The 65,102-nt window shown below is 50.4% G+C and overlaps 1 protein-coding gene across 1 annotated transcript; it reads left to right on the top strand.

Annotated features, from left to right (window-relative positions):
* Positions 1-28,520: 28,520 nt before the first annotated feature.
* Positions 28,521-62,883, top strand: LOC140407065 (translocation protein SEC62-like; the record flags this gene model as incomplete). The annotated part of the gene is made up of 5 exons (XM_072494818.1): positions 28,521-28,632; positions 42,285-42,393; positions 48,722-48,827; positions 49,742-49,949; positions 62,788-62,883. Coding segments are annotated over exons 1-5 (543 nt in total), but the record flags the coding sequence as incomplete, so codon positions are not given.
* Positions 62,884-65,102: the final 2,219 nt, after the last annotated feature.

Here is a 65,102-nt window from a genome sequence, read left to right as displayed (position 1 = left end):
GGGGGAGGAGGGGGGGGATTGTGAGGGGGAGGGGGGGATTGTGAGGGGGGAGGGGGGGAGGAGGGGGGGGGATTGTGAGGGGGAGGGGGGGATTGTGAGGGGGAGGGGGGGAGGAGGGGGGGATTGTGAGGGGGAGGGGGGGGGAGGGGGATTGTGAGGGGGAGGGGGGAGGAGGGGGGAATTGTGAGGGGGGAGGGGGGAGGAGGGGGGAATTGTGAGGGGGAGAAGGGGGGGATTGTGAGGGGGAGGGGGGAGGAGGGGGGAATTGTGAGGGGGAGGAGGGGGGATTGTGAGGGGGAGGAGGGGGATTGTGAGGGGGAGGAGGGGGGATTGTGAGGAGGGGCAATGGTGAGGGGAGGAGGGGCGGATGGTGAGGGGAGGAAGGGGGGGATTTGTGAGGGGGAGGAGGGGGGGGGATTGTGAGGGGGAGGAGGGGGGGGATTGTGAGGGGGAGGAGGGGGGGATTGTGAGGGGAGGAGGGGGGGGGTTGTGAGGGGGAGGAGGGGGGGGATTGTGAGGGGGAGGGGGGGGGATTGTGAGGGGGAGGAGGGGGGGATTGTGAGGGGGAGGAGGGGGGATTGTGAGGGGGAGGAGGGGGATTGTGAGGGGGAGGAGGGGGGGATTGTGAGGGGATGGGGAGGAGGGAGGGGGAATGGTGAGGGGGAGGAGGGGGGGATGGTAAGGGGGAGGAGGGGGGGATGGTGAGGGGAGGAGGGGGATGGTGAGGGGCGGAGGAGGGGGGGAGGGGGAGGAGGGGGCGGGATGGTGAGGGGGAGGGGGGGGATGGTGAGGGGGAGGAGGGGGCGGGATGGTGAGGGGGAGGAGGGGGCGGGATGGTGAGGGGCGGGATGGTGAGGGGGAGGAGGGGGGGATTGTGAGGGGAGGAGGGGGGGGATTGAGAGGGGGAGGAAGGGGGGATTGTGAGGGGGAGGAAGGGGGGGGATTGTGAGGGGGAGGAGGGGGGGGATTGTGAGGGGGAGGAGGGGGGGGATTGTGAGGGGGAGGAGGGGGGGGGATTGTGAGGGGGAGGGGGGAGGAGGGGGGGATTGTGAGGGGAGGGGGGAGGAGGGGGGATTGTGAGGGGGAGGGGGGGATTGTGAGGGGGAGGGGGGGGGAGGGGGGGGAGGGGGAGGGGGGGATGGAGGGGGGGATTGTGAGGGGGAGGGGGGAGGAGGGGGGGATTGTGAGGGGGAGGAGGGGGGATTGTGAGGGGGAGGAGGGGGGGATTGTGAGGGGGAGGGGGGGAGGAGGGGGAATGTGAGGGGGAGGGGGGGATGTGAGGGGGAGGAGGGGGGATTGTGGGGAGGGGGGGAGGAGGGGGGGAATTGTGAGGGGGAGGGGGGGAGGAGGGGGGAATTGTGAGGGGGAGGGAGGAGGGGGGAATTGTGAGGGGGGAGAAGGGGGGGATTGTGAGGGGAGGGGAGGAGGGGGGATTGTGAGGGGGAGGAGGGGGGATTGTGAGGGGGAGGAGGGGGATGTGAGGGGGAGGAGGGGGGATTGTGAGGGGCAGGGGGGAGGAGGGGAGGATGGTGAGGGGAGGAAGGGGGGATTGTGAGGGGAGGAGGGGGGGGATTGTGAGGGGAGGAGGGGGGGATTGTGAGGGGGAGGAGGGGGGGGATTGTGCGGGGGAGGAGGGGGGGGATTGTGAGGGGGAGGAGGGGGGGATTGTGAGGGGAGGAGGGGGGGATTGTGAGGGGAGGAGGGGGATGTGAGGGGGAGGAGGGGGGATTGTGAGGGGGAGGGGAGGAGGGGGGGGGTGGTGAGGGGGAGGAGGGGGGGGATGGTGAGGGGGAGGAGGGGGGGATGGTGAGGGGGAGGAGGGGGGGGATGGTGAGGGGAGGAGGGGGGATGTGAGGGGGAGGAGGGGGGATGGTGAGGGGGAGGAGGGGGGGTGGTGAGGGGGAGGAGGGGGGGATGGTGAGGGGAGGAGGGGGGGATGGTGAGGGGAGGAGGGGGGGGATGGTGAGGGGGGGATGGTGAGGGGGAGGAGGGGGGGGATGGTGAGGGGGAGGAGGTGGGGATGGTGAGGGGGAGGAGGGGGGATGGTGAGGGGAGGAGGGGGGATGGTGAGGGGAGGAGGGGGGATGGTGAGGGGGAGGAGATTGTGAGGGGGATGGGAGGAGGGGGATGGGGAGTAGGAGGGGAGGGGATGGGAATGGGAGGAGGGGGGATGGTAAGGGGGAGGAAGAGGGGATGGTAAGGGGGAGGAGGGGGGATTGGTAAGGGGGAGGAAGAGGGGATGGTAAGGGGGAGGAGGGGGGATTGTGACGGGGGAGGAGGGGGGGATTGTGAAGGGGGAGGAGGGGGGGATGTGAGGGGGGGGGATTGTGAGGGGGAGGAGGGGGGGATTGTGAGGTTGGAGGAGGGTGGATTGTGATGGGGGGGATTGTGAGGGGGAGGAGGGGGGGATTGTGAGGGGAGGAGGGGGGGGATTGTGAGGAGGGGGGGGATTGTGAGGGGGAGGAGGGGGGGATTGTGAGGGGGAGGAGGGGGGGATTGTGAGGGGTGGATTGTGAGGGGGGATTGTGAGGGGAGGAGGGGGGGATTGTGAGGGGGAGGAGGGGGGATTAAGGGGGGGGATTGTGAGGGGAGGAGGGGGGATTGTGAGGGGGAGGAGGGGGGATGTGAGGGGGAGGAGGGGGGATTGTGAGGGGAGGAGGGGGTTGTGAGGGGATGGAGGGGGATTGTGAGGGGGAGGAGGGGGGATTGTGGGGGAGGAGGGGGGATTGTGAGGGGGAGGAGGGGGGGTGGGGATTGTGAGTGGGAGGTGGGGATTGTGAAGGGGAGGAGGGGGGTGGGGATTGTGAGGGGGAGGAGGAGGGGGTGGGGAATGTGAGGGGGAGGCGGAGGGGGTGGGGATTGTGAGGGGAGGAGGAGGGGGTGGGGATTGTGAGGGGAGGGGGTGGGGATTGTGAGGGGGAGGGGGGGATTGTGAGGGGGGAGGAGGGGGGGATTGTGAGTGGGAGGGAGGAGGGGATTGTGAGGGGGAGATGGGGGGGATTGTGTGGGGGTGGAGGGGGGGTTTGTGAGAGGGAGGAGGGGGGGATTGTGAGGGGGAGGAGGGGGGGATTGTGAGGGGGAGGAGGGGGGGATTGTGAGGGGGAGGAGGGGGGATTGTGAGGGGGAGGAGGGGGGATTGTGAGGGGAGGAGGGGGGGGATTGTGAGGGGGAGGAGGGGGGGATTGTGAGGGGGAGGAGGAGGGGGATTGTGAGGGGATGAGAGGGGGAATGTGAGGGGGAGGAGGGGGGATTGTGAGGGGGAGATGGGGGGGATTGTGAGGGGGAGGAGGGGGGATTGTGAGGGGGAGGAGGGGCGGGATTGTGAGGGGGAGGAGGGGGGGATTGTGAGGGGGAGGAGGGGGGGATTGTGAGGGGGAGGAGGGGGGGATTGTGAGGGGGAGGAGGGGGGGGATTGTGAGGGGGAGGAGGGGGGGATTGTGAGGGGGAGGAGGGGGGGATTGTGAGGGGGAGGAGGGGGGGATCGTGAGGGGGGGGAGGAGGGGGGGATTGTGAGGGGGAGGAGGGGGGGATGGTAAGGGGGAGGAGGGGGGGGATGGTAAGGGGGAGGAGGGGGGGATGGTGAGGGGGAGGAGGGGGGGATGGTGAAGGGGGAGGAGGGGGGGATGTGAGGTTGGAGGGGGGGCGGATTGTGAGGGGAGGAGGGGGGGATTGTGATGGGGGGGGATTGTGAGGGGGAGGAGGGGGATTGTGAGGGGGGGGAGGGGGGGATTGTGAGGGGGAGGAGGAGGGGGGGGATTGTGAGGGGGAGGAGGGGGGGATTGTGAGGGGGAGGAGGGGGGGATTGTGAGGGGGAGGAGGGGGGGATTGTGAGGGGGAGGAGGGGGGGATTGTGAGGGGGAGGAAGGGGGGGATTGTGAGGGGGAGGAGGGGGGATTGTGAGGGGGAGGAGGGGGGATTGTGAGGGGGAGGAGGGGGGGATGGTGAGGGGGAGGAGGGGGGATGGTAAGGGGGAGGAGGGGGGATGGTAAGGGGGAGGAGGGTTGGATGGTAAGGGGGAGGAGGGGGGGATGGTGAGGGGGAGGAGGGGGGGATGGTGAAGGGGGAGGAGGGGGGGATTGTGAGGGGGAGGAGGGGGGGATTGTGAGGGGGGAGGAGGGGGGGATTGTGAGGTTGGAGGGGGGGCGGATTGTGAGGGGAGGAGGGGGGGATTGTGATGGGGGGGATTCTGAGGGGGAGGAGGGGGGGATTGTGAGGGAGGAGGAGGGGGGGATTGTGAGGGGGAGGAGGTGGGGATTTGAGGGGGGGATTGTGAGGGGGAGGAGGGGGGGATTGTGAGGGGGAGGAGGGGGGATTGTGAGGGGGAGGAGGGGGGATGGAGGGGGGTTGTGAGGGGGGATGGGGGGGGATTGTGAGGGGGAGGAGGGGGATTGGGAGATGGGGGGGATTGTGGGGGGAGGAGGGGGGATTGTGAGGGGGAGGAGGGGGGGTGGGGATTGTGAGGGGGAGGTGGGGATTGTGAAGGGGAGGAGGGGGGGTGGGGATTGTGAGGGGGCGGAGGAGGGTGTGGGGATTGTGAGGGGGAGGAGGGAGGGGGTGGGGATTGTGAGGGCAGGGGGTGGGGATGTGAGGGGGAGGGGGGGATTGTGAGGGGGGAGGGAGGGGGGGATTGTGAGTGGGAGGAGGGGGATTGTGAGGGGGAGATGGGGGGGGTTGTGGGGGTGGAGGGGGGAGATTGTGTGGGGGTGGAGGGGGGATTGTGAGGGGGAGGAGGGGGGATTGTGAGGGGGAGGAGGGGGGGATTGTGAGGGGGAGGAGGGGGGGATTGTGAGGGGGAGGAGGGGGGGATTGTGAGGGGGAGGAGGGGGGGATTGTGAGGGGGAGGAGGGGGGGATTGTGAGGGGGAGGAGGGGGGGATTGTGAGGGGGAGGAGGGGGGATTGTGAGGGGGAGGAGGGGGGGATTGTGAGGGGGAGGAGGGGGGGATTGTGAGGGGGAGGAGGGGGGGATTGTGAGGGGGAGGAGGGGGGGGATGTGAGGGGGAGGAGGGGGGGATTGTGAGGGGGAGGAGGGGGGGATTGTGAGGGGGGAGGGGGGGGGGATTGTGAGGGGGGGAGGGGGGGATTGTGAGGGGGAGGAGGGGGGATTGTGAGGGGGAGGAGGGGGGGATTGTGAGGGGGAGGAGGGGGGGATGTGAGGGGGAGGGGAGGGGGGGTTGTGAGGGGGAGGAGGGGGGATTGTGAGGGGGAGGAGGGGGGGATTGTGAGGGGGAGTAGGGGGGATTGTGAGGGGGAGGAGGGGGGGATTGTGAGGGGGGGGGAGGAGGGGGGATTGTGAGGGGGAGGAGGGGGTGGGGATGTGAGGGGGAGGAGGGGGGATTGTGAGGGGGGGGTGGTAAGGGGGGAGGAGGGGGACGTTAAGGGGGAGGGAGGGGGGATGGTAAGGGGGAGGAGGGTGGGATGGTGAGGGGGAGGAGGGGGGGATGGTGTGGGGGAGGGAGGGGGGGATGGTGAGGGGGAGGAGGGGGGGATGGTGAGGGGGGAGGAGGGGGGGATTGTGAGGGGGGAGGAGGGGGGGATTGTGAGGTTGGAGGGGGGGCGGATTGTGAGGGGAGATGGGGGGGATTGTGATGGGGGGATTGTGAGGGGGAGGAGGGGGGTGATTGTGAGGGGGAGGAGGGGGGGGATTGTGAGGGGGAGGAGGGGGGGATTTGAGGGGGGGATTGTGAGGGGGAGGAGGGGGGATTGTGAGGGGGAGGAGAGGGGTTTGTGAGGGGGCAGGAGGGGGGATTGTGAGGGGGAGGAGGGGGGATTGTGAGGGGGATGGAGGTGGGTTGTGAGGGGATGGAGGGGGGATTGTGAGGGGCGATGGGGGGGATTGTGAGGGGGAGGAGGGGGGATTCGGAGATGGGGGGATTGTGGGGGAGGAGGGGGGGATGGTGAGGGGGAGGAGGGGGGGATTGTGAAGGGGGAGGAGGGGGGGATTGTGAGGGGGGAGGAGGGGGGGATTGTGAGGGGGGAGGAGGGGGGATTGTGAGGTTGGAGGGGGGGGCGGATTGTGAGGGGAGGAGGGGGGGATTGTGATGGGGGGGGATTCTGAGGGGGACGAGGGGGAATTGTGAGGGAGAGGAGGGGGGGATTGTGAGGGGGAGGAGGGGGGGATTTTGAGGGGGGGATTGTGAGGGGGAGGAGGGGGGGGATTGTGAGGGGGAGGAGGGGGGATTGTGAGGGGGAGGAGGGGGGATGGAGGGGGGTTGTGAGGGGATGGAGGGGGGATTGTGAGGGGAGATGGGGGGGATTGTGAGGGGGAGGAGGGGGGATTGGGAGATGGGGGGGATTGTGGGGGAGGAGGGGGGATTGTGAGGGGGAGGAGGGGGGGTGGGGATTGTGAGGGGGAGGTGGGGATGTGAAGGGGAGGAGGGGGGGGTGGGGATTGTGAGGGGGAGGAGGAGGGGGTGGGGATTGTGAGGGGAGGAGGAGGGGGTGGGGATTGTGAGGGGAGGGGGTGGGGATTGTGAGGGGGAGGGGGGATTGTGAGGGGGGAGGAGGGGGGGATTGTGAGTGGGAGGAGGAGGGGATTGTGAGGGGGAGATGGGGGGGGTTGTGGGGGTGGAGGGGGAGATTGTGTGGGGGTGGAGGGGGAGATTGTGTGGGGGTGGAGGGGGGGATTGTGAGGGGGAGGAGGGGGGGGATTGTGAGGGGGAGGAGGGGGGGATTGTGAGGGGGAGGAAGGGGGGATTGTGAGGGGGAGGAAGGGGGGATTGTGAGGGGGAGGAGGGGGATTGTGAGGGGGAGGAGGGGGGGATGGTGAGGGGGAGGAGGGGGGATGGTAGGGGGAGGGAGGGGGGATGGTAAGGGGGAGGAGGGTTGGATGGTAAGGGGGGAGGAGGGGGGGATGGTGAGGGGGAGGAGGGGGGGATGGTGAAGGGGGAGGAGGGGGGATTGTGAGGGGGAGGAGGGGGGGGATTGTGAGGGGGGAGGAGGGGGGGATTGTGAGGTTGGAGGGGGGGCGGATTGTGAGGGGAGGAGGGGGGGATTGTGATGGGGGGGGATTCTGAGGGGGAGGAGGGGGGGGATTGTGAGGGTGAGGGAGGGGGGGGATTGTGAGGGGGAGGAGGTGGGGATTTTGAGGGGGGATTGTGAGGGGGAGGAGGGGGGGGGATTGTGAGGGGGAGGAGGGGGGGATTGTGAGGGGGAGGAGGGGGGATGGAGGGGGGTTGTGAGGGGATGGAGGGGGGATTGTGGGGGATGGGGGGGATTGTGAGGGGGAGGAGGGGGGATTGGGAGATGGGGGGGATTGTGGGGGAGGAGGGGGGGATTGTGAGGGGGAGGAGGGGGGGTGGGGATTGTGAGGGGGAGGTGGGGATTGTGAAGGGGAGGAGGGGGGGTGGGATTGTGAGGGGGAGGAGGAGGGTGGGGGATTGTGAGGGAGGAGGAGGGGGTGGGGATTGTGAGGGCAGGGGGTGGGGATTGTGAGGGGGAGGGGGGATTGTGAGGGGGGAGGAGGGGGGGATTGTGAGTGGGAGGAGGAGGGGATTGTGAGGGGAGATGGGGGGGGTTGTGGGGGTGGAGGGGGGAGATTGTGTGGGGTGGAGGGGGGGATTGTGAGGGGAGGAGGGGGATTGTGAGGGGGAGGAGGGGGGGATTGTGAGGGGGAGGAGGGGGGGATTGTGAGGGGGAGGAGGGGGGGATTGTGAGGGGGAGGAGGGGGGATTGTGAGGGGAGGAGGGGGGATTGTGAGGGGGAGGAGGGGGGGATTGTGAGGGGGGAGGAGGGGGGGATTGTGAGGGGGAGGAGGGGGGGATTGTGAGGGGGAGGAGGGGGGGATTGTGAGGGGGAGGAGGGGGGGATTGTGAGGGGGAGGAGGGGGGATTGTGAGGGGGAGGAGGGGGGGATTGTGAGGGGGAGGAGGGGGGGATTGTGAGGGGAGGGGGGGGGGATTGTGAGGGGGAGGAGGGGGGATTGTGAGGGGGAGGAGGGGGGGATTGTGAGGGGGAGGAGGGGGGATTGTGAGGGGGAGGAGGGGGGGATTGTGAGGGGGAGGGAGGGGGGGGTTGTGAGGGGGAGGAGGGGGGATTGTGAGGGGGAGGAGGGGGGGGATTGTGAGGGGGAGTAGGGGGGAGTGTGAGGGGGAGGAGGGGGATTGTGAGGGGGGGAGGGAGGGGGGATTGTGAGGGGGAGGAGGGGGTGGGGATTGTGAGGGGGAGGAGGGGGGATTGTGAGGGGGGGATGGTAAGGGGAGGAGGGGGGACGGTAAGGGGGAGGAGGGGGGGATGGTAAGGGGGAGGAGGGTGGGATGGTGAGGGGGAGGAGGGGGGGGATGGTGAGGGGGAGGAGGGGGGGGATGGTGAGGGGGAGGAGGGGGGGATGGTGAGGGGGGAGGAGGGGGGGATTGTGAGGGGGGAGGAGGGGGGGATTGTGAGGTTGGAGGGGGGGCGGATTGTGAGGGGAGATGGGGGGGATTGTGATGGGGGGGATTGTGAGGGGGAGGAGGGGGTGATTGTGAGGGGGAGGAGGGGGGGCATGTGAGGGGGAGGAGGGGGGGATTTGAGGGGGGGATTGTGAGGGGGAGGAGGGGGGATTGTGAGGGGGAGGAGAGGGGTTTGTGAGGGGCAGGAGGGGGGATTGTGAGGGGGAGGGAGGGGGGATTGTGAGGGGGATGGAGGTGGGTGTGAGGGGATGGAGGGGGGATTGTGAGGGGAGATGGGGGGGATTGTGAGGGGGAGGAGGGGGGATTCGGAGATGGGGGGGATTGTGGGGGAGGAGGGGGGATGGTGAGGGGGGAGGAGGGGGGGATTGTGAAGGGGGAGGAGGGGGGGATTGTGAGGGGGAGGAGGGGGGGATTGTGAGGGGGGAGGAGGGGGGATTGTGAGGTTGGAGGGGGGCGGATTGTGAGGGGGAGGAGGGGGGGATTGTGATGGGGGGGATTCTGAGGGGGACGAGGGGGAATGTGAGGGAGAGGGAGGGGGGGATTGTGAGGGGGAGGAGGGGGGGATTTTGAGGGGGGATTGTGAGGGGGAGGAGGGGGGATTGTGAGGGGGAGGAGGGGGGATTGTGAGGGGGAGGAGGGGGGAGGAGGGGGTTGTGAGGGGATGGAGGGGGGATTGTGAGGGGAGATGGGGGGGATTGTGAGGGGGAGGAGGGGGGATTGGGAGATGGGGGGGATTGTGGGGGAGGAGGGGGGATTGTGAGGGGGAGGAGGGGGGGTGGGGATTGTGAGGGGAGGTGGGGATTGTGAAGGGGAGGAGGGGGGGTGGGGATTGTGAGGGGGAGGAGGAGGGGGTGGGGATTGTGAGGGGAGGAGGAGGGGGTGGGGATTGTGAGGGGAGGGGGTGGGGATGTGAGGGGGAGGGGGGATTGTGAGGGGGGAGGAGGGGGGGATTGTGAGTGGGAGGAGGAGGGGATTGTGAGGGGGAGATGGGGGGGGTTGTGGGGGTGGAGGGGGTGTGTGGGGGTGGAGGGGGAGATGTGTGGGGGTGGAGGGGGGGATTGTGAGGGGGAGGAGGGGGGATTGTGAGGGGGAGGAGGGGGGGATTGTGAGGGGGAGGAGGGGGGGGATTGTGAGGGGGAGGAGGGGGGGATTGTGAGGGGGAGGAGGGGGGGATTGTGAGGGGGAGGAGGGGGGATGTGAGGGGGAGGAGGGGGGGATTGTGAGGGGGAGGAGGGGGGATTGTGCGGGGGAGGAGGGGGGGGATTGTGAGGGGGGGAGGGGGGGATTGTGAGGGGGAGGAGTGGGGGATTGTGAGGGGGGAGGAGGGGGGGATTGTGCGGGGGGGATGTGAGGGGGAGGAGGGGGCGATTGTGAGGGGGAGGAGGGGGGGATTGTGAGGGGGAGGAGGGGGGATTGTGAGGGGGAGGAGGGGGGGGAATTGAGGGGAGTAGGGGGGATTGTGGGGGGGAGGAGGGGGGATTGTGGGGGGGAGGAGGGGGGATTGTGAGGGGGGGTGGGGTTGTGAGGGGGTGGGGATTGTGAGAGGGGGTGCGGATTGTGAGGGGGGGGGGATTGTGAGGGGGGGTGGGGTTTGTGTGGGGAGGTGGGGATTGTGAGGGGGGGGTGGGGATTGTGAGGGGGGGTGGGGATTGTGAGGGGGGATGGGGATTGTGAGGGATTGTGAGGCAGAGGGAGTGTGTGAAGGGGGTGGCAGAGGGAATGTGAGGCGGGGATGGCAGAGGGAGTGTGAGAGGGGGGTGGCAGTGGGAGTGTGTGAGGGGGGTGGCAGTGGGAGTGTGTGAGGGGGATGGCAGAGGGAGTGTGTGAGGGGGGATGGCAGAGGGAGTGTGAGTGGGGGGATGGCAGAGGGAGTCTGTGAGAGGGGGGGATGGCAGAGGGAGTCTGTGAGGGGGGGGATGGCAGAGGGAGTGTGAGGGGGGATTGGAGAGGGAGTGTGTAAGGGGCTGGTGGCAGTGGGAGTGTGTGAGGGGGATGGCCAGAGGGAGTGTTTGGACAGAGGGAGTGTGTGAGAGGAGGGATGGCAGAAGGAGGGACAACAAAGTTGGGGGCAGGGAGAAACGGGAGCTGGGGGGAATTGTGGAGCAAAGGAGAGGGAGGTGCGAAGAGGGCAGGGAGTCTGAGTGTGGTGTACACGGGAGAGGTAAATGGGCACTAAGAAAGAATACAGAGGGACCGGAAAATGGAGCAGGATGCCAAGGGGCTGAGTGACAATGAGTCGGGCTCGTGCACATTGAGACAGGGGAGGGAAAAGTAGGTTCTGGTGAAGGGGAGGTGAGTGTGGTGTAACTCCTGGTGGATCCGGAGCTGTGGGGTTCTTAACTCTGAGCTCCTGTTTTGTTGATTTAAATTGCATTTGTCTCTGTTGTATGAGCTGAATTTGGTACCAAGTCAGGTGGGATGATGTAATTGTGGACACAGGTGTTGCTCTCCTGGGACACTATCAGCAGTTGACTGCAGTCTGTGTTGAAGACTCCCTGCCTGAAGTGTTGAAGCATTGGCACATGATCAGATGGTGCATGATTCCCCCTCAAATCTATCTCTCTTATTTGCTGCAACCACTTCAGTGGTTAAAATGTTTCTCGCACTAACCACTCTGTGGGTAAAGATGTTTCTCCTTATTGGAGTTATTCGGGCAACTCTGTATTTATGGCCTCTAGTTGCACGCTCCTACAGCTCACACTACTCTGCAACTAAGTTTAATTTCAACTGCCATCTGTAAATCACTCAACTCATCTCAAATCTTTCCCTTACTGGTTTGACAGCCAACCATCGTTATGGCTGCTTAGGTAGCTCCATGGTATGTTCTTGACATTTAAGTTGCGGTGTGAATGTTGGATATTAACCAAGAGAATTATCATGCAATTTTATGGTGTCAACCAGTGTAGCCGGAATCGAAATGTAATTGGTTCTGCAGGCTGGTGGTGACTGTGCGGCACTGAGAGTGAGGTGCCATCTTTCAATCGAGACATTAAACTAAGGCCATACCTTCCCGGCTTAGGTGGATATAAAAGATTTCATGGTACCGTTTGAGAAAAGAGCAAGGAAGTTCCCCCTAAGTGTTCAACCGATATTCAACCTTCAAGCAACAGTTTCAATAAAGGATTTGCAGGTCATTGCTGTTCCTGGGGATTTACCATGCACAAATTAGCTGCCGTGTTCCCCACACGACAACAGTAACTACACTTCAAAGGTATTTCATTGGCTGTTTAAGGTATTTTGGGGTGTCCTGTGTTTGTGAAAAGATATGTTGGCCTTAAATTAATAATCTTTATTGTCACAAGTAGGCTTACATTAACACTACAATGAAGTTACTGTAAAAAGATGATGGCTGGAGTAACTTCAGTTGATGAATTGGGCATTTTCGCTCCCATTGTTTTTGATAGATGCATCAATTAATCTCTCACCCTACCACTCTTAATTGCACCAGTAATGGTGACAACCACCTTCCTGCCTGAACAGCATCACCTGTTGGTGTAGTAACATTGGCAGTTCCAGTAGATGAGGAAGGCGGGCTGGTCAGATAGGCCGAACAGTGGCGAATGGAATTTAACTCTTAAAAAGTGTGAGGTAATGCATAGTGGGATGACTAACAAGGTAAGAGAATATACAATGAACAGTGGGGCCCAGGATGTACAGAGGACCAGAGAGTCCTTGGGATACATGTTCAAATGTTCCTGAAGGTGGCAGCACAGGCGATAAGGTGGTTACGGCAACTTATGGAATACTTGCCTTTATTAGCCAAGGCACAGGATATAAGGGAGGTTAAGGTGGAGCTGTATAAAACGCTCATTAGGCCACAGCTCGAGGACTGTGTGCAGTTCTGGTCACCACACTGTAGGAAAGATGTGATTATAAAATGAAATGAAAATTGCTTATTGTCACAAGTAGGTTTCAAATGAAGTTACTGTGAAAAGCCCCTAGTCGTCACATTCCGGCACCTGTTCGGGGAGGCTGATGCGGGAATCGAACCGTGCTGCTGGCCTGCCTTGGTCTGCTTTCAAAGCCAGCGATTTAGCCCTGTGCGAAACAGCCACATTGTGATGTGAAGGACTAGCAAGGGTGCGGAGGAGATTCGCCACGATGTTGCAAGGGCTGGAGCGTTTCAGCTATGAAGAGAAGCTGGATAGGCTGCGGTTGTTTTCCTTGGAGCAGAGAAGAATGAGGGGGATCTGATTGAGTTGTACAAAGTTATGAGAGACATAGATAGGGTAGATAGGAGGAAACTTTTCCCCTGAGTAGAAGGGTCAATAACCGGGGGGATATATTTGAAGGTGATGGACCTAGAGATGAGAGAAAGCCTTTTCATCCAGAGGGTGGTGGTGGAACTCACTGCCTGAAAGGATGGTAGAGGTAGGAACCCTCACAACATTAAGAAGCATTTCAATGAGCACTTAAAATGCCATAGCAAACAAGGCTATGGACCAAGTGCTGATGAATGGGATTGGAATAGATAGGTGCTTGATTGTCGGTGCTGTACATTTCTGTCACTCTGACTCTTAAATGACAAACACACTTCAAATTAATTTTCAGCATTTTTCTGGATGGTGTAAACTACATGGGAGCTCTTTACGGATGTGCCCTTTAAGCATGTGTTGTATAATTGTTAATTGTATTCAGGGTAAGGGTGTTGAAATGACTTGCGTGCCTTTCCAAGTGAAAAGTAAGAGTCTGGAGCCAGTTCATGACTTCTCTTGGATATCAACACAATAGCAGCTATAACATCCATCAAATAGCACCACATTAGAAAGCACTTCACAGGAACATTATCAAACTGAATTTGACATTGTGCTACAGGACCGTATATTAGGATAGGTGGCCAGACGATTTGGTCGTTGTAGAGGAGTCAATTACTAGGGGGCATAGGTTTAAGGTGCGAGGGAAAGGTTTAGAGGAGATGTACGAGGTAAGTTTTTTTTACACAGAGGGTAGTGGGTGCCTGGAATATGCTGCCTGAGGAGGTGGTAGAAGCAGGGACGATAGTGACGTTTAAGGGGCATCTTGACAAATACATGAATAGGATGGGAATAGAGGGATACGGACCCCGGAAGTGTAGAAGATTTTAGTTTAGACGGGCAGCATGGCCAGCGCAGGCTTGGAAGGCCAAAGGGCCTGTTCCTATGCTGTACTTTTCTTTGTTCTTTATTGGAGCAGTTTTTAAAAGCGGAGAGTGAGACCGAGAGATCTAGGGGGAGAATTCCAGAGCTTAGCGCCTCGGTGCCAAGGCTGCCAATGTTGGAGTAATGGAAATCTGGGATAGGTCAGCAAGTGCAGGACTGCTTAAGGATAAGAAGGTTCTGCTTTGCACATCATCTTGCAAGTGGCTGATTGGTCTGTGTTGGAAATTTGGTCTCGCTCAGAACTGAAAACTGTAACAGCTGAGTGATTTGTAAAGGCCGCCAACACTCCCTGTTGCTTAAACTGTACACTTAATAATTTGCTGATGTGGATGTCTACAGTTTTGTGGCTTCTGAGAAAACTCTGCTGCCTGTTTCCTAATTCACAGCAAATTCTGTTCACCCTCACTCCTGTGCTCACGGACCCACACCCCCATCCTTTTTAAAGTTCTCATTTGTTTTTAAATTCCTCCATGGCTTCTCCCTTTCCTATCTCTTTAATCTCCTCCAGCCCTATGACCCTCCGAGATCACAATTCTTCCAGAATTCGGCCCATCCTGTCTGTACCAGCTCTCCAGATGAGCAGTTCCCGCCATTCTCCCTGGAACCATTCTGATGAATTGTTTCTACACCCTCTCTTAATGCCTTCATGTCCTCCTTGTACTTCAGCCTCCATGCATAAATCCCGTTTTTGGTCCCGAATTGCCCTCCTTTTACTATTTATATGCTTGCAGAAGACTTTTATGTTGGCTGCCAGTCTCTTTTCATACAAGCCAGCAGCACGAGTCGCCCATTCGGGCCCTGGCTCCATCATTTAATAAGATCATGGCTGATCTGACAGTGACCTGAGATCTGCATCCTGCCTCCCCCCAGTAAAATATCACCTCCTTGTTTATGAAGAATCTGTCCACATCCACCTCAAAAATATTTAAAGATATGCTGCATTTTGAGGAAGAGAGATAAAGTTTTGCCTCATCTTCGTCGTAAATGGGTGACCCCTTATTTTGTAAAACGTGACTCCTAGTTCTATATTCTCACAAGAGGAAACATCCACCCTGTATGTTTCAATCAAGTCGCATCTTACTCTTCTAAACTCCAGTGGGTAAAAGCCTATCCAATCTGCCCACCCCAGCCTAGTCTGGTAAACCTCTGAACTGCTTCCAACGCATTTGCATCCTTCCTTAAATAAGATGAACAATACTGTACACAATACTTCAGATGTGCTGCTCCCCGTGCCCTGTACAACTGAAGTGTAACCTCTCTATTTTTGCATTCAATTCTCCTTGCAATAAATTATAACATTCTATTAGTTTTTCTAATTACTTGCTGTACCTGCATACTAGCCTTTTGTGGTTCATGCACTAAGACTCCTAGATCCCTTTGAATCTTAGATCTCCACAATCTCTCGCCTTTTAGATTATATGCTTCTTCGATTCTTCCTGCCAAAATGGCCAACTTCACATTTTCCCACATTATACATTTGCCAGAACTTTGCCCACTCACTTAAGTTATCAATGTATTTTTGTAGCCTCTATGTCCTTTTCACAACTTACTTTCCTCCCTATCTTTGTGTCATCGGCAAATTTGGCAACCATCCCATCCTTCCCTTCACCCAAGTCATCTATATAAATTGTAACCGGTTAAGGTCCCAGCACTGATCCCTGTTAGCCAGCCAACGTTCTATCCATGCTAATATGTTACCCTCTATGCCATGAGCTTATATTTTCCACAATAACTTTTGATGTGGCACTTTACCAAATGCTTTTGGAAAACTTAAGTACACTACATCCACTGGTTCCCCTTTATCCACAGCACACATTACTTCCTCAAAGAACTCCAATAAGTTGGTGTTAAACATTATTTCCCTTTCACAAAACCATGTTGACTCTGCCTGATTATCTTGAACTTCTCCAAGTACCCTGCTATAGCTTCTTCAATAATAGCTTCTAACATTTTCCTTTTGACAGATATTAAGCTAACTGGCCTGTAGTTTCCAGATTTCTGTCTCCCTCCCTTTTGAATATTGCAGTTACTAGACCCGTATTCATTGATTACAGCTCTACATTTAACACCATAATCCCAGCCAAGTTGGTATCCAAACATCTAAACCGAGGACTTGGCTCCTCTCTCTACAACTGGATCCTCGACTTCCAGACCCATAGACCACAATCAGTAAGGAGAACGAACGACACCTCTTCCACAATAATCATCAATACCCGGGCCTTGCTTACTTTGCCCCCTACTATGCTCCTTATTTACACAACTGTGTGGCAAAATTCAACTCCATCTACAGATTTGCTGATGACATGACTGTAGTGGGTCAAATCTTAAACAATGATGAGTCAGGGTACAGGAGGGAGATAGAGAAGCTAGTGGCATGGTGCAACGACAATAATCTCTCCCTCAATGTCAGCAAAACGTAGGAGCTGGTCATCGCATTCAGGAATGTTGTACACACCCCTGCCTGCATCAATGGTGACGAGGTGGAGATGGTTGACAGCTTCGAATTCCTAGGTATACGCATCACCAATAACCTGTCCTGGTCCACCCACGTCGATGCTTTGACCAAGAAAAGCACAACAGCGCCTATACTTCCTCGGGAAACTAAGGAGATTCAGCATGTCCACATTGACTTTTACCAATTTTTACAGATGCATCATAGGTAGCATCCTATCTAGCTGCATCACAGCCTGGTATGGCAACTGCTCGGCCCAAGAAACTACAGAAAGTCGTGAACACAGCCCAGTCCATTACGCGAACCCGCCTCCCATCCATTGACTCTGCACCTCTTGCTGCCTTGGGAAAGCAGGTAGCATAATCAAAGACCCCTCCCCACCCGGGTTATTCTCTCTTCCAACCTCTTCCATCGGGAAGAAGATACAAGAGTCTTACATGCACTAACAGATTCAAAAACAGCTTCTTCACCACTGTTACTAGACTCCTGAAGACCCTCTTATGGACTGAACTGATCTCTCTATGCATCTTCTCTACTGTTGTAGCACTATGCTCTCTATGCTTCACTTGATGTCTGTGTATTTACATTTTTGGTATGTCCTATGTTTTTCTCATGCATGGAATGATCTGCCTGGACTGTACGCAGAAGAATACTTTTCACTGTACCTCGATACATGTGACTAATCTAAATCTAAAAATCTATCTCAATCTAATGGAACCTTTCCCGAATCTAGGGAGTTTTGAAAGTTAAAACCAAAGCATCAACTATTTCGCCACTTCTTTTAAGAGCCTAGGAGGAAATCCATCAGGACCCGTGCTCTTGTCAGTCCTGCAGCTCCAACAATTTAATCAGTACCACTTACTTCTCTGGTGGCTGCAATTTTCCTGAGTATCTCCCTCCCTTCCATTTCCTGCTTTATAGCTGCTTCTGGGATGTTACTTGCCTCCTTTATAGTGAAGACTGGTGCAAAATACCTGTTCAGTTCACCTGCCATTTCCTTGTTTTCCATTATCAATTCTCCCGCCTCACTTTCTATTGGACCAACGGTCACTTTGTTAACTTGTTTCTTTCCAAAATATTTACAGAAACACTTAGTATCTGTTTTTATATTTCAGGGCAGCTTTCTCTCATGCTCTAATTTTTCCCACCTTATTAGTCTTTTAGTCAATCGTATCTTCCCTTTGCTTTTCCACCTCCCCTCTGAACCTTCCATATTCAGCCTTGTTATGAGTTGGACTTTCCACCTGACGTCTGTCCTAGGCCATTTCAGTGGGCAGTCAGGCCCACTGCCAAGGATCTGGAGTCACGTGTAGGCCACACCGGTTTTTACATCAATTGAAGGCAGTTTTATGGTCACCATTATCGAGACCAGCTTTCAATTGCAGATTTCTTTTATTCATTGAATTTAAATTCTGTAAGCTGCTATGGTGGTTTTGAGACTCTGTCCCCAATGCATTAGCTTGGGCCTCTAGATTACTAGTCCAATGACATTACCATACAAGTTGGCACAGTGGTTAGCACTGCAGTCTCTCAGCGTCAGGGATCCGGGTTTGATTCCGACCTTGGGTGACTGTCTGTGTGGAGTTTGCACATTCCCCTGGTGCCTCTGGATGTTCCAGTTTCCTCCCACACTCCAGGGATGTGCAGGTTAGGTTACCAGGATGGGGTGGGGGAGTGGACCTGGGGAGTGCTCTTTCGGAGGATCGGTGCAGCCTCAATGGACCGAGTGGCGTGCTTCTGCACTGTAGGGATTCTCTGATTCTAACCCCTGTCTCCCCATAAGAGGCCAGAATTAGAGGAGCAAGGAAATCTGTGGGAATGGAGGACATTACAGAGATGAAGAGTGGTAAGGTCATTGAGGGATTGGGAAAACAAAGATGAGAATTTTAAAATTCAAGTTATTGTGCAGCACCAGGGGTCTAAAGGTGACTGCAATTTGAGGAACTGGAAGAGAATATCGGCTTTAAATCTTTAACAAAATAAAGACATGCCTTTACGAAGCATCTTTCATGACTTCAGAATGTCCCACGGTGCTTTCGTCAATGAAGTGCTATTAATATAGGAAAAATGGCAGGTAATTTATGCACGGCAAGCTCCCGTAAGTCAGAATGTGGTCATGACTAAATGGTCTGTTTCCTAGTGATGTAGGTTGAGGGGAAATTGGGCAGGACACTGGGGAGAAGTCCTTTGCTCTTCAGAAAAAGATCTGTTGCATCCACTTCAGCAAGCAGACAAGGCCCTGTTTTAATATCCCATTCCAAAAGTGGCATTTCCAAAACTCACTCAATATTCACATAAGTACAGCAGCTATTGTAGATGAGTGTCAATCCTAAACTTTACACAATATTTGGTTTACTTTCAGCTTTGATTGTAAACGTGAATGGTCTAATTTCAGAAATGTTCAATCTGTGCAGAATTGTCCTCTTGTCCAAATTCTTTTATAAGCACACTTTGTTAAAATTACTGGATGTTAATTCAGCTGATAAATCACCATGCATGGTATGCTGTAATGGGTGAATGGTGATTCACTCTCGCTGGAACAAGTTCAGGCTTTAGGAGATGGGACTGGCCACAAGCAGACAGTTGTTGTGGTCCATGTCGGTACCAACAACATAGGCAAGTCTAGGAAAGAGGACCTGTTTAGAGATTATAAAGAGCTAGGATTCAAATTAAAAAAACAGGTCCTCAAGGGTCATAATCTCCGGATTACTGCCCGAGCCACGTGCAAATTGGCATAGGGAGGCAAGAATAAGGGAAGTTAACACGTGGCTGAAAGCGTGGTGTGGGAAAGAGGGGTTCCTTTTCATGGGACACTGGCATCAGTTTTGGGACGGGGGGACCTATACCGTTGGGATGGTCTCCATCTGAACCGAGCTGGGACCAGTGTTCTGGCGAAAAGAGTAAATAGGGTGGTCAATAGGACTTTAAACTAGAGATTGGGGGGAAGGGAAAGTCAGGGAACCAAGAGGTGAAGTAATCAGTGGGAAGCGTAGCTGCTTAGGAATACAAAAACGCACGAAAAGACAGAACTCAGGAGAGGTTACGATAGTCCCCATCTCACAAAATATGACAGTTTATGGAAAGGCTCAGTAAACCAAGGTCCACCACACTAAGAAAACAAAAAGGGACGGTCAATAGAGAATTAAAGGTGCTATATTTAAATGCGCGCAGTGTACGGAACAAGGTAAATGAGCTTGTGGCCCAGATTGTGACTGGCAGGTATGATGTGGTAGGCATCACAGAGACGTGGTTGCAGGGGGTTCAGGACTGGCATTTAAACATCCAGGGATTCACAACCTATCGAAAAGACAGAGGTGGGCAGAGGGGGCGGGGTTGCCTTGTTAATTAGGAATGAAATTAAATCAATAGCACTAAACTACATAGGGTCAGATGATGTGGAGTCTGTGTGGGTAGAGTTGAGGAACCACAAAGGCAAAAAAACCATAATGGGAGTTATGTACAGGCCTCCTAACAGTGGTCAGGACCAGGGGCACAAAATGCACCACAAAATAGAAAATGCATGTCAGAAAGACAAGGTCACAATGATCATGGGGGACTTCAATATGCAGGTGGACTGGGTAAATAATGTTGCCAGTGGACCCAAAGAAATGGAATTTATTGAATGTTTACAGGAGGGCTTTTTGGAACACCTTGTGATGGAGCCCACGGGGGAACAGGCCATTCTGGACTTAGTGTTATGTAATGAGCCAGATTTGATTAAAGATCTTAAAGTAAGGGAACACTTAGGAGGCAGTGATCATAATATGGTAGAATTCAGTCTGCAATTTGAAAGAAAGAAGGTAGAATCAGATGTAAAGGTGTTACAGTTAAAGAAAGGTAACTACAGGGGCATGAGGGAGGAACTGATGAAAATCGACTGGGAGCAGAGCCGAATGGGAAAGACAGCAGAATAGCAATGGCAGGGGTTTCTGGGAGTAATTGAGGACACAGTACAGAGGTTCATCCCAAAGAAAAGAAAGGTTACCAGAGGGGGGATTAGGCAGCCATAGCTGACAAAGGAAGTTAGGGAATGCATCAAAGCAAAAGAGAAAGCCTATAATGTGGCAAAGAGTAGTGGGAAGTCAGAAGATTGGGAAGGCTACAAAAACAAACAGAGGATAACAAAGAGAGAAATAAGGAAAGAGAGGATCAATTATGAAGGTAGGCTAGCCAGTAACATTAGGAACGATAGTAAAAGTTTCTTTAAATACATTAAAAACAAACGGGAGGCAAAAGTTGACATTGGGCCGCTCCAAAATGACACTGGTAATCTAGTGATGGGAGACAAGGAAATAGCTGAGGAACTAAACAAGTACTTTGCGTCAGTCTTCACAGTAGAAGACATGAGTAATATCCCATCTAAATTCTTGGAAGTTCAGGGTTGGATTAGGACAAGTCAGCATGGATTTAGTAAGGGGAGGTCGTGCCTGACAAACCTGTTAGAGTTCTTTGAAGAGATAACAAATAGGTTAGACCAAAGAGAGCCAATGGATGTTATCTATCTTGACTTCCAAAAGGCCTTTTATAAGGTGCCTCACGGGAGACTGCTGAGTAAAATAAGGGCCCATGGTATTCGAGGCAAGGTACTAACATGGATTGACAATTGGCTGTCAGGCAGAAGGCAGAGAGTTGAGATAAAAGATTCTTTTTCGGAATGGCAACCGGTGACGAGTGGTGTCCCGCAGGGTTCAGTGTTGGGGCCACAGCTGTTCTCTTTATATATTAACGATCTAGATGACGGGACTGGGGGCGTTCTGGCTAAATTTGCCGATGATACAAAGATAGGTGGAACGGCAGGTAGTATGGAGGAGGTGGGGAGGCTGCAGAAAGATTTAGACAGTTTAAGAGAGTGGTCCAAGAAATGGCTGATGAAATTCAACGTGGGCAAGTGCGAGGTCTTGCACTTTGGAAAAAAGAATAGAGGCATGGACTATTTTCTAAACGGTGACAAAATTCATAATGCTGAAGTGCAAAGGACTTGGGAGTCCTAGTCCAGGATTCTCTAAAGGTAAACTTGCAGGTTGAGTCCGTAATTAAGAAAGCAAATGCAATGTTGTCATGCATCTCAAGAGGCTTGGAATATAAAAGCAGGAATGTACTTCTGAAGCTTTATAAAGCATTAGTTAGGCCCCCATTTAGAATACTGTGAGCAATTTTGGGCCCCACACCTCAGGAAGGACATACTGGCACTGGAGCGGGTCCAGCGGAGATTCACACGGATGATCCCAGGAATGGTAGGCCTAACATACGATGAACGTCTGAGGATCCTGGGATTATATTCATTGGAGTTCAGGAGGTTGAGGGGAGATCTAATAGAAACTTACAAGATAATGAATGGCTTAGATAGGGTGGACGTAGGGAAGTTTCCATTAGCAGGGGAGACTAGGACCCGGGGGCACAGCCTTAGAATAAAAGGCTGAAATTTCTTCAGCCAGAGAGTGGTGGGTCTGTGGAATTCATTGCCACAGAGGGCGGTGGAGGCCGAGACGTTGAGTGTCTATAAGACAGAAGTTGATAAATTCTTGATTTCTCGAGGAATTAAGGGCTATGGAGAGAGAGCGGGTAAATGGAGTTGAAATCAGCCATGATTGAATCCGCTCCTATGTCTTAAGGACAGATATGATTTCACTGCCAGGGTAGCTCCAAGCAGTACTATAGATCAGTGATTTTCAAACTTTTTGCCCGGGAACCAATTTTACCAACCGGCCGACCTTTGGGACCCCCGCCGGCCGACCTTTGGGACCCCCGCCGGCCGACCTTTGGGACCCACGGCGGCCGACCTTTGGGACCCCCGCCGGCCGACCTTTGGGACCCCCGCCGGCCGACCTTTGGGACCCCCGCCGGCCGACCTTTGGGACCCCCGCCGGCCGACCTTTGGGACCCCCGCCGGCCGACCTTTGGGACCCCCGCCGGCCGACCTTTGGGACCCCCGCCGGCCGACCTTTGGGACCCCCGCCGGCCGACCTTTGGGACCCCCGCCGGCCGACCTTTGGGACCCCCGCCGGCCGACCTTTGGGACCCCCGCCGGCCGACCTTTGGGACCCCCGCCGGCCGACCTTTGGGACCCCCGCCGGCCGACCTTTGGGACCCCCGCCGGCCGACCTTTGGGACCCCCGCCGGCCGACCTTTGGGACCCCCGCCGGCCGACCTTTGGGACCCCCGCCGGCCGACCTTTGGGACCCCCGCCGGCCGGCCTTTGGGACCCCCGGCAGCCGGCCTTTGGGACCCCCGGCGGCCGGCCTTTGGGACCCCCGGCGGCCGGCCTTTGGGACCCCCGGCGGCCGGCCTTTGGGACCCCCGGCGGCCGGCCTTTGGGACCCCCGGCGGCCGGCCTTTGGGACCCCCGCCGGCCGGCCTTTGGGACCCCCGCCGGCCGACCTTTGGGACCCCCGCCGGCCGACCTTTGGGACCCCCGCCGGCCGACCTTTGGGACCCCCGCCGGCCGACCTTTGGGACCCCCGCCGGCCAACCTTTGGGACCCAACATTTTCACTTCCCTGTAATTTGATAGGTGAGCCAGCTTGGTCCTTACGATCTCACTTACTTCGTTATTCAATCTTACATTTCTGAGAAGGACTTCAGCTGATGACTTAAGATCTCACAGCACGGTTGAAAAGAATCAAGAGGTTTGTCCTCTAACTCTCCATGTTTAGTCTTCAAATGCCTTATTAATAAGGCATAATTAATAAACCCATCACCCAAGTAATCATCTTTACGCTGCTTTGTTCCTTTTTCAACTTCTTAATGGGTTGTTCACCAGAGGCCCTTGAGCTCACACCAGCACTGCTGGCAGCTACAAAATGGAGGAATCTTCTCGTGCCCAGAGCATGACTGGTGTCAGTGTGCAGGGCGCATGGCTTGCTCTCTGCCGCCACTCCAAGCAGGAAGACGCCCAACGATTTTTAAAACAATCTGCTCCTGGGTCAGTGTGCGCTGACGTCAGGTGGAGGTGGTCTGTTCCGCTTGACACCGGGCCTGCGCACTGCTAAAGCGGCACGCATGCACGGAACGGCTGCCATTCTGAAAGCCGGTCATGCCGTTGGGCACTACGTTCCACGATCGGGAATGCTGCAACACATGGCCCCGCAACCCACCTGACACCCACCCGCGGGTCGCAACCCTAGGTGAAATGACTGCTATAGGTTTCTCCTTGTCATGTGTACAAGCGAAATCTCAGTGAGGAGGGTGATTATTTTTGATTCAACAACAGCTTCCCTTTTTTAGCACGTTTCAATGCCCCAAGGTTCTTTGCAAGGTAATTATTGGACAAAGACTTGACTCTGCGCCACATTGGGAAATAATGGGGTAGGTGATCAACAGGGTTCACTTAATATTTTAGAGGTCGTTGTGGGATATCCCCAGATCCCTTAGTCAACTGTGTGAGCAACACTAGGAGTGCTACTGGTGTACCTGTTGCTCCAGTAAAGGGAGAGGCGGACCAGTATATGAAAGCAGCTGTATTTGTGCATCATTTTATGACTGCTTATACATTTTTTTAAAAGTGACTGATCTTATTTGTTCTCAGTTGGTTAGTATACTTTTATAATCACAAGTAGGCTTACATAAACACTGCAATGAAGTTACTGTGAAAAGCCCCGAGTCGCCACATTCCGGCGCCTGTTCGGGTACACAGAGGGAGAATTCGGAATGTCCAAATTACCTAACAGCACGTCTTTCAGGACTTGTGGGAGGAAACTGGAGCACCCAGAGGAAACCCACGCAGACCTGGAGAACCTGCATACTACTCACACAGTGACCCAAGCTGGGAATCGACCCTGGGACCCTGGCACTGTGAAGTAACAGTGCCAACCACTGTGCTACCGTGCCGCCTATATTGTGGGACTTTTTTTCCATATAATTGTTTTTGAATAGTTATTTCCACGAATCGTTCTAAAATAGAGTTTGGGTAGAATCCCTACAGTGCAGAAGGAAGCCATTCGGCCCATCGAGTCTGCACTGGTCCTGCGAAAGAGCACCCTATCTACGTAACCTCACCTAACTTTGGGTTCTAAGGGGCAATTTAGCATGTCCAATCCACCTAACCTGCATCATCTTTGGACTGTGGGAGGAAACCGGAGCACCCGGAAAAAAACGACGCAGACACAGGTAGAATGCGCAAACTCCACACAGTCACTCAAGACCAGAATCGAACCCAAGGCTCTGGTGCTGTGAGACAGCAGTGCTAATCACTGCCATCGTAGGCTTTGGGGTTGATGGATTCTGACAATTGCAACCTGTGCCTCTGCTGTCTATTAAACATTGCAATGCTGCAGAAATTTTCTTGAGATAGGTTCCACCTGCTGTGACAAGACATTAATACATGAACCATAAGCTCCAACTTCTCTCCTATTCATACCCCTTGGATGAGTCATCAAAGTCCTTTCCACATCCACTATAGGATTTCCTTCAAGAAAATTCTGCGAAGACTGAAGCTGTCTTTGGTCCCTGCCACTAATTTGATTCCCTAGCCATCAACTCCATTGCTTTTGGGGCCACCCTCATCACCTGACCCAGATTGTTTACAACCTTACCGTTGGAGCTGAGCCTCCGACTCCCCACCAGTTTGACCATTCACGTCACACGTGTACCTTAAAGTGACCATTTCCTAACGGGTGAGAATCTAACCAGCTGCTCATGACGTTCAATGGTGTTATTGCTAGTCCTCGAGTATCAACATCCTTGGGGTCACCATTGAAACAGAAACTCAGCTCGGTCAACTATATGGATACTAGAACAGAATCAGAGGTTGAGAATTCTGCAGTAAGTAATTCACTTCCTGTCTCCTCAAAGTCTGTCTGCCATCTACATGGCACAAATCAAGTGTGACGGTGTACTTTCCACTTGCCTAGATTAGTGCACCTCCAACAACAGTCCTTGCCAATGCTTGTCAGGTATATTTGTGGCCCACAAGTTGCTGCTGATTTTGCCCAGCACCAACTGGATAACCTCGATGCCACCAATTCAGTGCTAGCTCGCTTCACACAGTCCATACAGTAAGCAGAGTAAAGAGAGTTCGGCCTCATTTGACGAGGTGCAACTCCAAACAGGGTGTGGATTTTCTTCCCGGTTTGGTAACACCTATAGTACTGTGGGCTAAATACAAGCATTATGCTGGTCCTGGGTCTAGGGGCCTGCTTTATTGCCTTTTGGTGCGTGAAACTTTTTTGACCAGAAAACCATGATCATTGTTAACAGAAGAACTACTGCAAAATCCTTTCCAGATGAAGTCAGACATAGTTGCACTGAGATTTGATGGGTCCTTGCCTGCCTGCTGCTGACAGTGCACTAAGAACCAATTTGCTTATGAACGACTGTGTACATCAAGATTTTGTTTATTAATATTGCACAATAAACTGACACAAGTTGCACGTAGTTGAATATTTCCCAATATCCTGCTGGATGAAGGAAATGCATATTTTCCAATATGTACACTGGCATCTCAAGTTTTGACTGCTGCTGGGTCACAGCATAACCAGTTTTGGTTGATTGCTCTTGTGAATAATTGACTGGCTTCCCAGTGATAACTAGAATTGGAGAGGTCTCGGGCTTTGCAAATGCACCCTTCAACTTGTGCATGCTGTAGTTCCTCATCACGCATAAAGGCATTTCCAGGAACTGCAAAGGAAACAAGTTTGCATGGCTTAATGCAGACACTGGATGCTGTAGAACCTGCCAAACCCAGATTAATATTGTCAGTGCTTCAGACACTTAGCACAGTTTTCAGAGCATAGCCTGGGCCCCGTTTCATGTGACTTAAGTGGCACTGCCCCACTTCTAACTTGGGAGAACCAATTTTGTGGGGCCTCTTTGACCTATTCCTCCCAGTGCAAGTACCTGCTGCCAGAAAACCCTGGTCCCTCTTTGTACTGTACTTGCTGCCAGGAGCCCCTTGGCCTATACCTCCCTCCTGAAATCAGTATTCAAAAGACAGCCTACAGCTCTTTTTGAACTTGACTACAGTATGTAATATTTCCAAACCATTTTTCCTAAACATTGGCATGTTATATTTGCCAGTTGATATCCCACCTTGTAATCTTTGTAAGTTTTGTCATCACCCAGTCATTTTTCATGAATCGTGTTTGTAATCTAATGAAATCCACACCATGCTATTTTCAAAGGAATAAAGCACCCTCAGTACTGCCTTGGGAGTGTCAGACTGGATTATGTGCTTGGGTCTCTGGAGTAGGAGTTGAATTCCTGATTTGGAGGTGGGTATGGTACCCATTGAGCCATAGATGATGATTGCTCATGTTTTTTAGCAGCTTGGGCAGTCAATGTGTGACTTGGGTCACAAAGTTTGAGGCTAATTGCCCAAGGATGGAGATTATTGCCATAGTTAAACATCCACATCTGCAAACTATTTTGAAAGGTATGTAAATAATGTTAAAAGAATTAACCAAGACTTGACGTGGGAGAGGAGGCAAGTCCTTTCTTGTTCCAAAATTAATTGCTTTTTAAAAATGTTAGGGATATAATTTTGTCACCAGAGACATAATTTACCTCCAAATGTTCAATAATCATAACCATTAGCAACATAATTGAAGTAAAGCAGAATAATCCAATTCATCACCGTTATTGTTATGAAGTAGCCTCGGGCTCTTTCATAGTTCACTTTCAGTCCACCGATTAAAACATTATGGAACTGAAATTTTCCAAGACTACAGAACCTATGTTAATCATTGCCCCATCTGATCTGTAATGGATAGAATGTAACCACACAAGAATTGCCATTTTGCGCCAATTTTTTTCAAAATGTCTTGATTTGTAAATAGCTATGTTGAACCACACATTCTTTAGCAGACTTCACCAAAATTAAGTCCAATTAAGTATTTTTGAAGTGTATCATGATTGTAATGCAATGTAGAAAACAGGGAAGCCAGTTTGAGCGCAGCAAGCCTCCTATGAGACAATGACCTTGTGATCGTGAAATTATTGGAAAGGAATTCTGAGGGACAGGATTAATCAACACTTGGAAAGGCAGGGATTGATCAGGGATAATCACTGACTTGTTGGTGGGAAATCCTATCTAACTAACTTAATTGAGTATTTTGAGAAGGTAAATATATTGATGAGGGTAGCACAGTTGCTGTGGTTTACATGGACTTCAATAACGCCTTTGACAAGGTCCCACATGGAAGGCTGGTCGAAAAGGTTAGAGCCCATGGGATCCAAGGCAAGTTGGCAAATTGGATGCAAAATCGGATTACTAATCGGAGATAAAGATGCAGGATTGCTTTAGTGATTGGGAGCCTCTGACCGGTGTGCCACGGATCGGTGCTGGGATCCTTGCTGTTTATTATATACATTAATGACTTGGATGTAGACAGTATAGTTAGTAAGTTTGCAGGTGACGTGAAAATTGATGGTAGTTGTTGGCAGTGATGATAGTCTTATGCTACAGACTGATATTGATCAGTTGGTAAATTGGGCAGAGCAATGACAGATGGAATTCAATCCTGATAAGTGTGAGATGCATTTTGGGAGGTCTAACAAGGGACGGATATACACAATGAACGGTATGTCCTTGAGTATTGAGGAGCAAAGGGACCTTGGTATACACATCCATGGACTCCTGAAGGTAGCAGCACAGTTGGATAGGGTGGTGAAGAAGGCATACAGAATGATTGCCTTCATTAGCCAGGGCATAGAATATAGGAGCAGGGAAGTCTTTGTACAACTTTATAAAACATCAGTATTGTGAGCAGTTCGGAAGAGCATGATTGCACTGGAGGGGGTGCAGAGGAGTTTCACCTGGATGTTGCCTGGGATGGAAAGTTTCAGCTATGAGGAGAGACTAGATAGGCTGGGTTTGTTTTCCCTGGAGCAAAGGAGGCTGAGGGGGGGGAATCTGATAGAGGTATACAAAATTATGAGAGGCATAAATAGGGTAGATCGTAAGAATCTTTTCCCCATGGCAGAGCTCTCTAAGACCAGAGGGCATAGGTTTAAGGTGGGGAGTAAGTGGTTTAGAGGGGACCTGAGGAAACATTTCTTCACCCAGAGGGTAGAGGGAATATGGAACACGCTGCCTGAGAGGCGGTGGAGGCAGGTACCCTCACAACATTTAAGAATGATGTGGAGATGCCGCCATTGGAGTGGAGTGAGCACAGTAAGAAGTCTTACAGCACCAGGTTAAAGTCCCAACAGTTTTGTATCACTAGTTTTCAGAGCACAGCTCCTTCCTCAGGTGAACATTTAAGAAGCATCTGGACAAGCTGGTAAATGGGATTAGTCTAGATTGGTATTTGCTGGTCAGCCTAAACATGGTGAGCCAAAGGGCTTGTTTCTGTGCTGTATGACTCTATGCCCGGATTTGCTGTTTTATTGGCTGAGGGATAAATATTGGCCAGGGCAAAGGGAAAAAGAACACCCCCGTTCTTTGTCAATGATCAGCCTGCTCCTCAGTCTTGCACTGGGAGTGTCAGCCTACATTCTATGCTCAAATCTCTAGAGGGGGTCTTAAACCCAGAACTTTCAGATTCCGATGTGAGAGTGCTACCCACTAAATCACAGCTCACAATAACTGCATGTCCCTACACAGGCCAGCTAAGAGGTTCCAGGCATTACTGCTGCAGAAGCTTCAGCTGATCCAAATTACACTTGTCCACGTATATACTTGTTTCAAGAGTGAAATGCAAAAGATTGCTGCGGACTGTGTGAGTGAATAGTTTTTTTTTTTTAATTTCATTTTTCATGTTTTTGCTTTCAGACAGAGCTGTTCATTTTTCCATCATTCAGAGATACAGTCTGTATTTCAGACTGGAGGGAAGTATGCAGTGATGACCTCGGGTAGCATAGTGAGTAGCACTGTTGCTTCACAGCTCCAGGATCCCAGGTTCGATTCCCGGCTTGGGTCACAGTCTGTGCGGAGTCTGCACGTTCTCCCCGTGTCTGCGTGGGTTTCTTCCGGGTGCTTTCGTTTCCTCCCACAAGTCCCGAAAGACGTGCTGTTAGGTGAATTGGACATTCTGAATTCTCCCTCCGTGTACCCGAACCGGCGCCAAAATGTGGCGACTAGGGGCTTTTCGCAGTAACTTCATTGAAGTAACTTCAATGTAAGCCTACTTGTGACTATAAAGATTATTTTTTAAAAATAATGAAGATCACTGCTGTTTTTCATGTATACTGATAACTGGGAGATAAGTGACATCATTTCAAAATTTACACGATTGGAAATTCAAAAATGTTGTCAGGAGTGAGGAGAATAATAAACTTCACGTGGGCATAGACAGACTACAGTAATGGGCAGACATATGGAGAATGAAATTTAATGCAAAGCAGTGTCAAGTAATTCATTTCTGTCAGAAGAATAAAGAGTTATGTTCCCTTAAAGCTGTTCATCACGTAGCAGTTTCTGTGCAGGCTACTCGTGCAACAGTCCATTTAAATTACCATGCATGTGCAGGCGGGTTAAAAACATATTCCAGGGGCATTGCATTTAAACAAATCGGCTCAAAAATAAGATTAGAGGGTATGTGGATGACAAACTAAATGGTACAATGTTAAGGTGGGGGGGTGTAGAAATAGAGAGACCCAGACTATATGTCTTTGATGGTCGACAGGGCAAGATGAAAAAGGCATGCCAGATCCTTGGATTTAGAAATAAAGGCACAGAGTGCAAAAGCAAGCTGGAACTTTATAATTCACTGCTTAGGTTTCAGTTGGAGTATTGTTGCCGATTCTGGTCATCACACTTTAGAGAGGATGTCAGGGGGAGTGAGATATGCTATACATAGAGAAAGAGGATGTATTAAACTGGATAAGTCACAAGGCTGGATGGAATGTACCCCAGGGTGTTAAAATAAGCCAGATAGGAAATATGCTCTGACCATCATCTACCAATCCTTACCAAATGCAGGTGTGGTGCCAGAGGATTGGAGGACTGTTAACGTTGTACCTTTTTTAAAAAATGAACTGCGGGATAGACCCAACTAATTACAGGCCAGTCAGTCTAACCTTGTTAATGAGTCATAGAGTTTTACAGCACTGAAAATTCTGAGAGACAGGACAGCCTGTCACTTTGAAAGGTACAGAGTAATCCAGGACATTCAGCATGGATTTGTTACGGAAAGATCGTATTAAATTAACTTGATTTAATTTTCCTTGAGGAGGTAACAAGGAGGAATGATGAGGGTAATGCAGTTGATGCGGTCTACATGAATTTCACCAAAACTTTTGACAAGGTTCCACATGGCAGACGGATTTAAAAAATAAACAAATGTGGGATCCAGATCCAGGTGAATGAGGCAAGCTGGATAGAAAATTGGCCCCCCCCACTAGGCTGATCACCTGGAATGTACGAGGGCTAAATGGGCCGGTCAAGAGGGCACGTGTGTTCACGCATTTGAGAGGACTGAAGGCGGACGTGGTAATGCTGCAGGAGTCGCACCTTAGAGTAGCTGATCAGATTAGATTAAGGAAAGGTTGGGTCGGACAGGTTTTTTACTCTGGACTGGACTCGAAGAGTAGAGGAGTCCCGATCCTGATTAATAAGTGAGTGGCGTTTGAGGAGGGAAGAATAGTTACGGATGTGGGGGACCGGTACATTATGGTCAGTGGGAAGCTGGAGGGCGTGCAGGTGGTACTAGTAAATGTGTATGCGCCAAATTGGGACGATGTGGAGTTTATAAAGAGGATGCTGGGGAAGATACCAGACCTGGATTCGCATAAATTGGTCATGGGATGGGACTTCAACACAGTTTTTGACCCTGGTTTAGACCGGTCAAGCTCAAAAACCGGCAGAGTGCCAGCAATGGCAAAGGAACTAAAAGGGTTCATGGAGCAGATCGGGGGGGGGGGGGTGAATCCATGGAGATTTGGGCAGCCGAGAGTGAAGGAGTTCTCCTTCTCCTCACGCGTGCATTAAGTGTACTCCCGGATTGATTTCTTTATTCTGAGCAAGACCTTACGGACGGGGGTGGTGGACATGGGGTTCTCAGCGATCACAATCTCAGACCATGCTCCGCACTGGGTTGATCTACAGGTTCGTAAAGACAGTAACCAGCGCCCGCAATGGAGGTTAGACGTGGGTCTTCTAGCTGACAAAGAGGTGTGCGAGCGGCTGAGGAAATTTATTCAGAGCTACCTGGAAGTCACCGACACGGGGGAAATTTCAGCAGCGGTGGTGTGGGAAGCATTGAAGGCGGTGGTTAGAGGGGAGATTATCTCAATACGGGCCCACAGGGAGAAGGTAGACAGGGCAGAGACGGACCGACTGGTAAAGGAGATACTGGAGGTATGCGGAGACCCCAGAGGCAGGACGATTAAGGAAACGCCAGAGGCTACATGCGGAGTTCAGCTTGTTAACCACAGGGAGGGCGGTGGAGCAGCTGAGAAAGGCAAGGTGGGCGATTTATGAGCATGGAGAGAAGGCCAGTAGAATGCTTGCACAGCAGCTTAGAAAGAGGGAGGCAGCCAGGGAGCTAGGGAAAGTAAAGAATGGGGATGGGAACCTGGTTGGAGACTCGGCAGGGGTGAATAAGGCTTTAAGGAGTTTTATAGGAGGCTGTATGGGTTGGAACCCCCAACAGGGCCGGAGGGGATGAGGCACTTCCCAGGGGGGCTGAATTTCCCAAAGGTGGATGGGGAGCTGGTAGAAGGGCTGGGGGCCCCGATCGGGTTGGAAGAGATAGCGGAGGGTTTGAAGGCCATGCAGTTGGATAAAGCCCCGGGGCCGGACGGGTACCCAGTGGAGTTCTATAAAAGGTTCTCTGGGGGACTTCCGGATGCGGCGATGACCAGCTGAGTCGCACGTTTCGGCAGCTCCCTGTGAAACGGACTTTTGGGCTCTTGATAGGAGCCCCAACGGCAATTTTGACGGCTGAAAACACTGTGCGGTAAACCAGAAGGGAATCCCCCCTGGATACGGATGCAAAAAGGAGGAGAGAGTGGCCAGATTGCAGTGGATCCTTTAGAACAGCGGCAAGGAAGGCAAGCAAAAACCAAGATGGCGTCGGAAGGTGGCAGTTTAACATGGGGCCCTGAACAACAAGAGTTCTTGAAATGCTGTGTGGAAGAGATCAAAAAGGAAATGAAGAAAGAGCTGTTGGCCCCGATACTACAGGCGATCGAAGGGCTAAAGGAGGAACAAAAGACCCAGGAGCGGGAGCTTCGGGTCGTGAAGGCAAAGGCAGCCGAGAATGAGGACGATATACAGGGCCTGGTGGTGAAGACGGAGACGCAGGAGGCACATCAGAAACGATGTGTGGAAAGGTTGGAGGCACTGGAAAACAACGCAAGGAGGAACAACCTGGGATTCTTGGTCTTCCTGAAGGTGTGGAGGGAGCGGACGTCGGGGCATATGTGAGCACGATGCTGCACTCGTTAATGGGAGCGGAGGCCCCGGCGGGTCCGTTGGAGATGGAGGGAGCATACCGAGTGATGGCGCGAGGACCGAGAGCAGGAGAAATTCCCAGAGCCATAGTGGTGAGATTCCTCCGTTTTAAGGATAGAGAAATGGTCCTTAGATGGGCGAAGAAAACTCGGAGCAGTAAATGGGAGAACGCGGTGATCCGCGTTTATCAAGACTGGAGTGCGGAGGTGGCGAGAAGGAGGGCGAGCTTTAATCGGGCCAAGGCGGTGCTTCATAAAAAGAAGAAAAAATTTGGAATGCTGCAACCGGCAAGACTGTGGGTCACATATCGAGGGAGGCACCACTACTTTGAGACGGCGGATGAAGCGTGGACTTTTATTGTGGAAGAAAAACTGGAATGAGCGGGTTATTAAAAAGAACGTTCGAACAAAGTGGTGGGGCGAATGTGGGGAGCAAAGAGGGGTTTTATGTACTAATCCTGCGATGTGGTAACTTTTCTCTCTCCCACAGGTGGTGATGGGTGGAGGTGGAGGAGATGGGGCGTTGGCCATTGGGGGCGGGGCCAAGGGACAAGCGCGGGCTTGGTTCCCGCGCTATGATAATCATGGCGGGAATAGAGAAGCAGGAAGGAGGGGGCGTTGCACGGTGCGAGCCGAGGTCACGGGGGGAAGCCGAGGTCAGCCAGAGTTTGCTGACTTCTGGGAGCAACATGGGGGGAGTAATTACGCTAGCGGGGGATCTAGCGGGGGGGGTGGGAGGGGGGAATTACTGGGTTGCTGCTGCTGGGGAGAGGGGGGAGCTGGTATGGGAGAGGATGGGCGGGGGGGCACCGCCTGGGGGAGATACAGCTGCGTGGGAACCGGGTGAGGAGCTGGAAAAAGGTGATGGCTAATCGACAAGGGGGAAGCCCCCCAACTCGGCTGATCACGTGGAACGTGAGAGGGCTGAACGGGCCGATAAAGAGGGCACGGGTACTCGCACACCTTAAGAAACTTAAGGCAGATGTGGTTATGTTACAGGAAACGCACCTGAAACTGATAGACCAGGTTAGGCTACGCAAAGGATGGGTGGGGCAGGTGTTCCATTCGGGGCTAGATGCGAAAAACAGGGGGGTGGCTATATTAGTGGGGAAGCGGGTAATGTTCGAGGCAAAGACTATAGTGGCGGATAACGGGGGCAGATACGTGATGGTGAGTGGCAAACTACAGGGGGAGACGGTGGTTTTGGTAAACGTATATGCCCCGAACTGGGATGATGCCAATTTTATGAGGCGGATGCTAGGACGCATTCCGGACCTAGAGATGGGAAAGCTGATAATGGGGGGAGATTTTAATACGGTGTTGGAACCAGGGCTGGATAGGTCGAAGTCCAGGACTGGAAGGAGGCCGGCAGCAGCCAAGGTACTTAAAGATTTTATGGAGCAGATGGGAGGTGTAGACCCGTGGCGATTTAGCAGACCTAGGAGTAAGGAGTTCTCGTTTTTCTCCTATGTCCATAAAGTCTACTCGCGAATCGACTTTTTTGTGCTGGGTAGGGCATTGATCCCGAAGGTGAGGGGAACGGAGTATACGGCTATAGCCATTTCGGATCACGCTCCACACTGGGTGGACTTGGAGATAGGGGAGGAAACAGGAGGGCGCCCACCCTGGAGAATGGACATGGGACTAATGGCAGATGAGGGGGTGTGTCTAAGGGTGAGGGGTGCATTGAAAAGTACTTGGAACTCAATGATAATGGGGAGGTCCAGGTGGGAGTGGTCTGGGAGGCGTTGAAGGCGGTGGTTAGAGGGGAGCTGATATCAATAAGGGCACATAAAGGGAAGCAGGAGAGTAAGGAACGGGAGCGGTTGCTGCAAGAACTTTTGAGGGTGGACAGACAATATGCGGAAGCACCGGAGGAGGGACTGTACAGGGAAAGGCAAAGGCTACATGTAGAATTTGACTTGCTGACTACAGGCACTGCAGAGGCACAATGGAGGAAGGCACAGGGTGTACAGTACGAATATGGGGAGAAGGCGAGCAGGTTGCTGGCACACCAATTGAGGAAAAGGGGAGCAGCGAGGGAAATAGGGGGAGTGAGGGATGAGGAAGGAGAGATGGAGCGGGGAGCGGAGAGAGTGAATGGAGTGTTCAAGACATTTTATAAAAAATTATATGAAGCTCAACCCCCGGATGGGAGGGAGAGAATGATGGGCTTCTTGGATCGGCTGGAATTTCCCAAGGTGGAAGAGCAGGAAAGGGTGGGAATGGGAGCACAGATCGATGTAGAAGAAGTGGTGAAAGGAATTAGGAGCATGCAGGCGGGAAAGGCCCCGGGACCGGATGGATTCCCAGTCGAATTCTATAGAAAATATGTGGACTTGCTCGCCCCGGTACTGACGAGGACCTTTAATGAGGCAAAGGAAAGGGGACAACTGCCCCCGACTATGTCTGAAGCAACGATATCGCTTCTCTTAAAGAAGGAAAAGGACCCGCTACAATGCGGGTCCTATAGACCTATTTCCCTCCTAAATGTAGATGCCAAGGTCCTGGCCAAGGTAATGGCAATGAGAATAGAGGAATGTGTCCCGGGGGTGGTCCACGAGGACCAAACTGGGTTTGTGAAGGGGAGACAGCTGAACACGAATATACGGAGGTTGTTAGGGGTAATGATGATGGCCCCACCAGAGGGAGAAACGGAGATAGTAGTGGCGACGGATGCCGAGAAAGCATTTGATAGAGTGGAGTGGGATTATTTGTGGGAGGTGTTGAGGAGATTTGGTTTTGGAGAGGGGTATGTTAGATGGGTGCAGCTGTTGTATAGGGCCCCAGTGGCGAGCGTGGTCACGAATGGACGGGGATCTGCATATTTTCGGCTCCATAGAGGGACAAGGCAGGGATGCCCTCTGTCCCCATTATCGTTTGCACTGGCGATTGAGCCCCTGGCGATAGCGTTGAGCGGTTCCAAGAAGTGGAGGGGAGTACTTAGGGGAGGAGAAGAGCACCGGGTATCTTTGTATGCGGACGATTTGCTACTATACGTGGCGGACCCGGCGGAGGGGATGCCAGAAATAATGCGGATACTTGGGGAGTTTGGGGATTTTTCAGGATATAAATTGAACATGGGGAAAAGTGAGTTGTTTGTGGTGCATCCAGGGGAGTAGAGTAGAGAAATAGAGGACCTACCGTTGAGGAAGGTAACAAGGGACTTTCGTTACCTGGGGATCCATATAGCTAAGAATTGGGGCACATTGCATAGGTTAAATTTAACGCGGTTGGTGGAACAGATGGAGGAGGATTTCAAGAGATGGGATATGGTATCCCTGTCAATGGCAGGGAGGGTGCAGGCGGTTAAGATGGTGGTCCTCCCGAGATTCCTCTTTGTGTTTCAGTGCCTCCCGGTGGTGATCACGAAGGCTTTTTTTAAAAGGATTGAAAAGAGCATCATGGGTTTTGTGTGGGCCGGGAAGACCCCGAGAGTGAGGAAGGGATTCTTACAGCGTAGCAGGGATAGGGGGGGCTGGCACTACCGAGCCTAAGTGAGTATTATTGGGCCGCTAATATTTCAATGGTGAGTAAGTGGATGGGAGAGGAGGAGGGAGCGGCGTGGAAGAGATTAGAGAGGGCGTCCTGTAGGGGGACTAGCCTACAGGCTATGGTGACAGCCCCATTGCCGTTCTCACCGAGGAACTACACCACAAGCCCGGTGGTGGTGGCTACACTGAAGATTTGGGGACAGTGGAGACGGCATTGGGGAAAGACTGGAGCCTTGGGGGGGTCCCCGATAAGAAACAACCATAGGTTTGCCCCGGGGGGAATGGATGGGGGATATGGAATGTGGCAAAGAGCAGGAATAACTCAACTGAAAGATCTGTTTGTGGATGGGAAGTTCGCGAGTCTGGGAGCGCTGACCGAGAAATATGGGTTGCCCCAAGGGAATGCATTCAGGTATATGCAACTGAGGGCTTTTGCGAGGCAACAGGTGAGGGAATTCCCGCAGCTCCCGACACAAGAGGTGCAGGACAGAGTGATCTCAAAGACATGGGTGGGGGATGGTAAGGTGTCAGATATATATAGGGAAATGAGGGACGAAGGGGAGACTATGGTAGATGAACTAAAAGGGAAATGGGAAGAAGAGCTGGGGGAGGAGATCGAGGAGGGGCTGTGGGCAGATGCCCTAAGCAGGGTAAACTCGTCGTCCTCGTGTGCCAGGCTAAGCCTGATTCAGTTTAAGGTATTACACAGGGCACATATGACTGGAGCACGGCTCAGTAAATTTTTTGGGGTGGAGGATAGGTGTGCGAGGTGCTCGAGAAGCCCAGCGAATCATACCCATATGTTTTGGTCATGCCCGGCACTACAGGGGTTTTGGATGGGGGTGACAAAGGTGCTTTCAAAAGTAGTAGGAGTCCGGGTCGAACCAAGCTGGGGGTTGGCTATATTTGGGGTTGCACAAGAGCCGGGAGTGCAGGAGGCGAGAGAGGCCGATGTTTTGGCCTTTGCGTCCCTAGTAGCCCGGCGCAGGATATTGCTAATGTGGAAAGAAGCCAAGCCCCCGGGGGTGGAGACCTGGATAAATGACATGGCAGGGTTTATAAAGCTAGAGCGGATTAAGTTCGTCCTAAGGGGGTCGGCTCAAGGGTTCACCAGGCGGTGGCAACCGTTCGTCGAATACCTCGCAGAAAGATAGACGGAATGGGAAAAAGAAGGCAGCAGCAGCAGCCCAGGATCGGGGGGGGGGGGGGGGGAGGAACCAGAAGGACTCTCAGGGTTGTTAATATATACTGTATAGTATGTATAGGTCGTTGCTACAGATAATTATATATTGGACTGTTAAATTATATTTTTGGAGAGTGTTACTTGTGACAAGGCAGTTGCCAATTAGGGCTAGTTTTCATTTTTGTTATTTATTATTTATTCATTTTTTGTTTATAAAATAGGTCATTTTTATTTGTGTTGTTATAATATTGTGTAAAGGATGCACAATGTACTGTGTTGGTTGACCAAAAATTTTCAATAAAATATTTAATAAAAAAAAAGGTTCTCTGGGATATTGGGGCCACTGTTGATGAGGACATTCAATGAGGCAAGGGAGAGAGGGGTGCTTCCCCTGACGATGTCACAGGCCACAATTTCGCTGCTCCTGAAGCGGGACAAGAACCCGGAGCTGTGTGGGTCCTACAGGCCGATATCCCTATTGAATATGGACGCCAAACTGCTGGCCAAAATTTTGTCCTCTAGGATTGAGGCTTGTGTTCCGGACGTTATTGGGGAGGACCAGAGAAGGGCCAGGGAAGGCAATTGGTAGCCAGTGTAAGAAAGCTATGAAACGTGATCATGATGCCCCCCGGAAGGTAGGGAGGTGGAGGTAATGGTCGCAATGGACGCAGAGAAGATGTCCAAATGAAGGACGATTTTCGGAGGTGGGATGCGCTCCCGCTGTCACTAGCCGGAGGGTGCAGACGGTGAAGATGACGGTCCTCCCGAGATTCCTGTTTGTGTTCCAGTGTCTCCCCATCTTTATTCCGCAGTCCTTTTTTAAATGGGTCAACAAAGTAATCACTGGCTTTGTATGGGCGGGCAAGACTTTGCGGGTAAAGAGGGGAATGCTTGAGCGGAGCCGGGGAGAGGGCGGGCTGGAGCTATCAAACTTCAGTAACTACTATTGGGTGGCGAATATAACCATGATCAGGAAGTGGGTGGTGGTGGGGGGGGGGGGGGGGGGGTGGATCGGCATGGGCGCATATGGAGGCGGCTTCATGTCAGGGCACCAGCTTGGGGGTGTTGATAGCGGCTCCTCTGCCATTCCCGCCGGCACGGTATTCCACCAGCCCCATGGTGGTGGTGGCCCTGAGAGTCTGGGGGCAAAGGAGGAGGCATGTGGGAGCAGAGGGAGCATCGGTTTGGTCTACAATTTGTAATAATCACCGGTTTGTCCCAGGAAGGATGGACGGGGGGGTTTGGAGAATACAGGGATTGAGAGGATGGGGGATATGTTTATAGAGGGGAGCATTCCTAGCCTGAGGGAGCTGGAGGAGAAATTTGGATTGGCGAGGGGAAACAAATTCGGGTACCTGCAGGTGCGGGACTTCCTACGCAGGCAGGTTTCCATCTTCCCACTCCTACCACCAAGGGGGATACAGCACAGGGTAGTTTCCAGAGGGTGGGTGGGAGAAGGGAGGGTCTCTGACATTTACAAGGAACTTATGGGGACAGAGGAGACGCAGACTGGGGAGCTGAAGCGCAAGTGGGAAGAGGAGTTGGGAGGAGAGATAGAGGATGGTCTATGGGCGGACGAGTTGAGTAGAGTCAACACGTCCACAACATGTGCCAGGCTCAGCCTGATACAATTCAAGGTCGTTCACCGGGCTCACATGACAGTGGCCCGGATGTGCAGGTTCTTTGGGGTAGAAGATGGGTGTGCAAAGAGCGCGGGAGGGCCAGCGAACCATGTCCACACGTTCTGGACATGCCCAAAGCTTAGGAGATTCTGGCAGGGGTTTGCAGATGTCATGTCCACGGTGTTAAAAACAAGGGTGGCACCGAGTCCAGAGGTGGCGATTTTCGGGGTTTCGGAAGATCCGGGAATCCAGGAGGAGAAAGAGGCAGATGTTCTGGCCTTTGCTTCCCTGGTAGCCCAGAGACGGATATTATTAGCTTGGACGGACTCAAAGCCCCCGAAGTCGGAGACCTGGCTATCGGACATGGCTAGCTTTCTCTGTTTGGAGAAAACCAAGTTCGCCTTGAGAGGGTCAATGTTGGAGTTCGCCCGGAGGTGGCAACCGTTCGTCGACTTCTTAGCGGAAAATTAATCATCAGCAGAGGGGGGGGGGGTTAGTTTAGCCTAGAGTAAGGGGTTAATAAAGGTGGGGCCTGTAAGGGAGGAAGACGGCTTTTGCACTATGTTTATAGATTCATGTATATTGTTTATTTTGTTGTCGCTGTAAAACCAAAATATACCTCAATAAAAAAAATAACAATGTTGACAGAAGTTGAGGTCCTGGCCTGTTCCTCAGGCTTGTGTTAAGCTTCACTGAAACACTGCGCCAGATCGAGGGCAGAAACATGAGCACGAGGACAAGATGGCGATCTAAAATACCAAGCAGCTGGAAGCTTAGGGTTATGCTTGCGAACCTAGCAGAGGTGTTCCACAAGGCAACCAACTAATATGCGTTTGGTCTCCCCAATGTAGAGGAGGCCGCACAAAGGACTCTGAATAGGAAAGGGACGTGAGGCGGATAGTTTTTAAGCACGATAGGGGTCGAGGGTTTTTTTTTTTGAGGCAGCGGGTGGTAACGGCAGATCTTGTTAATGCAAACTATTTGCAAATTGGATTTTACTTGCAAATGTTTTCTTGGTCCTTTCATATGCAGAGCCATTAAATAAAATTTAAATGGCAATTGCTCTTGCAAAGTTTACTGTTTTCGGTTCAATCAAGCTGCTGAATTTAATGACTGAAAGATATACAAAGTTAAACCACAAGCCAAACAAGGCATTTTATTCTCTTTAAATGAAAGATGTTGGATTTTGAAATGTGACTCATAACTGCCTGTAGTCAAGGGATATAGCTTCTCAAAATCCCATATGATTGCCTCAAATGCGGGGAAGCAGCTTTGAAGCTGTTTTTATGATTCGGGCATCGCCCTTTTGAGCTCACCAATGTCTGTTGGTACTATTGGGTGCTGGTAATGGAAAAAAGTCATCATTTCTTTTTGGAGCTCCATCAGCTGTCTCCTTGATGATAATGTGTGAAACATAAGCGGTCTCTCATTAAAGGAACAGTGGAGGCCAAAGCCTCAACTTTAACTGCACAGAGCTTGTCATTGGTGTTGGCATCTGCCACTTCCTCGGTAGATCTGCTTCATTTTCCCAGTGAAAGAAAATTGTTTTCAAAGTTTTTCTCAAGTGCGTCACAGCCTTAAAGTCCCTGCCTTGACGGAAAAGGGTAGAATGTATATTGTTCAATTAGAAAATATGATTCCGTTTTGTTCATGGGTCATTAATTGTGTGGAGAACAAAATGTTTTTGATTGAGACTCCCCGCCCACGTTTAGTTCACCTCTGTGCAGTCTGCTTCTGATCATTCAAAGTCATTTGTTCCATTTAGAAGAAAAAAAATTATCCAGGAATGTGAATTAATCTGGGGCTTTACAAATTCTTTGTGCATCTGCAAACTTCATTACTACGAACGTGCACATTATAGAAGCAAGCTGAATTGGGAACTAGAAACTAGGGATTTTAGTGCTTCAAAAGAATTGAATGGTCAGATAATTTGCATGAAACTACTAAGTGAAGTGCGATTAGATCTAACTACCAGTGTGTTGCACCTAATATCAGTTTTAGATATCTGGTGATGTGTCAGACACTTCCAGTGCCGCTAATCAGCAGTCATTCTGAGCAGGGTATTAATTATTATGGGGTTAGTAGAACTGGAGGTCAGTTTTTAACAACAGTTGGATAAGTAACCAGCAGGGATCTCATTAGACATGCCCGTCAGCCTTGCATATATATATTTTATACCCCTTCTGGGGTTATGGTTGCCAGCCAGATGCAGAATTCATGAGCTATCTCCTGGGGCTGGTTTAGCACACTGGGCTAAATCGCTGCCTTTTAAAACAGACCAAGGCAGGCCAGCAGCACGGTTCGATTCCCGTACCAGCCTCCCCGAACAGGCGGCGGAATGTGGCGACTAGGGGCTTTTCACAGTAACTTCATTGAAGCCTACTCGTGACAATAAGCGATTTTCATTTTCAAAACAAAAGCAGAGCAGAATAACTAGAAGAGTAATATGCTTCGGATACATTTTAGGTCTGAGAACGCGAACCAACAGATTCAAAAACGGCTTCTTCCCTGCTATTACCAGACTCCTGAATGGCCCTCTTATGGACTGAATTATCTCTCAACACCTCATCTCTACTGTTGGAGCACTACTCCGTATGCTTCCTTCGACGTCCATGTATTTACATTGTGTACTTATCTTATGTGGTATGTTTTTCATGTATGGAACGATCTACCTCGTCGTACGCAGCACAATACTTTTCACTGTACCTCTGTACGCGTGACAAATCTAAATCTAAATTTTTAAGTTACCTACAATCTAATATTTTGACCTTTACCTGAAAAGGTAGGCTTTTGGGCACTGTCCAGTTTAAAATATGTTAATTGAAAAGTAATTGTTTTCCAAAAAACTTTCTGAACGTTTAAAATTCCATTCCAGAGACTAAGTGAACCAGTATCCTTTGGAGATTTACGGTATCTAACCTGTTTCAAACTTAATTTGTCTTTAAAATTATGAAAAGTTTTGCTAGGGTAGACACAGGTGTTTCGACTTTTAGGGGTGTCCAAAGCTGAGAGCCATGAATATAAGATATACTAATAAATCTAATATGAAACTGTCACGTAGAATGGTTGAGGAAAATGGCATTGATGTCTGTTTGGACCAAGGCTACGATGAAGTCTGGAGCCAAGTCCTCCTGGCAGAGTATAAACTGAAGATCAGTGAGTTGGTTATTAGTAAGCGCTAAGTGTTTGTACTGTTGATGCCACCTTCCATCGCTTTGCTGAAAATTGGGAGTAGGCTCATGGGGTGCTAAGTGGTCCAATTTGATTTGTCCTTTTCTGTGGATGGAAAGTTAACCTGGACAATAATGCACCATAAAAAGAATTGGTCACTTTTATGATTACCACAATGTGAAAGTGTTAATTCTTGAAATACTGAGTAATTATTTAATCTGTGCCTATGACTTCAGTTAAATGACTTCTCTGAAGAGCTAAGCAGGGCTGCCTATATCAGCAAAAGGGCAGAATTTGTATACTATGCTGACCTTGTGCTGTTCAGATCCCCTATTGAGTTACAGGTTTTTAAGCAGTGTACTTGTTGGTTAAGGTCCATTTTCATTTTAACCTCGACTCTGGTAACGATCTAAGCTTAGAAGGGGCATCCCCAAGTCCAAGACATTATTGTGTCTAAATACAAAAGCTCCCAGTTGAATGTGCTCATCATGTCTTTTGTTTTTAAGGAGGTTGGAGAACCAACGAAAGAGGAGAAAGCGGTGGCCAAGTATTTACGTTTTAATTGCCCAACCAAGTCCACCTCCATGATGGGCCACCGAGTTGATTATTTCATTGGTAAGATCATATTGAAAAAATTAAAACAGTTTATGCAACTGCAAAATTTATTCGTATGGGTGTATATATGTGCTTGTGTTAGTAAGTGTATATACACATTTGAGTGTAGATATTGGTACATGCATGTATGTGTTGGTGCTTGTGTGTGCATCCAAAATCTCTGGACAAAGTTACTCAGTTGGTGTCCATTAAATGCAGGCTGTGACATTGAGGATAATTCCTGAAGTAATCATGGCAGTAGGAGTACATCACTAAGCCCCTCATGCCTGGTCCACCTTTTGAGTTAGATTTATACCAATCCATTTATTCACCTTGGCTCCTAATGCGCTTGCCCAACAAAAATCTATCCATCTCAATCTTGAAAGCCTCCGTTGTCTTTGGTAAATAATGAATATTCTGGAAAATGAATAAATGCTATACTCCAAAGTAAATGCTGTTCATTCGGACAAGTCCAAGCATTTTCATTAATGTCAACTTTGCCTTTTTTGCTTTTCCCCTGGTTCCCTCTCTGGAAACCTTTCCATTTTTCTCTTGAACCTATTCCTTCCTCCATTTATTCCACAAATTAATTACACTTTACATAATTTATTTGAAGAGCTATCTTCCTCCTAACTAGCTAATTTTTGATATGTTCTCCATGAAATTTGAACCACTTGCCAAGTTGAAAATTTGGCTGAAACCAACTTTTGTTAGGGTCCCTCATAAATGTATTTCAGTGTCCATAATCCACCTTCTCCACTTTGTAAGATAAAATGTAAGTAAAATATGCAACACCTCAACTCCATTTACTAGCCTTAGCTCCAAATCCCTACAGACCCTTACTTCCCTGTGTTGTAAACTGAGCATAAGATGTCACATTACCCAGGAAGAGCAGCCTGAAACAGAATTCCTACAGTGCAGAAGGAGGCCATTCGGCCCATCGAGTCTGCACCAACCCTCTGAAAGAGCACCTTACCCAGGCCCACTCCCCTATCCCCATAACCCCACCTAACCTTTGCACGCTAAGGGGCAATTTAACATTGCCAATCCACCTAACCTGCACATCTTCGGACTGTGGGAGGAAACCGGAGCACCCGGAGGAAACCCACACAGACACTGGGAGAAAGTGCAACTCCTCACAAACAGTCACCAAAGGTCAGAATCCAACACGGGTCCCTGGGGCTGTGAGGCAGCAGTGCTAACCACGGTGCCTCCGGGCCACCCAATAATTCATTCCAACTTCATTACATGTAACTGTATCCTGACTCCAATTGTTTCTAGCGTTCATCTTGAACGAGTGTGGTATGTATTTAGGAACTTACTGAGCACCCTTAAGTCCACCACAAACAAAGCACTGGGGTTAATTTCCAAAATGATTGGAAAGCAAAGAAGTTGTGTTAACCTTTGTTGTATCTGTCCAATTCAGACACTTCAACTTGGTCTTTAATTAAAGTTTACCCAGGTGTCTTTATTTATGAGTAGAACAAAGTAGGACACAGATATGATGCAACACACTTTATTAAATATAGTTAACACATAAATTACCCACAATACATACAAGAAACACCCAGGATTCGACTATACTAGCCGTAAAGGTGGCCTGGTAAACTGCAGATCCGATCCCTGAGTCCCTCTGGTTCCTCTTTGTAAAGGTGATTCTCGCTGGCTGTTGCTTGCTTGCTTCCTTCCTTCTGGTCTGGTCACGGTCACCTCACACCATGCTTCGAGTCTTTGCTTCGAGTCTTTGCTTCGAGTCTTTGCTTCGAGTCTTTGCTTCGAGTCTTTGCTTCGAGTCTTTGCTTCGAGTCTTTGCTTCGAGTCTTTGCTTCGAGTCTTTGCTTCGAGTCTTTGCTTCGAGTCTTTGCTTCGAGTCTTTGCTTCGAGTCTTTGCTTCGAGTCTTTGCTTCGAGTCTTTGCTTCGAGTCTTTGCTTCGAGTCTTTGCTTCGAGTCTTTGCTTCGAGTCTTTGCTTCGAGTCTTTGCTTCGAGTCTTTGCTTCGAGTCTTTTGCTTCGAGTCTTTTGCTTCGAGTCTTTTGCTTCGAGTCTTAGCTTACAGTCCTTTCTCTCCAGAAATCTGGAATGCCTATTTTTTTTTATTCCCCTGTCGCCACCCACCTCCTTTCTCCACCTGCCCTTGGCCTTTGGCCAATGGAGTCTCAGGAGGCAGGGTCTCAGTGCCCAATGGTCTGGTTGATGACCTGTTGACTGGGTACCTGAGCCCACCCTAGGAGGAGCGATTATTGCTTGATGGGTTATCAGGAACTGTGGACCAAAGGCCAATACATCTCAAATGGCAGCAATAATTAATTGATGGGTTATTCATGGGCTGCTTCAGACAGGTCCCGCAGCTTGTCTGAGTTCTGTATATTCGGATTCAGCAGACTGTGGTTTTTAAAGTGCCCAATTCTTTAATTTAAGATATCCAATTTAATCGGTCTTAAAACTAGGCCCTGATTATTACTACATCTTGTATGGGCTTTGTTTGGACTATGCTGTGAGTACTGAACTCCATATTTTAAAAAGAATAAATAGAACATGGGAGCGAGTGAAAAATGCATTTATTAAAATTACGCTTGAACTGAGAATTATCAGGAAAGATTTACTCTAGAAAAGAGAAGACCGAAGAGTGAGCTGATAGTTTTCTTTAAGGTTATGAAGGGTTTGACAGGTTAGATTTAGAGAAAATGCTTCTACTTACAAGTGAGACCAAAGGATCAAAAATATAGATATTACTGAATCCAATAAGGCATTTGAGCAAAACGTCTTTACCGAGAGGCAGGTTAGAACGGGAACTCTCTCACAAAGGGAGTAGTTGAGATGAATAACACATGCAATTAAGTGAAAGGTAGACAAATACATCAACAATTTCTTCAGCCAGAGGGTGGTGAATCTGTGGAACGCTTTGCCACAGAAGGCTGTGGCGGCCAAATCACTGAGTGTCTTTAAGACAGAGTTAGATAGATTTTTTTTTTAATACTTTATTGAAAATTTTTGGTCAACCATCACAGTACATTGTGTATCCTTCACACAATAATATAACAGTATAAATAACAATGACCTGTTTTATAAACAAAGAATAAATAATATATAACAAAAACGAAAACTAAAACTAAATGGCAACTGCCTTGTCTCAGATAAACACTCTCCAAAAATATGATTTAACAGTCCAATATACAATTATTTATAGCAACGACCTATACATATTATACATATATATTAATAACCCTGAGACTCCTTCTGGTCCCCCCCCCCCCCCCCCCCCCCCCCCCCCCCCCCCCCCGGCTGCTGCTGCTGCTGCCTTCTTTTCCATTCCCTCTATCTTTCTGTGAGGTATTCGACGAACGGTTGCCACTGCCTGGTGAACCCTTGAGCCGATCCCCTTAGGACGAACTTAATCCGTTCCAGCTTTATAAACCCTGCCATGTCATTTATCCAGGTCTCCACCCCCGGGGGCTTGGCTTCCTTCCACATCAACAGTATCCTGCGCCGGGCTACTAGGGACGCAAAGGCCAAAACATCGGCCTCTCTCGCCTCCTGCACTCCCGGCTCTTGTGCAACCCCAAATATAGCCAACCCCCAGCTTGGTTCGACCTGGACCCCCACTACTTTCGAAAGCACCTTTGTCACCCCCACCCAGAACCCCTGTAGTGCCGGACATGACCAGAACATGTGGGTGTGATTCGCTGGGCTTCTCGAGCATCTCTCACACCTATCCTCTACCCCAAAAAATTTACTGAGCCATGCTCCAGTCTTATGCGCCCTGTGTAAAACTTAAATTGAATCAGGCTTAGCCTGGCACACGAGGACGATGAGTTTACCCTACTTAGGGCATCCGCCCACAGCCCCTCCTCAATCTCCTCCCCCAGCTCTTCTTCCCATTTCCCTTTCAGCTCATCTACCATAATCTCCCCCTCGTCCCTCATTTCCCTATATATATCTGACACCTTACCGTCCCCCACCCATGTCTTTGAGATTACTCTGTCCTGCACCTCATGCGTCGGGAGCTGCGGGAATTCCCTCACCTGCTGCCTCGCAAAAGCCCTCAGTTGCATATATCGGAATGCATTCCCTTGGGGCAACCCATATTTCTCGGTCAGCGCTCCCAGACTTGCAAACTTCCCATCTTCAAACAGATCTTGCAGTTGCGTTACTCCTGCTCTTTGCCATATTCCAAATCCCCCATCCATTCTCCCCGGGGCAAACCTGTGGTTATTTCTTATCGGGGACCCCACCAAGGCTCCCGTCTTTCCCCTATGCCGTCTCCACTGTCCCCAAATTTTCAAAGTCGCCACCACCACCGGGCTTGTGGTGTATTTCTTCGGTGAGAACTGCAATGGGGCTGTCACCATAGCTTGTAGGCTAGTCCCCCTACAGGACGCCCTCTCCAATCTCTTCCACGCCGCTCCCTCCTCTTCTCCCATCCACTTACTCACCATTGAGATATTGGCGGCCCAGTAGTACTCACTTAGGCTCGGTAGTGCCAGCCCCCCCCCTATCCCTACTACGCTGTAAGAATCCCTTCCTCACTCTCGGGGTCTTCCCGGCCCACACAAAACTCATGATACTCTTTTCGATCCTTTTGAAAAAAGCCTTCGTGATCACCACCGGGAGGCACTGAAACACAAAGAGGAATCTCGGGAGGACTACCATTTTAACCGCCTGCACCCTCCCTGCCAGTGACAGGGGTACCATGTCCCATCTCTTGAAGTCCTCCTCCATTTGTTCCACCAATCGCGTTAAATTTAACCTATGCAATGTACCCCAATTCTTAGCTATCTGGATCCCCAAGTAACGAAAGTCCCTTGTTACCTTCCTCAGCGGAAAGTCCTCTATTTCTCTGCTCTGCTCCCCTGGATGCACCACAAACAACTCACTTTTCCCCATGTTCAGTTTATATCCTGAGAATTCTCCAAACTCCCGAAGTGTCCGCATTATCTCTGGCATCCCCTCCGCCGGGTCCGCTACATATAACAACAAATCATCCGCATACAGAGATACCCGGTGTTCTTCTCCTCCTCTAAGTATTCCCCTCCACTTCTTGGAACCCCTCAATGCTATTGCCAGGGGCTCAATCGCCAGTGCAAACAGTAATGGGGACAGAGGGCATCCCTGCCTTGTCCCTCTATGGAGCCGAAAGTATGCAGATCCCTGTCCATTCGTGACCACACTCGCCATACAACAGCTGCACCCATCCAACATACTCATCTCCAAAACCAAATCTCCTCAGCACCTCCCACAAATAATCCCACTCCACTCGATCAAATGCATTCTCGGCATCCATCGCCACCACTATCTCTGCTTCCCCCTCTGGTGGGGGCATCATCATTACCCCTAGCAGCCTCCGTATATTCGTATTCAGCTGTCTCCCCTTCACAAACCCGGTTTGGTCCTCATGGACCACCCTCGGGACACAATCCTCATTGCCATTACCTTGGCCAGAATCTTAGCGTCTACATTTAGGAGGGAAATAGGTCTATAGGACCTGCATTGCAGCGGGTCCTTTTCCTTCTTTAGGAGAAGCGATATCGTTGCCTCAGACATAGTCGGGGGCCGCTGTCCCCTTTCCTTTGCCTCATTAAAGGTCCTCATCAGTAGCGGGGCGAGCAAGTCCACATATTTCCTGTAAAATTCAACTGGGAATCCATCCGGTCCCGGAGCCTTCCCTGCCTGCATGCTCCTAATTCCTTTCACTACTTCCTCTATTTCAATCTGTGCTCCCAGTCCCAGCCTTTCCTGCTCTTCCACCTTGGGAAATTCCAGCCGGTCCAGAAAGCCCATCATTCTCTCCCTCCCATCCGGGGGTTGAGCTTCATATAATTTTTTATAAAATGTCTTGAACACTCCATTCACTCTCTCCGCTCCCCGCTCCATCTCTCCTTCCTCATCCCTCACTCCCCCTATTTCCCTCGCTGCTCCCCTCTTCCTCAATTGGTGGGCCAGCAACCTGCTCACCTTCTCCCCATATTCGTACTGTACACCCTATGCCTTCCTCCACTGTGCCTCTGCAGTACCCGTTGTCAGCAAGTCAAATTCTACGTGTAGCCTTTGCCTTTGTTAGATAGGTTCTTGATTAATAAGGGGGATCAGGGGTTATGGGGAGACGACAGGAGAATGGGGATGAGAAAAATATCAGCCATCATTGTGTGGCTGAGCAGACTCGATGGGCCGAGTGGCCTAATTCTGCTCCTATGTCTTATGGTCTTATAGAGCGCAAGGAATAGAAGGATATGTTGATGAGTTTAGATGAAACGGGGTGGGAGGAAACTCATAAACACTGGCATGAACCTGTCGGGCTGAATGGCCTGTTTCTTTGCTGTAAAGATTTTGTAATACTGTCATCACCTTTCAGCTTCCAAAGCAGTTGACTGTTTGCTGGATTCAAAATGGGCAAAATCAAAGAAAGGAGAGGAGGCTGTCTTTACAACTAGGGAATCAGTAGTCGAATACTGCAACAGGTGGGTGGAATCTTTTAATTGATAAATTTGCAAACTCTGTTTTCCTCCTGTTAATATCATCTGGCTTCCTTGAGTGGGTGGGATTCGGGATGGCATGTGGTTGGTAAGCAATAACACTTTGGGGAGTGGTGGCTCCATGGTTGCATGTTTAGTAGTTAACGGTTGGAACCAGTGGTAAGCTCGATAACCTGAACCAGGCTGGTTTACAGTATTTCGGCTTATTACTAGGATCTTAAGGGGTGAGAGTGGGAGGTTGATTCCTCCCCTACAGCTCCAGATAACTCCGCAAGCCGGTACCCTAATGGGGGAGAGAATCATGGCTAGACTGTATGGAGGTAAACTTTCCAGTCCCTTCCCATTTAAAAAAAAAAATTTAAAAAAAATATCCATTTGACATCTCATCCAAACATCCAAAAATATGGCTCATTATTCATGTACTTTGGATAAAGATAATATAATCCCATCTGTAACAGTGAGGGTAAAAACTTCAGCATTTCTCAATTCAATAAAAACGACCACAGAAGTAGTAATGGGATTCCAGGATTTCTCCCAAATGAATTTTCCAACGGAAGCTGATTAAAGCAAGGAAATTAATTTATATAACTTCTATCACAACCTCAGGATTTCCCAAAGCATTTAACAGCCAATGAAGTCGTTTTTGCAGTGTCGTGACTGTTGACATATACAAAACACAGCTGTCAATTTGCACACAGAAAGCTCCCACAAACAGCAATGAAGTAATGATCAGTATAAATTGTTTTCACATGTCTAGTTGAGGAATATATTTTGACCAGCAAATTTAGGTGCCAGAGAGCAGCAACTCTCCCTCTGCAAGAATAAGTTACAGCGGGGAAGGGGAAAAGATAATTTTACACTGAACAGAAATAAATCCTTTTCTCCTGTGATGCCGACAGGCTTCTTAAGAAGCAGTTCTTCCACCGTGCATTGAAAGTGATGAAAAAGAAGTCTGAGAAGGAAATCAAAAAGGAGAAAGAGAAAGTGAAAAATGACAGCAGCAAAGAAGAGGAAAAGAAGGGCAAGAAGGAAATCTCAAAGGATGAAAAGAGTAAGAAAGAGAAGAAAAAAGACAGCGAGAAAGAAGAAAGCAAGAAGGAGAAAAAGGTAAGAGACCGGATTCCCGAGTGAAGAATGCTCACGTGTTCTACAGTACTCCACAGGTGCCTTTATGTAACACTTTAAACATAGTAAAACACTCTGAGACACGGGATTATTTTCAAGCAAAAAATTGATACTGAGCCAAATAAGGAGATATTAGGACAGGTGACCAAAGGCTTGATCAGAGATTTTAGGAAGTGACTTAAAGGAGAAGAAAAGAGATCAAGTTTAGGGTGGAATTCCAAACCTTAAGGCCCAGGCCTGGAGGCACAGACACCAGTGGTGAAGTGAAGGAAATGGGGATGCAGAACAGGCATCTCCATTGTGATCGTCGATCTAGATTTGGATGACGTGTAGAGTTCATTTGGGTGGAGGTAAAAAAAACAGCAAGGAAAATAAGACATTGGTAGCAGCCACACTGTAGGAAAGTCAACAATTAATAGGAGCATGTAAAAAGACTAGAGCAATAATTATGGATGACTTTAATCTTCATGTTGATTGGGTTAATCAAGTTGGAACAGGTAGCTATGACAATAAACTCATAGAGTGCATTAGGAGTAGTTTCCAAGAGCAATGTGTCATGGTGCCAACCAAAGAACAGGCCATCTTGGATCTAGTCTTGGGTAAAGAGGCAGATTTAATAAATCAGCTTAGGATAAAAGATCTTCTCGGAAGTAGTGATATGATTTAATATTCAGTTTGAGAGTGAGAAACTTGGGTGGGAAACAACTGTGTAGGCAATTACAATGAAATGAGGACAGAGTTAGCTAAAGTGTGCTCGGCAGATAGATTAGCAGGAAAGACAGTAAAGAATCATTTGCAGACCTGTAAGGAGGAAAGATTCTAAGAGAGGGATAAACCAACCATGGCTAACCAAGGAAGTTAAGGAGAGTATTAAGTTGAAAGAAAGAGCATACAAGGAGGAAAAAACAGTAATTGCCCCAAAGACTGGATGAATTCATAATTCAGCAAAGGAGGACTAAAAAGAGAGAGAAAATAAACTATGAGGGCAAATTAGCGAAGTATATAAAAACACAATAAGAGCTTCTTTAAATATATAAAAAGGAAGAGAGAGGTCACGGTCGTGCCATCCTAAAAGAAGTAGCTACAGAGATAGTGAATGCATTGGTTGTAATTTTCTAAAATTCTTTGGATTCTGGAGAAGTACTGGAGGATTAGAAAACTGCCAAAGTGACACCTCTATTCAAAGAGGGAGGGAGGCAAAAAGTGGGTAACTATAGGCCGATTAACCTAACATCTACTGTTAAAATCAATTATTAAGAAAGTAATAGCAGCACATTTGGAAAATTATAATACCGTGCGGGTAGCACAGAGGTTACCACTGTTGTTTCACAGCGCCAGGGTCCCAGGTTCGAATTCCGGCTTGTGTCACTGTGCGGAGTTTGCACATTCTCCCTAAGCCTCCGGGTGCTCCGGTTTCCTCCCACAAATCCCGAAAGACATGCTGTTAGGTAATATGTACATTCTGAATTCTCCCTCTGTGTACCCGAACAGGCGCCGGAATGATGCAACTAGGGGCTTTTCACAGTAACTTCATTGCAATGTGAATGTAAGCCTACTTGTGACAATATAGATTACTATTATTATTAATCTAATCAAGCAGAGTCAGCATTGTTTCAGGAACGGGAAATTGACTATTAGTTTTTCGAGGAAGTATCCACTAGAGTGAATAGTGGGGAACCAGTAGATGTGTTGTATTTGGACTTCCAGAAGGCATTCAACAAGATACTTCACAAAAAGTTAAGTCACAAGATAAGAGTCCCTGGTGTTGGAGGTAGTATATTGGCATGGATAGAGAAATGGCCAATGGGCAGGAAACAGCAAGTGGAAATAGGGGCTTCTTCAGGTTGGCGACCTGTAACCAGTGAGTTCCACAGGATCAGTGCTGGGACCGCAACTGTTTACAATGTAAATTAATGCCTTGGAGAAGGGAAGTGAATGTACTGGAGCCAGATTTGCAGACAACACAAAATAGGTGGAAAAGCAAGTTGCGAGAGGGATACAGTTTGCAAAGAACTATTGATAGGTTACGTAAGTGGGCAAAAAGTTGTCAAATGGAGTATATTATGGGAAAATATGAAGTTGTTCATTTGGAAGGGAGAACAAAAGAACAATATTATTTAAATGTAGAAAAACTGCACAACTGCAACGCACAGGGATGTGGGGGGTGGGTGGGGTTCTTGTGCACGAAACACAGAAACCTGGCACACAGGTGGAGCAGGTAATCAGGAAGGCTATTGGGGGTTGGAGTGTAAGAATCGGAACATCTTGCTGCAACTGTACAACCACACCTGGAGTACTGTGAGCAGTTTTGGTCCCCTTATTTAAGGAAAGATATTATTTCATTGGAGGCCGTAAAGAGAAGATTCACTAGGATGATCCGGTATGGAAGGATTGTCTTATGAACAACGGTTAAACAGGTTGGGACTCTACTCATTGAAATTTAGAAGAATGAGAGGTAATCTCATTGAAACATACAGGATTCTTAAGGGGCTTGATAGGGTAAATGCTGAGAGGATGTTCCGCCTCACGTAAGCATCTAGGATCAGAGGGCATAGTCTCAGAATAAAGGGGTGACAATTTAAGACTGAGATGAGGAGGAATTTCTTTTGAGGGTTGAAAGTCTTTGGAACTCCTTGCCACAGAGAACCGTGGGGGCAGTGACCTTGTGTATAATTAAGGCTGAGATAGATTTTTGATCAGTAAGGGTTCTGGGGAAAGGGCAGGAAAGTGGATGAGGAATGTTAGATCAGCCATGATCCTACTCATTGGCGGAGTAGGCTCCTATTTCTAATGGTCTTATGGGCCAAAATTGGAAGAGGACTTCCGGTGGCAACATGTAGAAGAGCAGTCGCACACTAGGTGGCCCCACCAGAGAACTTTTATTTAAGCCCTTTTTGCCCAATTTGTGAAGGAGATTTGGGCTGGAGTTTGGTTCGATTGATGGGTTAAGATTCCCACATCAAAGGGATGTCCAATAAATACAAGACTAGGCAGTGTCAAAATAAGGAAATATTATCGAACTCTGAAGCCTCGGTGGCTCTGTCAGTGAGGAAATTGGCGGAGGATGCTGTGGCATCGGTGGCTACTCCACGAACAGCTGAGATGCTTACAGGCATCCTAGCAGTGGAACTTCAGAAACTATAACGGGGAGGTCTCTAAGGATCCTGAAATACTTATTGAGAAGGCAATGTCCTCTATTCAAGCGGCTTTGGCAAACGTAAATGAAGTGGTAAAGGTGCAGGGCGCGGAGCTAAAAGAGGTGGAGGTGACTCAGGGCAAAGAGATCCAGAACACCTTTCTGTAAGTGAAGATGACCTGGTTGGCCAACGACAACAAGGCACTGAAATCCAAGGTGGATGATTCGGGCGGTACGGTAGCACAGTGGAATAGACTTCAAGATAAAATAGTGAAGGCTAAAACCCTGAAATCATTTGAGAAACAGCTTCATGTCAGCAGTAGAAGGATGTAGCGGAGGGGGGGGCGTGGCGGGGGGACGGACTTTAGGATCATTTTGGATGGGTGAAATAAAATGGACTTAATTGATCACCCATTATCATCTTCTACCCATGTTACATTGTTGCTTGCTCTTTTTGTAACCTGCATTCATTTTAAAAGCTGATTTAGTTGATGGCATTGGAATTTAAAGAATGAGTATTTTACTCATTGCATCACATTGATAAATTCACTCAATTTCATCGTGATACAATCACTCATTTCAGCAAATAGAGCTGCTTTGCAGCTGATCTCGCCTCTACCAGTATTAATTCCACAACAGAATTGTCTACTCTAATCCCATTTTTATTAATTATCTAACCCCCTCAAAAATATCACGAGTGACTACTTCAGGAACTAAATGGAATAGTATATTCCATTATCCTAATCACGATCTGTGTGAAAACATTTCTTCTTACCCAATCATTAACATGCTGAGGTGATCTTTTGTTTTAGATCGCTTTCATAAGTTTGAACCGTTAGAACGTAGAACTGCCTTGCCCCTCCCACCCTTAACCTTTCACGAATCTTAAGTGACACATTTCCCCCCGGCTTTGAATTTGTTTTTGCGAATGCCTCCAACGGGAGCCATTAAGTCGTGTTAAGTTCTATGAGCTTGAACACTTAATTTGCCACCTCAGCAATTTGAATTGGATTTTTTCCAAAGTTGCTAATTGGTTTTCCTTCCTTGAGTTCTTCTTGGTTTTGATGTGAAAAAAGCTGGAAACTGTTCATACAGGTGTTCATCCATTAGCATTATTTTTAAAAATCAGTTTGTACTAATAATGCAGATGCTTTCTCGAGTTATGAATTTATTTTGGTTTTCTCACGATTTCTAACTCAAAGGGAGGTTGTGTAATTCTGCCAGATTCCGAAGCCTTCCTGTTTGTGCGCTTCCTGCCATCAAGCTGCTCACCTGAAGCACAGTCTAACAGCAGACATTTTATCTGATAGAAGTCTTTTTATAGGTAATCGGGGTGGGGTGGGGAGGCATGGCCCAATATGGGAGGAACAATTCTGCGTAAAATGGCTGTAACAGGCCAGCAAACTGAAAGCACAAAAGAATGGATCATGAGGGGTTGGAAGCTTGCAGCATTTTGTTTTATTCTGAGGAAGCACAGTAGCGCCTTTTTGGAGTAAGTTCGAACAGATGGGGGTGGTTTTTCGTTTATGGGCCAGGTTTAGAAACTCCAAAGTATATTATGAAGTCCACCTGACCGACAACCTTTAAGTTGAATTTGGCTAGTATGAGCACAAGAGCCTTCCCTTCAGGTGTGATTCAACAGTCTTCCCAGACACTTTAATCAAAACTAAGAACTTAGTTAATATTTATATAAACACAGCAAGAATTGTCATCAATTATAAACATTAAAGACACCCCATAGCAGTGATCTATGTATAACACTTAATGAATTCCCCCTTAACTGTTCCAATTCAAAAACAAAATCCCCAAAACCCCTCTTCAAGGGCGTGGCCCAGCATTCTCACTTGAATGAGACTGGCTTTTCCTGAATATATCTTTTAAGCTACCAAAGCAGGTAGTCACAACCCGTTTACTACTTCTGGAACAGATATTTAAAATGAAAATAGAGAGAGACAGGCCAAAACACAGCAGCCAAAACTGAAAACGAAAGTAAAACAAACCTCTCAGCCACAGCTCAGCTCCACCACAAAATGATATCACTGAAGCCATGTGATAAAACAAAAACCTTTCTTAAAGGCACGCCCCCATGAAATTTCTCAGAAAAAAGGTGAGAGGGCCTTAATAAACTAACCCTTGATCTCACTGTCCTTGCAAACTAGTATCCCATCTCAAATAGCACTTTCCTCTCCAAAGCATTTGAACCTGTTGTCGTTTCCCAAATCCATTCCCATCCCTCCCAAGCTCCTATGTTTGAAGCCCTCCAAACATGTTTCCACCCCTGCCACAGTTTCAGTGTCACAAATGACAACCAATGTGACAGTGACAAAGGTAAACTTTCTCTTCTCGGTCTATTTGCAGCCTTTGCCATGGTTGACCACAACATCTTCTCCAATGTTGTCTAGCTGGGTTTATTCTCATCTTTTTAATCATAGCCAGAATATCACTTGCAATGGCTTCTATTCCTGCTCCCACACAGTTACCTCTAATGTCCCCCAGGGACCTATCCTTGGCCCCTCCTATTTTCCATTTACATTCTTCCCCCTCAGTGACATCATCTGAAAGCGCAATGTTAGTTTTCACATGTATGTTGACATTTTCACATGTATGTCAGCTCTACCTCACCACTACATCTCTCCACTCCTCCACAGCTGCTAAATTATCAGACTCCCTGTCTGGCATTGAGCAGATAGCCAAAATTTCCTCTTTAAGTATTAAGAAAACAGAAGCCATTCTTTCGGACTTTGCTTCAAGCTCCACACCCTTGCAACCACCTATCTCTCTCCTTGGCAACATGCGGAGAGCAAGCCAGTCTATTTGTATCGTTGATAGCACATTTGACCCCAAGATGAATTTCTGACCTTGTAGCACGCCATCACTAACAGCCTATTTCCACCTCTATAATATCGCCTGACTTCACTGTCGCTGAAATGCAGAAATCTAACTTCAGGCACAGCAAAACAAAAAGGGACAACTTTGAGAAGGGACGCAGTCAGGGGTGAGGGTGTTGTACCTAAATGCACAGTATATGAAACAAGGTAAACAAGCTTGTTGCACACATTGAAATTGTCAGGTACAATGTTGTAGGCAGCACAGACATGTGGCTGCAAGGGGATTTTAGGGCTGGGATCTAAATGTCCAAGGATATGTGTCCAATCGAAAGGACGGGCAGGGTTGCATTGTTATTAAGAAATTAACTTAAATCGGGGGGGGCCTTTGGGGGTTATTCAGGAGGCACAACAGAAATTTATCCCAAGGAGGAGGAAACATGCTAAGTGGAGGACAAGGCACCCATGGCAGACAAGGGCAGCATAAAAGCAAAGGAAAAAACATACACGGTGGCGAGAATTAGTGGGAATCCAGAGGATTGGGAGGCCTTTAAAAGCAAGCAGAGGACACCTAATAAAGCAATAAGGGGGGAGAAGATGAAATATGAGTGTAAGCTTGCTAGTAATATAAAAGAAGATTGCTAGAGTATTTTTTGATATATATAAAAGGTAAGTGAGAGTCAAGAATGGGCATTGGACCACTGGAAAATGAGGCTGGAGAAGTAGTAATAGGGAACAAACAAATGGCAGATGAACTGAATAGGTACTTGGCATCAGTCTTCCCAGTGGAAGACACCAGTGCCTTGCCAGAACTTCAGGAGAATCAAGGGGTGAGTGTAGTGGCCATCACTAAGGAGAAGATGCTGGGGCAACTGAAAGGTATGAAGGTGGATAAATCCCCCGGACCGGAAGGACTACATCCTAAGTTTCTGAAGGAAATAGCTGAAGAGATTTTGGAGGCATTTGTGGTGACCTTTCAGGAATCACTGAACGCAGTGAGCGTCCCAGAGGATTGGTAAATGACTAATGTAATACCTATGTTTAAGAACAGTAAGAAGTCTTACAACACCAGGTTAAAGTCCAACAGGTTTGTTTCGATGTCACTAGCTTTCGGAGCGCTGCTCCTTCCTCAGGTGAAGGAGCAGCGCTCCGAAAGCTAGGGACATCGAAACAAACCTGTTGGACTTTAACCTGGTGTTGTAAGACTTCTTACTGTGCTCACCCCAGTCCAACGCCGGCATCTCCACATTATGTTTAAGAAGGGAGGGAGGCAGAATACAGGAAATTATGGCTGGTTAGCCTGACTTCGGTTGTTGGTAAGATTTTAGAGTCTGTTATTAAGGATGAGATTGCAGAGTACTTAAAAGTGCATGGTAAAATAAGACCGAGTCAGCACGGATTCGTCAAGGGAGAGAGATCATGCCTGACAAATCTGTTGGAATTCTTTGAGGAGGTAACAAGGGAGTTAGACAAAGGAGAACCAATGGACGTCATCTATTTAGATTTCCAGAAGGCCTTTGACAAGTTGCCCTACAGGATGCTGCTAAATAAGATAAGAGCACATGGTGTTGGGGGCAAGGTACTGTCTTGGATAGAGGATTGGCTGACTGGCAGTAGGCAGAGAGTGGGAATAAAGGTTTTTTTTTCATGATGGCAGCCGGTGACCAATGGTGTTCCGCAGGAGTCACTGTTGGGACCACAATTATTCATAATATACATTTACCATCTGGAAGAAGGAACTGAGGGCATTGTGCTAAGTTTGCAGATGATACAAAGATATGTAGAGGGATAGAGGAAGCAGGAAGGCTACAGATGGACTTGGACAGACTAAGAGAATGGACAAAGAAGTGACAGATGGAAACGTTGGGCAACACAGTGGTGCAGTGATTAGCACTGCTGCCTCGCGGCGCCGAGGTCCCAGGTTCGTTCCCGGCTCTGGGTCACTGTCCGTGAGGAGTTTGCACATTCTCCCCGTGTTTGCTTGAGTTTTGCCCCCACAACCCAAAGATGTGCAAGCTAGGTAAATTGGTCATGTTAAATTGCCCCTTAATTGGAAAAAATTAATTGTGTACTCTAAATTTTTTTAAAAATACAATGTGGAAAAGTGTGAGGTTATACACTTTGGTAAGAAGAATAGACACAGCGGCTTCTAAATGGGAAAAGGCTTTGGAAATCAGAAGCTCAAAGGGACGTAGTCCTAGTTCAGGATTCTCTGAAGGTTAATATGCAGGTTCAGTTGGCAGTTAGGAAGGCAAATGTAATGTTAGCATTCATGTTGAAGGGCTAGAATACAAGAGCAGGGATGTACTTCTGAGGCTGTATAAGGCTCTGGTCAGACCCCATTTGGAGTATTGTGAGCAGTTTTGGCCCCATATCTAAGGAAGGATGTGCTGGCCTTGCAAAGGGTCCAAATGATCCCCGGAATGAAGGACTTATCATATGAGGAGCGGTTGAGGACCTCTGGGTCTGTATTCAGTGAGTTTAGAAGGTGAGGGTGAATAGCATTGAAACTTACATAATACTGCGAGGCCTGGATAGAGTGGACGTGGAGAGAATGTTTCTTTCCACTTGTAGGAGAAACTAGAACCTTAGGGCACAGCCTCAGACTGAAGGGACGATCCTTCAAAACAGAGATGAGGAGGAATTTCTTAAAACAGAGTGTGGTGAATCTGTGGAACTCATTGCTGCAGAAGGCTGTGGAGGCAAAATCACTGAGTGTCTTCAAGACATGGATAGCAAGGTTCTTGATTAATAAGGGGATCAGGGGCTATGGGGACAAGGCAGGAGAATTGGGATGAGAAAAGCATCAGCCATGATTGAATGGCGGAGCAGACCCGATGGGCCGAATGGTCTTCTAATTGCTGACCGAAATTGGCTTCTGGTTAGTGCAACATCTCAATTTTAAACTTCACAACCTTGTTTTCAAATTCTTCCATGGCTTTGTACCTCTTTCAGTTCTACAACTCCTCTGGATATTGTACTGCACTAATTCTAGACTCTTGAGCATCCCTAATTTTAATTGCTCCACTATTGGTGGCCACGCCTTCAGTTACTTTGGCCCTCCACTCCAGAATATCCTCCTTAAGAATCATAATAATTATTATTGTCACAAGTTGGTTACACTGCAATGAAGTTACTGTGAAAATCCCCTAGTCGCCACACTCAGGCGCCTGTTTGGGTATACGGGGAGAATTCAGAGTATCCAATTCGCCTAACAAGCAATCTTTCGGGACTTGTGAGAGGAAGGCAGAGCACCCGGAGGAAACCCACGCAGACACGGGGAGAGCATGCAGACTCCCGCACAGACAGTGATCCAAGCAGGAATCTGACCCGGACCCTGGAGTTGTGAAGTAACAGTGCTAATGACTCTGCACTGTGCCACCCGCAGATCTTTGCCCTTCTACCTCACTTTCCTCCTTTGAGACACTCCTCAAAACCTACCTCTTTGACCAGACATTTGGTCATCTGACCTAATATCATATGTGGTTCAGTGTCATATTTTGTTTTTTAATACTTCTGTCAATCAACTTTGGGCATTTTATCACTTTAAAGGTACTATATAAATATCTTAAAAATTGAGGTTTTAGTAGGGTAGCAGTTGGTAGCCAGGATGTATCTGACACTTAACTGCCCCCTGAGTTAGCCTTGCAAGCCACTCAATTGTATCAAAACATTACAGAAAAGTTGAATAACAATAAAACTGATGGACCACTCATCATTGACCTAGGCATCTGAAATGATAACAACACACCCTTCTCAAAGGACCGTTCCAAGTCTCCTCCATTATCATTTGGAGGTTTGTGTCAAAACTGGGAAACTGTCCCACAGCCTAGTCAAGCAACTGTCTGGCAGTCATGCTCAATGATTCATATCTTACAGCCTTCAATCATCCATGGGTTGGTCCTCTTGTGGCTGTAGACTGGTATAGAGCCAGGTTGTGGTTCTGGAGACTTCAACATCGAGACTGGACTCGTAAAATCTCGGCATCGGGTCAGATATGGACGCCTGCTAATTACCATCTGCCGCTCTCCCTCTCCCATGTTGAAGTTGGAAGAAGCACTGAGGGGGACAAAGGCACAAAATCTATCCTGGGTGGGATCAGCACCACTACTGATCGACTTGGCCAAGCCCTGAAGGACATATCTGCTAACTCAGCTGGTGCGAGAATAAGGGACAAGCCTACTCGACCTTGTCCTCTGCCTGATACAGTATTGGTAGAAGTGACCACTGCACAGTACTTCAGGAGACAAAGTCCCACCTTCACACCAAGGATACCCTTCGTCACATTTGAAACTCCCAGCATGCAAAATGAGATAGATTCAGAACCGACAAATGAAACACTGTTGGCCATCAGCAGCAACAGAATTGTATAAAATCACAAACGATAACCTTCGCTTGGACGGCACGGTAGCATAGTGGCTAGCACTGCTGCTTCACAGCTCCAGGGTCCCAGGTTTGATTCCCGGCATGGGTCACTGTCTGTGCGGAGTCTGAACGTTCTCCCTGTGTCTGCGTGGGTTTCCCCCCACAAGTCCCAAAGGACGTGCTGTTAGGTAATTTGGACATTCTGAATTCTCCCTCTGTGTACCCGTAAAAAGCACCGGAATGTGGCGACTGGGGGCTTTTCACAGTAACGTCATGGCAGTGTTAATGTAAGCCTACTTGTGACAATAAAGATTATTATTATTATTACCATTACTATCAAGCCAGGGGATCAATCTGGTTCAGTGAGGACCACAGGTAAGCATGCCAGGACCACTGCCAGGCATACCTAAAGTGAGATGCCAATCTGGTGAAGCTGCAACACAGGACTACATGCATGCCGGACAACAGAAGCAGCATACAATAGACAGAACTAATCAATCTCTCTACCAACAACCTCTGCAGTTATGCCACATCCAGTCATGAATGGTTGTAAACAATTCGCAGGAGGAGGGAGCTCCACAAACATCGCCAACCTCAAATATGGGGAGCCCAGCACATCAGTGAAAATCCAAGGCTGAAGCATTTGCAACCATCTTCAGTCAGAAGTGCCGAGTGGACGATCATCTCGGTCTCCGCCCAAGGTTCCCAGCATCACAGATGCCCGTCTTCAGCCAATTAAATTCACTCAGCATGATATCAACAAACAGTTGAAAGCACTGGATAAATAAAAGGCTTTGGACCCCGACAAGATCCTGCCTGTAGTACTGAAGACTTGTGCTCCACTACTGTGCCTCTAGCCAAGTTGTTCCAGTACAAGTGTACGTCACTGACATCCATCCGACAATGTGGAACATAGTCCAGGTAAATCCTGTCCACAAAAAGCAGGGCAAATCCAATCCGGCCAATTACTAATTCATAAATACTCTCAATTATCAGCAAGTGATGAAAGATATTCTTGACTGTGCTATCAAACAACGTTACCAATAATCTGCTCAGCGGTGCTCAATTTGGGTTCCACTGGGGTCACTTGTGCCAGACCTCATTGCACCCTTGGTCCAAGCACTGACAAAAGAGCTACATTCAAGTGATGAGGTGAGACTGACTGCCTTTGACTTCACAGCAACACTTGACCAAGTATAGAATCAAGGAGCCCAAACAAAATTCAAGTCAAGAGAATCTGGAGGAAATCTCTCCACTGATGGCAGCTATACCATGCACAAAGGAAAATGGGTTGTGGTTGTTAGAGGCCAATCATTTCAGTCCCAGAACATCGCTGCAGGAGTGGGTCATGTTAGGGACGAGGCCACCTGTCTTAACTGCTTGATCAATGACCTACCCTCACTCATAAAGTCAGAAGTGCACGGATAATTGCACAGTGTTCAGTATCATTCACAGCCCCTCAAATGCTGAAGCATTCTGTTTTTGCAGGCAGCAAGACTTGGATGACATTCAGCTTTGGCGTGATAAGTGGCAAGTAACATTCATCTCATGCAATGACCATCTCCCATCAAGAGCGTAACTGACCATCTTTCCTTAATATTCAACAGTATTACCATCGCTGAATCCACCACCAACAACATCCTGAGGTTATTGACCAGAAACCTCACTGGACCAGCTATATAAATACAGTGGCTACAAAAGCAAGTCAGACACTGGGGATTCTGTGGCGAGTAACTCACCTCCGGGTTCCCTGGAGCCTGTCCATCATCTACAAGGCACAAGTCAGAAGAATGGCGGAATACTCACCATTTGACTGGATGAATGCAGCTCAAACTACATGCGGAAAGTTTGATACCATTCAGGAGAAAGGAGAAAGCATCCCACTTATTTGGCTCCCTATCCTCCACCTTAAACATTCACTCCTTCTGTGTCCAATGCACAGTGCAGCATACCAAGTTGAATTACATGCCAAGCTTTCTTCACAACAACTTCCAAAGTTGTGCCCCCTCACACCTCGAAGAAGAAGGGCAGCAGATGCATGAGAATACCACCACCTGAAAGTTCCCATCCAAGTCGCATACTGTCCTGATTTGGAACTACAGTGTAATTTCTTTATTGTCACTGTCAAAATCCTGGAACTCCCTTCCTAGCCACACCACATGGGCTGCAGCAGTTTAAGTTTTCAAGACTAGTTGAGGAGGCAATTAAAACTAGTCTTGCTAGGACATTCGAATCCGTGAGTGAATGGACAAAAAATAGCGTTGATAAACACAGAATGGAGAATAAAATCGAAGGATATATTGATAGGATGGGAGGAGGCTCGTCTGAACCATAGACTTTCTGAACTGAAGTAACTATTTCTGTGCTGTAAATTGTATGCAACTCTTTATATTCTTGCAGGCGGCATATTTATGTAGGACTCTGGTGTTCAGAATAACAGGATTTCCTGAGTCAACTTGTCTGTCAGTAACTTACATTTTGATTGTTATATCAGGATGAAGCTCCTGGAACGCCAAAGAAAAAGAAAGAGACAAAAAGAAAATTTAAATTGGAACCACACAATGATCAGCTTTTTCTTGATGGGAATGAGGTAAATAATGTCCATTGAGATTTTTGGCCTGCAAAAAAACCTGTGCCAGGTTTTAGCCATTGCAATCCAAAACTGATTGTACTCCCCTGCTGGCTCGCTCTCTCTGTCTCTCGCTCTCTCTGTCTCTCGCTCTCTCTGTCTCTCGCTCTCTCTGTCTCTCGCTCTCTCTGTCTCTCGCTCGCTCTGTCTCGCGCTCGCTCTGTCTCGCGCTCGCTCTGTCTCTCGCTCGCTCTGTCTCGCGCTCGCTCTGTCTCGCGCTCGCTCTGTCTCGCGCTCGCTCTGTCTCGCGCTCGCTCTGTCTCGCGCTCGCTCTGTCTCGCGCTCGCTCTGTCTCGCGCTCGCTCTGTCTCGCGCTCGCTCTGTCTCGCGCTCGCTCTGTCTCGCGCTCGCTCTGTCTCGCGCTCGCTCTGTCTCGCGCTCGCTCTGTCTCGCGCTCGCTCTGTCTCGCGCTCGCTCTGTCTCGCGCTCGCTCTGTCTCGCGCTCGCTCTGTCTCGCGCTCGCTCTGTCTCGCGCTCGCTCTGTCTCGCGCTCGCTCTGTCTCGCGCTCGCTCTGTCTCGCGCTCGCTCTGTCTCGCGCTCGCTCTGTCTCGCGCTCGCTCTGTCTCGCGCTCGCTCTGTCTCGCGCTCGCTCTGTCTCGCGCTCGCTCTGTCTCGCGCTCGCTCTGTCTCGCGCTCGCTCTGTCTCGCGCTCGCTCTGTCTCGCGCTCGCTCTGTCTCGCGCTCGCTCTGTCTCGCGCTCGCTCTGTCTCGCGCTCGCTCTGTCTCGCGCTCGCTCTGTCTCGCGCTCGCTCTGTCTCGCGCTCGCTCTGTCTCGCGCTCGCTCTGTCTCGCGCTCGCTCTGTCTCGCGCTCGCTCTGTCTCGCGCTCGCTCTGTCTCGCGCTCGCTCTGTCTCGCGCTCGCTCTGTCTCGCGCTCGCTCTGTCTCGCGCTCGCTCTGTCTCGCGCTCGCTCTGTCTCGCGCTCGCTCTGTCTCGCGCTCGCTCTGTCTCGCGCTCGCTCTGTCTCGCGCTCGCTCTGTCTCGCGCTCGCTCTGTCTCGCGCTCGCTCTGTCTCGCGCTCGCTCTGTCTCGCGCTCGCTCTGTCTCGCGCTCGCTCTGTCTCGCGCTCGCTCTGTCTCGCGCTCGCTCTGTCTCGCGCTCGCTCTGTCTCGCGCTCGCTCTGTCTCGCGCTCGCTCTGTCTCGCGCTCGCTCTGTCTCGCGCTCGCTCTGTCTCGCGCTCGCTCTGTCTCGCGCTCGCTCTGTCTCGCGCTCGCTCTGTCTCGCGCTCGCTCTGTCTCGCGCTCGCTCTGTCTCGCGCGCGCTCTGTCTCGCGCGCGCTCTGTCTCGCGCGCGCTCTGTCTCGCGCGCGCTCTGTCTCGCGCGCGCTCTGTCTCGCGCGCGCTCTGTCTCGCGCGCGCTCTGTCTCGCGCGCGCTCTGTCTCGCGCGCGCTCTGTCTCGCGCGCGCTCTGTCTCGCGCGCGCTCTGTCTCGCGCGCGCTCTGTCTCGCGCGCGCTCTGTCTCGCGCGCGCTCTGTCTCGCGCGCGCTCTGTCTCGCGCGCGCTCTGTCTCGCGCGCGCTCTGTCTCGCGCGCGCTCTGTCTCGCGCGCGCTCTGTCTCGCGCGCGCTCTGTCTCGCGCGCGCTCTGTCTCGCGCGCGCTCTGTCTCGCGCGCGCTCTGTCTCGCGCGCGCTCTGTCTCGCGCGCGCTCTGTCTCGCGCGCGCTCTGTCTCGCGCGCGCTCTGTCTCGCGCGCGCTCTGTCTCGGCGCGCGCTCTGTCTGGCGCGCGCTCTGTCTGGCGCGCGCTCTGTCTGGCGCGCGCTCTGTCTGGCGCGCGCTCTGTCTGGCGCGCGCTCTGTCTGGCGCGCGCTCTGTCTGGCGCGCGCTCTGTCTGGCGCGCGCTCTGTCTGGCGCGCGCTCTGTCTGGCGCGCGCTCTGTCTGGCGCGCGCTCTGTCTGGCGCGCGCTCTGTCTGGCGCGCGCTCTGTCTGGCGCGCGCTCTGTCTGGCGCGCGCTCTGTCTGGCGCGCGCTCTGTCTGGCGCGCGCTCTGTCTGGCGCGCGCTCTGTCTGGCGCGCGCTCTGTCTGGCGCGCGCTCTGTCTGGCGCGCGCTCTGTCTGGCGCGCGCTCTGTCTGGCGCGCGCTCTGTCTGGCGCGCGCTCTGTCTGGCGCGCGCTCTGTCTGGCGCGCGCCTCTGTCTGGCGCGCGCTCTGTCTGGCGCGCGCTCTGTCTGGCGCGCGCTCT

This window comes from Scyliorhinus torazame, unplaced genomic scaffold (genome assembly GCF_047496885.1).
Source record: "Scyliorhinus torazame isolate Kashiwa2021f unplaced genomic scaffold, sScyTor2.1 scaffold_1126, whole genome shotgun sequence".
Lineage (NCBI taxonomy): Eukaryota > Metazoa > Chordata > Chondrichthyes > Carcharhiniformes > Scyliorhinidae > Scyliorhinus > Scyliorhinus torazame.
This window is presented reverse-complemented; position numbering and strand designations above follow the sequence as displayed.